The 72,089-nt window shown below is 39.6% G+C and overlaps 4 protein-coding genes and 4 pseudogenes across 5 annotated transcripts in view; 7 read left to right on the plus strand and 1 right to left on the minus strand.

Moving 5' to 3' along the window:
- Positions 1-12,675: 12,675 nt before the first annotated feature.
- LOC104446746 lies at positions 12,676-13,496 on the plus strand (annotated as a pseudogene).
- A 10,148-nt stretch (positions 13,497-23,644) lies between these two features.
- LOC104444831 (anthocyanidin 3-O-glucosyltransferase 7) lies at positions 23,645-50,397 on the plus strand. Of its 2 annotated transcripts, XM_010058587.3 has the most exons (3): positions 45,542-45,881; positions 48,479-48,701; positions 48,853-50,397. In XM_010058587.3, the coding sequence occupies exon 3, from the start codon at positions 48,876-48,878 to the stop codon at positions 50,268-50,270; it is 1,395 nt and encodes a 464-aa protein (XP_010056889.2). In that variant the 5' UTR covers positions 45,542-45,881; positions 48,479-48,701; positions 48,853-48,875; the 3' UTR covers positions 50,271-50,397. The 2 variants fall into 2 exon arrangements, with proteins under 2 accessions (XP_039168970.1, XP_010056889.2); XM_039313036.1 differs by lacking the exons at positions 45,542-45,881; positions 48,479-48,701 and adding an exon at positions 23,645-23,798.
- Positions 24,328-25,515, plus strand: LOC108960040 (cytosolic sulfotransferase 15). The gene has a single exon (XM_018874694.2). The coding sequence runs from the start codon at positions 24,345-24,347 to the stop codon at positions 24,798-24,800; it is 456 nt and encodes a 151-aa protein (XP_018730239.2). The 5' UTR covers positions 24,328-24,344; the 3' UTR covers positions 24,801-25,515.
- Positions 24,864-25,334, plus strand: LOC120293836 (cytosolic sulfotransferase 14-like). The gene has a single exon (XM_039313605.1). The coding sequence runs from the start codon at positions 24,864-24,866 to the stop codon at positions 25,332-25,334; it is 471 nt and encodes a 156-aa protein (XP_039169539.1).
- LOC108959552 lies at positions 27,642-33,442 on the plus strand (annotated as a pseudogene).
- LOC104445880 lies at positions 33,823-37,877 on the minus strand (annotated as a pseudogene).
- LOC120293837 lies at positions 38,262-39,593 on the plus strand (annotated as a pseudogene).
- Positions 50,398-71,139: 20,742 nt separating the features above from the next.
- Positions 71,140-72,089, plus strand: part of LOC104444830 (prefoldin subunit 6) — a 6,744-nt gene continuing 5,794 nt past the window's right edge. The window contains exons 1-4 of the mRNA XM_010058586.3: positions 71,140-71,288; positions 71,576-71,708; positions 71,803-71,873; positions 72,087-72,089. The exon at positions 72,087-72,089 is cut by the window's right edge and continues 122 nt beyond it. Coding sequence (XP_010056888.1) covers positions 71,630-71,708; positions 71,803-71,873; positions 72,087-72,089 — 153 coding nt within the window. The 5' untranslated portion in view covers positions 71,140-71,288; positions 71,576-71,629. The remainder of the gene's footprint in view (positions 71,289-71,575; positions 71,709-71,802; positions 71,874-72,086) is intronic.

A 72,089-nucleotide genomic window follows, 5' to 3' on the forward strand; every position in this document is an offset into this window, starting at 1 on the left:
GCCTCTGTCGTCGATAAATGCACTATCTTTTGTAGTTGAGATACCCAACTCACTGCTGTACCTACAGCTGAAAAGACATATCCAGTGGTACTCTTACCACTATCTTGATCACCCGAATGATCTGCATCTACATAATCCTGCAACTCTAGAGATGTACCACCATAACAAAGTGAGTAATTGGAAGTACCTGCTAGATATCTAAATATCCATTTAACTGCATTCCAATGCTCTCTGCTTGGGTTCTACATATATTGACTCACAACTCCCACTGCTTGTGCAATGTCTGGTCTCGTGCTCACCATGGCATACATCAAACTCCCCACTACTGATGCATATGGAACTACCGCCATCTCATCTTTCAAAAGTTGAGTGTTTGGACACATATCCTTGGAAAGTTTGAAGTGGCTCGCTAGAGGATTTGCAACCGGTTTTGCCTTGTCCATGTTAAATCTCTTTAACACCTTGTTCACATAGTCTTCCTACGACAACCATAATTTCTTATTTTCCCTGTCTCTGATGATTTTCATGCCTAAAATATTCTTGGCCTCTCCTAAGTCTTTCATAGCAAACTGTGATGATAACATCTTCTTCACTTCTACGATTTTCTTCATATTGGAACTAGCCAAAGCATGTCATCCACATATAAAGATAGATACACAATGTCACCATCATCATATTTGCGAAAATAAACACAGTGATCGGACTCACAAAGGTGTGCAAATCCTTTTTCTTGCATGAAACCATCAAATTTTAAGTACCATTGCTGCATGGAGCTTGTTTCAAGCCATACAAGCTTTTTTTCAAGCGACATACCATGTGCTCCTTACCTTTGACTTCAAAACCCTTAGGTTGTGCCATGTAAAATTCTTCATCTAAGTCACCATGTAAAAACGCTGTTTTTACGTCTAACTAACTCAAGATGAAGATCCTCCACTGCAACTATACTTAGCAGAACTCTAATTGATGTCATTTTCACTACAGGTGAAAATATCTCGGAGTAGTCGATCCATTCTTTTTTAGAAGAGCCCTTGACTACAAGTCTTGCCTTGTATCTAATACTACCATCTGCTTCATTCTTAATCCTGTACACCCATTTGTTTAATAAAGCTTTTTTACCTATGGGCAACTTGGTCAACTCCCAAGTTTTGTTTTGAAGTAACGAGCTCATCTCGTCTTTCATAGCACACTCCCACTGCAAGTGAGACGTGTCTGCCTTTGCCTCATCGTAAGTCTCCGGTTCCCCCGAATCTGTATATAAGACAAGGCTTAGAACAGTATTAGCTGATGGATCAAAAATTACCTTTGGCTTTCTCACACGTGTAGACCTTCTCAAGACAAGTACTTCAGGGTCATTCGTTTGCTCCGAATCACTGCGTTCTTCTTGAACTACCTCTTCACTGATAATAGGCTCATCTTGAACCTCTCTTTCAGGTGAACTTTGATCTATTGGAAACATCTTCACGGGCATTATGTCTAATTCAACATACTCTGGTTGTACTACCTTCTCATGCTCTGTCTCTGTCTGACGATTCTTGTACATATTTTCTTCATGGAATACCACATTGCGATTGTGGATGACTTTGTTATTCTCATAATCCCAAAATCTATAGCCATACTCGTCGCCACAGTATCCGATAAAGACGCACTTCTAGGACTTAGCATCAAGCTTTTTTCTATCCTCCCTGTCAATCAAAGCATATGCAATACAACCAAACACCTTTAGATGTGAATAATTAATCTTTTTACCTGACCACCGCTCTTGTGGTATTTCTCCATCCAACGCACTAGATGGACTTCTATTGATAAGATAAACAGCTGCATCAACTGTAGCGGCCCATAAGTGCAGCGGGAGACCCGCGTGTAGTCTCATGCATCTTGCACGTTCTAGAATAGTCCTGTTCATTCTTTCAGCTACACCGTTCTCTTGAGTTCTAGGAACAGTCTTTAGCCCGTGTATGCCTTCTCGGCTCAAATAATTTGCAAATTCTTTACTTGTGTATTCACCACCATCATCATATTTCAAAACTTTAATCTGATAACCTGTTTCTTTTTCTACCATGGTCTTCCACATTCTGAACATCTCGAATACTTCTGATTTTTCTTTAAGAGCATAGACCCAAGTCTTTCTTGTCGCATCATCAATGAATGTGATAAAATATCTCTTACCACCATAAGAGAGTTCTTGAGCAGGTCCCCATACATTAGTATGAACCAACTCTAGCTTATGGCCTTTATTTTGTCGCCCATTCAATTGAAAACTAATAGCCTTCTGTTTTCCATAAATGCAACTCTCACAAAAATCTAACTCAACTTTTTGTAAACCCGGAAGTAATTTTCTCGAGTGTAATTGCTTTACACCTTTTTCACCAAGATGTCCTAAACGATAATGCCAAAGAGTATATAAATTACCTGTAGCCATTGTAGTTGCAACCATATCACTGATATTGTCTCCTTGGAGAAGGTAAAGTGTACCCCGTACGCTTTCCATTTACTACTACTCTTACCCCTGAGGTTATCTTCCACTCTCCGCAGCCAAAGGTTATTACCAAACCTTCTTGGTCAAGTTTACTAGTTGAAATCAGATTTTTCTTTAATTCCGGAATATGCCTTGTTTCACGCAAAACTAGACGTCCTCCACCTGAGATGTTCACAGTCACGGTTCCTTTCCCAACAATTGGACACATGTGGCCGTTTCCCACAACCACTTGTCCAAAATCTCCACTAGCATAATCATCAAATATGTCTCTTTGCGAGGTGCAATGAAAAGAAGCGCTAGAATCAATAAACCATTTATCTGTTGTCAAGTCAAACCCTGCAGACAAACACAAGTTATCTAGCAAAGATTTATTGCTAACTACATTAGCACCTTGATTCTCATCTTGCTGCTTCTTTTTGTAGGCTTCACACTGAAACCTTCGGTGTTCGGTTTTGTGACAAAACCAACACTCATTTTTGTAGGCTTCTTCCACGGTTCTCCACTGCAAGTGCCGTTGAAGATGTAGATGCAAAAAAATTATCTCCACCTGAGACTTTCCTTCGCATCTCTTCATCCATGATACTACTCACAGCATCATCAAAAGTTAAATCATCCTTCATAGTGCTCGAAATTCCCTGCACTGCGGTATTGTAGCTTTCTGGAAGAGAACATAAAAATAATAAAGCTTGAAGCTTCATATCTAAATTTATGCCTGCGGATTCCAATGGACCCGACCTGCGTGAAACTATTAATATGCTCGCCACGAACCTCTATCGATAACTTCATATTAACCAGTTTCTTCAGCAAAAATACCTGATTTGATGTGGATGGCTTCTCAAAAATATTCGTTAGAATATCCATGGCTTCTTTTTGCAGTTTTTGCTTTCGCAATGTGATACCCTGTCTTTTCGTCAACCCTAGACGAATCGCACCTAACGCCTTTCGATCAAGAATTTTCCATCCGCTTCGCCGTCGGATCCACTTCCGCCATCTCAAGTTTCCAACCCTCAAGTGGTGCATAGAGATCTTTCTGATAAAGATAATCCTCTACTTGTAGTTTCCACCATCCGAAATCCTCTCCATTGAACTTATCGATTCTGATTTTATCTTCTGCCATCCTGTTTGCTTTCAATCGAACGTCACCGAAAAACCCTCAATGTTCTTGATTAGCCAACCTAGGCTCTGATACAAGTTGTTACGAAATCGCACGTCAATTCCAGAAAAATAACGCTTGCAAACAATTCACCAGACATAATATAGTAATAAAAGAGCAGAATCAGATGAACATGCCAGAAAATTTGTTATCGAAGTTCACCCAAACTTGGGCTACGTCTCCGCGTAGAGGCACTCTGCGAATCCACTAGACTTCGAAAAAAAATTAGAATACAACGATGATCTTCTCTCAAGATCAGGGCACAAAGAGATTGAAAACTCTCATCAAGAAAAAACTCACTTTTTTCTTCTCTCTTTTTCTTGCCTCTCTATTTCCTTTTTCAGCGTCTTGACCGCTAGGGTTTGCCATCGCTAATATATAGGTACAACTTTTAACCTAAAAGAGAATATAATAGAAAAGACAAAAAAAGCCCCTAAAAACAAATATTTGGCTTTATGTATAACTTTGTTTTCTAATTTCTTGAATTGAAAAGTGGATATAACATATGCAGCTTGTTGACATCTAAATTTTGGCGACTCGTCTAGTCATTTATCACATTAGAAAATTATGGATTAATTTTAACTCCTACAAAAAATTAATTAATTAATTAATTGTATTTCATATAGTGTTAGGTGTGTTTATTTTTAATTTGCATTTATAATGGGCCGGTAACAAATGGGTTCAAATTGATGGTTCAGAACTTTAATTTGATGAGTTGAGTTAAGTCTACAAAGAAAGCAAATTGGCCTAAGCACGTATCATCTCGGGAAGATTTTACGGATTTATCTTTGTGAGATTTCAATTCAAAAATAAATATTACGTTTGGAAAAATAAATATTGCGTTTCAAAAGAAATCTTCACGAATGTTAATTTAAAAAGGAAATTAAAAATTTAATTCTTAGCCTATAAAAAGATTGTTTACGTAAGATTTTGGGAGGCCACATTGAATACACGGCCACAATTGAGGTTTTTTCGTTTTCTCTTGAGTCAAAGAGAAATCGACACAAAGAAAGAGAAGAGGAGTTTTCCCTTGGGCTTTTCCGTTCGTCCCTTTGAAAAAAGAAACGGAAAAGCTTGGGGAAAAGCAAAAAAAAAAAAAGGAAAAGGAAAAGAGATGGGGAAACGTGAAGAAGGAAAAAAAAGAAGCAGAAGCGGCAGGGTGATTGATTGGACGTTTACTGTTCATCGTCTTGCTCTATACTTGCTGCCCGCGCCTGCATCCGGCCACCACGCGACACTCGCCGCCCGCTTCTGCTCTCCCTCTGCCGGCTCCGCTTCTGCTCGCGACCTAGCCGCGCCACCGCACCCCTGTGCCGGTCTCTGCCGCTCCTGCAGCTAGATCCGACCACCGCGACCTCCGACCAGCGACCCGACGCTGCAACCCAAGCTGCTCCGCCTCTGCTCCGACGACCCGGCGCTGCTCCGTTCGCTGCAGCAGGTTCCAAACCGGACGCCGGCCCCCTGCACGCCGCTCGAACCTTCTTCGACCCAGCGACCAGGTGACGCCAGCAAGTTCCAGACCGGACACCGAGCTTCCGCTTCTGTTTTGCTGTCCCTGCTGCCGAGCCACCGTACGCCCGAGCGACGCCAGGACCGGTCGCCGCACTCCCCTCCGCCCGCGACGCCCTGTCACCGTCCCGATGCCAGCAGGTTCCGAATCAGACGCCGGCCTCCCAGCAGATCCACTCCGAGCCCTTCCGTCCGAACACCACCGTGCTGTCTCTGTTCCGGCTCCCCTGTTTTGCTGCTGCCCCCTCGCTGCGCCATCAGCTACTGCCCGAGCCTGCTTTCGCCGGACCTCGCCGGAGCTCCGACCACCGGGACCTCCGACCGACAGTGACCAGCGACACCACAAGCCGCTGCCCTTGCACCGTCCTTAGCCGCGCCGAGCCTCCTTCGTAGTCCAATCTACCGGATATTGGGAAAAAATTCAAATCTAGGTAGAGATTTATTTTATTTTATTCGGTAGGTTTATTTTACTACGTAGGTTTATTTAGTAGATTTATTTTATTTTATTTTAGTTTTTGATATTTTATCTTTTTGTTTGAAATATTTGTCAATGCACAATTGAAATTCTTGATGTATAGCTTCGATTCGCAAATCAAGCACATTTAATTTTTATTCCATCTATAAGGTTTTAGATGTAATAATTAATCACACGAGAATAAAATTGATATTTCGATTTTTAAAACTTAAGATCGATTTATCGATTTTATTAGTGGAATAATCAAATTTGAATTTCAATTTGAATATGGATATGATGACCATGAATGATTTAGTCTTTATCTTTTAATTGTTTTGTTTATTCCGAAAATACAAAAAAAATGGCATTTGCATTTCATGTAGATTAGAATTGATTGCATAATAGGTTAGTTAGATTTTTTTAAATGCATGTCTAGAAGGTATTTAGAATAGATAACATTTCACTTTAGTTAGATTTTTATTTTTTAGTAAATTTAATTATGAAGTTTCATAAAAAATAAAATAAAAAATAAAAAATCATGCCCATGTTATCTAGAATTAGGTTCATGAAATACACGTCATTTAGAAATTATTGACAGGTTCATTTAATTAAAAATTGCATGTAATTATAATTAGATTATTTGGTTAATTTAGATTGCACATTTAGTTATTGGACAATTTCCATTTCGAATTTCATGGAAAAGAAAAAAACTTAGAGTTAAGGCATTATTTGCATATCATTACATACTAGAGTAGGATTGCATGTTTAATTTTATTTTCTATTTAGTTATAGTTTTAGGTAATTTTCTTTAGGATATACTACATGCTTATATTTCATGTCATATCATTTTATGTTAGATTAATAACATGCATTGCATATAAATTAGATTCTCATTTAATAAAAATTGAGTATTGCATATTAATTAGAAATCATATCTAGAACTGTTGATGTGAATTCTGATCTAATAACGTAGATGCTTTTGATTTTTTTTTTTTTTTTTTTTGTGAAAGGTAATAATATATATTGAGCTTTGGACAAATATACAAAAGATTGGCGCCAAAAACTTACACTCAAACTTCAAACAAGAGAGTGACTGAAAGGGAGCCGATGTAAAAGCCGCGAGGGCAACAACAAAACAACAAGCTAGACAGCAACAATAGATACAATAAAGTGAAACTACAAGGCACACCAACCTTTGGCCACTCGATGGTAAGCGAGACGAAGAATGGAGAGCCTATAGCTGACTAAGAAGCAAGGCAAAGCACATGAGAAGCTGCTAAGGAGAAACGGGCTAGCGAGAAAACACCGAAGGGTCAAAGCCCCACCCTCTCTAAAGTCTCTTGCTCCTTAGGGTAAGAGGAACATTTTTGAAAGTAATAGCTTTGTCCTTGACAACCTTGATAAGGTGATTTTTTTGAAGCTGAAACCACCAAGGATTCACCATGAAAAATGATGTTATTTCTCTTTTTCCAAATCAAATGGCACATAACGCAGACACTTTCGTTGCTATGAGGTAAGTTCTGGATTATTTTATTTGTTTTTCTTAAGTGTTAAATTGGTGGTTTGTGTACCTGTATAATCACCTCACATGTTAGGGAAAGTAAATTAAAATTGATTCAAGTTGCCTGCAAAACAATTTTTAAAAATAAAAGAGAAAGGTACTGAAAGGGCATTAGAAAAGTCTAGTATAACCAAGTCCATGTATCTCAAAATCTCTGGTTCATAATTATTTTACTTATGTCTAATTAACCTAGCGTAAACTGATTATTGGCGACTCCCTTTTGTATGCTAGATATTTGAACCTAAGTCGCGAATTAATATGGGCTTGAGAGAGCCCGAGTTAAGTCAGACTTAGTAGTCAATTAGCCTAATTTTAGGTGGCGCACTCGAAATTTAGGTCGCAACACAGTTTTCATTTGAATTATGGAAGAACAAAAATGGGTTCTTTTGCAAGATAGAATGAGTTATATTAAAATTAATTAAGATAATTTGATTTTCTCTCATTGTTAGGTGTAAATTTAGATGTTAGTCTTCAGCTTGATGCGGCACAAATGCAAGGCAAAACTCTTGCACATGGTCAAGTGAAATGCATGAAGAAAATAAGTCATTTGGCGAAAAAATCATGACTTAATTCTTTGTATCAAAATTGGTAATAAAAATATTGTTTGCTAGAGACACATGACCATGCAATACATAATATAAAGACAAGTGGAACTTAAAATTCAAATTTTAATAAATCTTTGCAAGTAAAATATAATAAGTTACCTAGCCCTCTTCTTACAACATTCAATAGCATAGATTAACCACTATTATCAATAATTAACTAAGTTTACACAATTTATAACACACATCAACTATTAAGACAACAATAATTTAATTAATATCATTTAATTCAATTCATACACCGAACTCGAGACAATCCACGATTATGGAAATTACCCGCCACGTCCCACGAAATTTATGATTCGCTTAAAGTTTCTGCATGTTTGTCATAATACTAAGGCAATTATATTTAGCTCAAAATTTAAGTATCATTACCATAACATGAATTTTCGAATATTACATAATTTTAAATACGGAAATTTCAGATGTCACACATGCGACTCTTCCTGGCCCGAGCGAGGGCACTTAGATTTAGGTACCCACCCAAATTTGGGTGACGCTGGCTATCACTTGAAGCTGGCAAGGGTTAGTGATGCTCGCTAGGCCTAGGCAAAAGTGTCGGCGTCACCTAAATTTGGGTGCTCGAGCGTGTGTTAGTTATATACCCTAAAGCAACCATGTAATAATTACATGTTAAGGATTTTGGTTGAATTGTCAAATTAATGATAAAGACGTATTCATTCATTTATCTAATTATTTATATGAATGATTTCATAAGATCGGTTGTGACTGGACTTACTCTTAAGATGTTAAAAATATGCGTGACGGGTTTACAGTTAGACTGAATCTTTAAACCGTTTCTGATCAATGGATCATTGAGTAGATTTTAATGATCTTGTTGAGACCGGTGTGTTCTTAGCTTCACCATTAAGTATTGGATGCTTAAGGTAATGACGAGTCACGGGTCAATTGGATTTTATGATGCTCGGGTTAAAATACAAGTGCTTGTGATAGACAAGTTCATTGAACGTGACATATATAGAACGATTGGTAACATGGAAGTTTTTAGCAAGGTTAATGACTAATCGTTCATGTTCTGGTCTTGTGTAAATAAGATATAGTGTTAACTTGTGTGTTGGACGACTATGATTTATGGGTACGCATATTAGCGGCTCATTGATCCGTCTCTATACCTGATGGTCATAACTCATTCGCGTATGAAGTTACACGTGTGCGCAACATGGAATTCGTCTCCTTATTACATGAAAGGTACAATAATGATGTCCTATACAATCTAATTGTGACACTGCATTGAAATCCTCAGCTAGGGTTGTAACCAATAATAAATTGTTTATATCTCGTATAAAATGTAGGTCAATTAAGTTTGTGCATATAATCAAATTGGTGACTTTATAGATATTCCATGGTCTTTATTCGATCGGGATATAATAAGACAAATGGATTGAATTACATTGTAGCTAGAGCTGACAGATTCATTATGTTCTTAAAGTACTCACACTGTCTGAGTAGTCATGACATATTGCTAGATGTCAATCATGGTTTGTAGGACCTAGAGATTGATCGGGACAATCAATTCTCTTGGGAGTACTAATGTGTTAGTGTAAGTCTTACTGTCGGCTTAGTGATAAACCTGGATTTGTCACACACCATAACCAATTCACTTGATCGGACATAGCCCACTTACGAGAGTTGTTCCCTTGCTCACCCAGCTTCTGGAAGAGGTGGTCAATAACTTATTTGAGAAGTTAAAAACTGGTTTTTTGGAAGAAGTAGCTTTTGAAAAAAATAGTCAATAACTTTTTTTGGAGGTTAAAGACTAACTTCTAGAGGAAGTTAAATGTTGACTTCACCAGGATATTATAAATAGAGTAGAGAGAAGGTGAATATGTTAAGTTAAGAAAAAGAGAGAAAGAAAAAGAAAACTATACGGTTAGCAAATGCTTGCTAACCACATGCAGAGGATTGTCTCCATAAGATTGCTAGCACAATTACAGCGGTGAAGCGGTGATTATTTGCGAGCTCTTTTTCGTTTGAGGTGCGTTGGTAGTGTGTCTAAACTATATGCCCGACGTTCGTGGGGCTCGAACTGAATAACATTTGAATCAAGTCGTTTAAAGTGCGCCTCGAGAGGTAATCTGTATAACTCCCTTCGATATTTTGATTTTTAATTAAAACGCACAAATAATGCCTTTGGACATACATGTATTATAAAATTTTATCTTTGCTTTCGCTGCATTTGTGTTGATTTAGCCAATACATGTTTTGTAAAATCCCAATAGCACGAGCTTGAGTGCAAGCCGAGCGAAGGTCGCTGGCCTTCGGCTGGAGCCAGCGAGGCCTTGCCTAAGACTGGCGAGGGCTAGCCACCCTTGTCTAGGGCCGGCGGAGGTCATCGGCACCTCCAGCGATAGGTGGCAATAACGGCGGTGCCTATTGGCATGGCCTTGCCTTGTCCTGCCATTCTTCTTCTTCTTCTTCTTCTTCTTCTTCTCTCTCTCTCTCTCTCTCTCTCTCTCTCTCTCTCTCTCAATTTTGTATTTCTAGTAAAATTTTAGCTTTTTTCAGCTTTTTAAATCTAATTTAATTAAGATATTAAAACAAAAACAATAAAAAATGCCAATTAGGAGAGAGAAATTAATTTAAAATTGCCATGTCGGCATTTTCCATAAGATAAATTGATGGTGTTAACTTTAGAATTTGATTGCACATATTTCATAAGTTTTAAAACTTGATTGCATATTTTGTAAGTTTTAACACTCAATTACATTTTCATGGTAAGTTTTAGGACTCCTAATGAACTTATCCAAAGAAAAAAGAAAAGAAAGATACAAAATATAAAAATCATCCACGTTAGCATTAGCTGTGTTGTGTAAGACGGCCGGTATTAATGTTGGCGATTTCCGACTAAAATTGGCTGGAAACAATTAATTAGCACATTGTTAAAAGATTTAGGACCCTGACAAAAAAAGAGTTTAGGACTAAACTAGCCAAATTAAAAGGTTTAAATTTAAATATGCACGAATGCAATATGCTTACAACCATATCAAGCAGGTTGTACCTAACTGCGCATGCTAACAAAGCAATTCCAGCTTGTGATGGGATTCTAGCTGCTAGATATAGAATCTAAGACCTTGATGTGATCTCCAAGATGAGTAAACAAAGGTAGGTATTGGTTTGGCAACTTCATCCATTATTCTGATGTAGGCCTAGATTACCCGTCATAGGTGTTTGTCGTTCTGAATCACAATACATACCCTGCCTCTGGAGTTGCAATTTTTGTTGATATTGATTTGAAGATGTATTCATATTAATTTGTTGTTGATGTATGAAGTCTGATCACAAAAGTAGTAGTGACACCGAAATCGCAGGTTATGGCACTGCGTCGCGACTCACAGCAGCAGGAAAGCAAGCAAGGCCAAATTGGGCAGATCCGACGTGTGATTATTCGAAGCTCGATAAAGAGTCTGACAGTCTTGGATGAATTCAGTGATGGATTTCCTTCGAATGGCTTGTCAACGGCCTCAAATTAAGTGGTGGGGAAGTGGCGGTCCAGGAGACTTTGATTACATAGATGAAATTGAAACTAAAAGAGAATGCAGACCAAAGTGCGAAGACATCGGAGATGATGGTTCCAATGCTGAAAGCGAGAAAGTGAACGGTGATTCCACTCTCCCGGGGACGGGTTTGCTGACAGCCGTGAGAAAAAAAGCCCTTGAACAAGGACGAGAGGCAGTAAAGCTTGGTGTTTTCAGAAGCCAACATGCTGGTAAGATTGGCAAGAAAGAGAAATCACTGATGCTTTAACATTTTTCAATCTTCACAACCAAAATGATGGATAGATGATTAACTTTAATATGAGGAATGCCCAAAAGCCATAATGTAAAATGTTGATCATGGGTCTCTATTGTCGACTCTCGAGTGCCGCGGTACTCCACTCACTATGGTGTTCATTTCATCTGTTTTTGTTGCGTCTGTTGGTATTTTCATCTGTTAAGCGGCAAGAAAAGGAGATTGATTTGCTGGAATGGGATTTCCAATTCTCAATTCTCAGAAGACATGCACAATTCAGCCAATAACATCTCCTCCTAAGGTTCACATGTTTGCACAATGCAAAGGTGTGTCCGAGCTAATAGTCCTGCCCCCCGAGGAACATATGTAGGCGTTCCTAGGTTTTGTCCTTCAAGTTCCACCAACTGTGCGTGTTGATTTTGTTGATCGATTTTTAGCTTAAGAGATGCAACCTGAGCCAAAACACTCGCATCAAAGACATTATCGACATTGATGGCCATGCATCTCATGAGAGGGAAGCACACCACCTACTAATCATTTTGATGCTCTAGATGATTACTTATGACATGAAAGCAAAATCACACAGCGCATTGAAACCAAAAACTTATTTTTGTTCAACAAGTGAAGTTGAACCATGATCTTCCTGTTGCCATCTTTGTCATGTTTCTTTCAATTGATTGACTTGCGAGATATAACACTTGGTAATTGTGGTAGTTTAATAGATAGTTGACATAAGATAAAAAGTAGAAGACTGGCTTGGCCTCTAATAGGAGATAGTTAAAACAGTAAACTGCTACAGGTTCTAGGAGTAATGTGAATAGGCATTAATTAGTTTAACTAAATTATTAAACCCAAAATATAACTGATGACAGATTCTCTTCCTAAAAACTGAGGCCCTGTGGATGACTTTTGTCGGATAAGGGGATAGCCTTCTAATATCCAAAATTTTCTTTCATTGGTGGATGAAGAGACTATCAAGCTTAGTGGTGGAGAAGAGAAGGCCAACTTGAATGTAAAGCAAAATCATGCAGATCAATATCACCAATGATAAATTAGATAGAGATATCTTAGAAGATAGATAACCAAATCCTCTCTTATATAAATACCACAACAACAATCTCCAAGCAAAACCCAAAAGCCAAAACTCATCTCCAACATTGTGACCCCCAAATGGCTGCCTCTGCAGTGGCTTTGTCCTCTCCTTCGTTCGTTGGCCAAGCCGTGAAGCTTGCATGCTCTGCTTTGGACCTCCTCGGCTAAGTTCGAATTAGCATGCGAAAAACCGTGGCCTAACCGAAGCCAGTTGCCTTTGGTAGCCCATGGTATGGGGCCAGACAGCGTCAAGTGTTGGGCCCATTCTCTAGGCAGGCGCATCCTACGTCACTTGCGAATCTCCCATTGACCATGGGCGGGATACTGCGGGCCAGTTGGCCAACACCGAGGCCTTCACCAAGAACCGCGAGCTTGAGGTCATCCACGCTAGGTGGGCCATGCTTGGCGCGCTCGGGTGCGTCTTCCCTGAGCTCTTATCCTTCAACGGGGTCAAGTTCGGCGAGGCAGTTTGGTTCAAGGCTGGTGCACAAATGTTCAGTGAGGGCGGGTTGGACTACTTGCGGAACTTGAGCCTGATCCACGCGCAAAGCATATTGGCCATATGGGCCATTCGGGTGATCCTTATGGGTGCGGTGGAAGGATACAAGGTCGCTGGGGGCCCACTTGGAGAGGTGACCGACCCACTCTACCCCAGCCGGAGCTTCGACCCGTTGGGCCTCGTGGACGATCCTAAGGCCTTCGCGGAGTTGAAGGTAAAGGAGATCAAGAATGGGAGGTTAGCCATGTTCTCCATGTTTGGGTTCTTTGTCCAGGTCACCGTGACTGGTAAAGGCCCATTGGAGAACCTGGCTGATCACATTGCCGACCCCGTCAACGACAATGCCTGGGTTTATGCCACAAACTTTGTGCCTAGAAAGTGGAAGTGTGCGATAGATTAATCCGGTGAAAAATGCCTGAGATTGGTGTGATCAAATTACATCGGTTTTTTAACTTTTTTCACAGTTGATTGAACTTGAGATATTTCTTGAAAATCTTAGTAAATAGGGGCCAAAATCTTTAATTCCCCTTGCAATTATTTCACTCTTGAACCTCGAGAGTGGAACCGGATTTATCGATAATTTTTTATATAATTTTTAAGAAAGTGATGATTCCCATATAAATGTTACCATTTAAGGGATTATGAGCACTAGACATGTTCATCAAATGAGTATGAAATAATGAAAGACGAGGAGATTAGAGAAACAGGCACCAATGACAGAAGAATGCATAAGCAACTCTGGGCAGAAAACTTTACTTCCAACAGAAACGGATCCAGATTTATCGATAGTTTTCATGGAAGTATCGATTCCTGCAAAAATGGTAAATCTCAAAGATTGCAAGTGCCAGACATCTTCATCAATATGAGCGTGATTAACTATTGCATGGAAGGACTGTACCATGTCCGCTTGTCACTCGACTTCATTCCTTCACTCTCCTTTGGAACGACATAAGTTCTGCTAACAAGTGTCGGATTATATCTTCCTTGTCAGTGTTGAGAAAGATATAAGTTTCTTATCTCTCCTCAGGGATGATCATTTGAGCGAATATATCTTCTCAGTTCCTTTCTATGGGACTAATTTCCCTCCTGAGCTAGGAAATAGGTCTCTTCTTTATTGTTGAAAAAGTAACTTCAGAACATCAATTGATTTCTGTGGATGATCTAATAGTTCACAGAGTCAGGTGTACATTTTAGGTGGGCTTTGCCTAACAACAGCCTGAGCTTGCTTAGATCAATCTACATGACGATAGTTTTTCATGAAATAAGGCCTTGTTTGGTAATACTTTCACGAATAACTGATTCTATTCTTTTGTTTCACAGAACAAAAAAAGAACATAAATCCATTTGTTAAAATTTTCATTCTTGGGAACAAAAATCCACTTTTTCATTCTCGGGAATAGATTTGGAAAAGAATTAAAAAATAGAAAAAGTTTCTTTTTTATTCTCAAGAATAATTTTTAGAATAAAGTCTAACTTTTCTTCTTTTTCTATTCTATTTCTTTTTCTTCTTTTCCTTCTTTCTTTTGGTTGGTCGGTGACCTCACTGGAGCGTCGTTGGCCCCCTTCACTAGGTGAGGCCGAGCTTGCTAGGCCATCGCTAAGTTGATGTCCCCTACCCAAGGCAAGGTCGGCCTAGCAATGGCTCTATGAGGCCGAGCCTCGCTAATGGTTGGGTAAGCTCGGCCTCATTAGATTTAGGCAAGGTCGACCTCGCCTAGCCACCAGCGAGGTTTAACCTCACCTATATTTGCAAGGTTGAGGCTCACGGTGGTCAAGTGAGGCTTCAGCGAGCTTGCTCGACCTCGCAAAGCAAGTCGTCGACCATTGCCATGGGCGACGATTGGCCACAAAGAAGGAGGAAGAAGAAGAGAAAAGGAAAAAGAAAAAAAAGAAAAAGAAAAAAGATAATAAAAATAATAAAAGTATTACAAAATTAAAAGAAACAAAAAGATTTAAGAGTCTTACTAAACACATTCTTACTCCGGGAATAAAAATTTTGGGCAGTTACCAAACGTTTCTTAAAAACTCATAAATTATTCTTAGGAGCAGAATAAACAAAAATTATTTATGAGCAAAAATTGTTCCCGGTAATAGAATGATTACCTAAGTGTGCTGGTTTTTCTCATTTAAGATTTGAGTTCGTGCTTATACACTTGTATAATCTTCAAGACTCATCTAAGAATACAAACGTGTATGTCTCATCTAATCATCTAGTGTACGTGAAATAGAAGTATTGTAGTTACAATGCTAATTAATTGATTGATCTAAGAGTTCCAAACATACATGGAGGGAGGGAGAGAGATCATGACAACAGGTTTTATATGTTCTTTTAGTCTTGATCCTTCAAATGGATAAATTTCCAAAAAGTTAGAAACCTAACAAGCGGCCACGCCCCACACTAGGGCAGGGAGTCATAAGGCGACAGAGAAAACAATTAATATCCTGGAGATGAAGAAGCACAATTCAATTATGAAATCCAAAACAATACTTTTGGCCATGCCAAATTGGTCATTGTCAATTCAGTTCAACCTATCCAAATTGAGTGACGAAACCCTTCACTGAAGGCCTATGTAGTATTGACATGAACACGCAACATGCGATATGACACAACATGACACGATACGCCGGCGTGTCATTTCTCAAAAAAGAAAGAATTCCAATACGTTCTAACATGTTATATATTAAATATATTTTTATATATACATGCGCAAATAAATAAAATAATAATAAAAAGAGCTTATAATTAATTTACACTAAAAACATTAATATACTATATGTTAATATCATTTATTGTTTTGATTTGACAAACTTAATTACATTCCATTACAATAATTCATAAAAATTGGAGAAAAAAGAAATAAGCAATCCATATTCCACTAGCCTCACTACTACCTATATTATCCATGCTGAAAATCACACTACAAATAAGGAATTTAGCCTTTATAGGCAAATGGACTCATGCCATAAAAGGTACAAATTCATCTTATGCTTAAGTGAAAACCGAAAGTTATTTTTCGTTAAAAGTTGTAGTCGTATCTAAATTCCATAAATTATGGGAAATTATATAAAATATATACATCTAACTTATATATTATGAAAATTTAAGATATTACCGAGCAACAAAAATTAAAATGCATCCATTTGAAATAAGAAAAAATAAAAAGTAAGAAACTATTCAGACAAACAAGATAAACTCTAAAAGCGAAAGAGGAATAAAACCCGAATTATTCCCCTGAAAACAAGAAGGAGAAGAAGAAGAAAATAACAGGGCGCAACATTTTTCCGAGGTTTATTCTCTCTCATCGATTCTTCCTACTACTTCATCTTCTTAACCCAGAAACTGCCCCCGCCCGCCCCAACCCACACTCACCCGCGGGGACAGTAATGCCGGTCTCTTTGTACACCCAGCCGGGACTCCACCGACCCTCTCAAGTCATTCGAGTGCTCGCTTTTCCCTGCCGAAGACTTGCCTTGGCTGAATTTCTCAATCTTGTTCTTTTAGTCGATTTTTTTAAGCTGCGGGAAATTGATGTGAACATCAGTTGCGATACTTGCAACTGCACCACGAAGCTCCATCGAGGCTAAAGTTTCAATCCTCAAGTTCAGTTGAACAGGTTTTGTCCTAGATTATCACATTTATTATTTGCGGATGATGTTATCTTTTTTATGGATGGTACTATCATAGAATGTCAAAACCTGGCATTGCTATTGAAATAGTACTGCTATGCTTCGGGACAAGCTATAAACTTAAACAAATCGGGGGTGTATTTTAGTGCTAATTGTCCCTCTACATTAAAAAGAAATATGGCCACAGAATTAAGGGTTCCGGTATTTGAAAAAACAGGGAAGTATTTAGGTATTCCCACAGATTGGGGACAATAAAAAAAAGAACTTTTTGCATGGATATTAGCTAGGGTCAATTCAAAGCTTGAAGGGTGGAAAGAGAAATTACTTACCAAGGCAGGCAAGGAGGTGCTGATTAAAAGCGTTGTTCAGTCCATACCTATGCATGCTATGTCCATCTTTAAGCTTCCAATATCTATCTGCAGATCCATTGAACAACGAATTGCATCATTCTGGTGGAAAAAAGATGATAAGAAGAGGGGAATTCATTGGAAAAAGTGGGAGGTAATGAAAACTCGTAAAGATGAAGGAGGAATGGGTTTCAAAGATTTGATTACCTTTAATTATGCCATGCTAGGCAAGCAAGTTTGGAGGCTATCAAATGCTCCCTCTGCATTGTGTAGTAGAGTGCTGAAAGGACTCTATTTTCCCACTGGGGACCTCTGGACAGCGAGTACTGGACAACGTCCCTCATGGGGATGGCGGAGTTTGATTGTTGGAAGAGATACAATTAAAGAAAACATCAAATGGTCAGTTGGGGATGGTAAATCTATTCGTATTCGACAAGATAAATGGTTGATGCAAGAGGTACGGGGTGGACAAAGCAATACAACAGAACCCCTGATGGTTTCTGAACTCATACAGGAAAATTCCAGAGAGTGGAATGTTCAAAAGATTCAACAGCTATACAACGAAGATATTGTCAATGAGATCCTGGCTATTCCACTGAACCCACTATCGCATCCAGATTATCTAGTTTGGACAGGCAACAATACTGGGAAATATACTGTTAAAAGCGGCTACAACAGAGCAATTGTAGTCAATTCATAGCAAAATATAAATAAGGCCTCCTGCTCATTTCGACCGCCATGTACCTTATGGACAAGAATATGGAGCCTTGAAGTGTTACCGAAAATCAAGACTTTCCTCTGGGCGTTATGTCAAAATGCCATCCCCACAAGGGAAAATCTACACAGAAGAAAAATCATCACAGATCCACTTTGTCCAATTTGTTGTACGAAGGTAGAATCAACCGAACATCTCTTCTTTTTGTGTAAATGGACCAAACGCATATGGGTAGATTCAACTTGCAGGGGTTTAAGTCCAACAAATGAGATTACCCGAGCAGATAAGTGGATAATGGAAGCTTTTCGCACAACTAAGGACATACCTGACTGGGAATATACAGGATTGATCCTTTGGTACATCTGGAAGGCAAGGAACGGCTGGATCTTCCGAGCAAAAGCACCGAATTCGGCTGATACTCTGAGATGTGCGCAAGAACAGCACTCGATTGGTACTCAAGGACAGAAGAGAAAGAATCGACCAAACCCTAATCGAGACTTACCTCTAAGATGGAAACCCCCGGATAGATCAGAACTGAAGTTGAATGTGGATGCATCTTGGATTCAATGCGAGTTTATTTGCTCGGTGGCTGGAGTTGTGAGGGATTCGTCGGGGCTGATGGTCGAGGGTTTCGCGAGCACTTCTAGGGCTTCTTCTTTGCAGGAGGCGGAACTCCACGCCCTCTTCCACGGTCTGTTTTATATCCAAGACTTCCAAAGGTGGCACGTGAGGGACTTTAGAAGTCAACAGCTTCGTTGGATTTGTGAATCTGATTGTAGTCCAGCAATTGACCAAGTATTGGGCCGGGCCGATTCTCAATGGAATTTAAAAGAAGCGGTCAGAAAATGCAAACAAGAGCTGGGCCAGTGTGTGAATGTCCAAGTGAAATGTTGTACACGCGAAGAAAACCGGGCTGCGGACTGGATTGCACGTTGTCACCGAGCGAACAAGCTCCCTTTCAACTGGTGGATTAACCCGCCATTGCCTCTTTGGAACATATTATGTTCGGACATTAGTCCGCTTTTATCTTGTAATTCTCCTTTTAAGTAAGAATACCACGTCACTTCTTTTTTACCAAAAAAAAAAAAGTTCATTTCTCACTCTTATGCCATTCGCTTGTTCATAAAAATAGGCGGCGGAGAGGGGTGGCCCTCGTCGGCCTAGATCTGAGTGACCTCACCAGCCCTTGCCTCATCGGTGATGGCCTTGCTCGGGTCAGCGAGGGCCATGCTCCTCCACCACCTAGGGCTGGCGACCTCGCCGGGCCCCTCCGATGGTGGCAACGGCATCCAACCACGATTCCTATTTTTTTTTATTCATATATTTACATTTTGACCCCTCAAAGTATTGAAATTTTTTAAAATTGATCATGTTGCATGTCGGACTTTCGGACTCACATGTCAATAAGAGTTGACCACATGTCAGACACGTGTCGGAATGTCGGACATGATAAAAAAACTTCAGAAAAGTGTCGGTGCTTTTTAGCTAGGGGCAAGGCAAACTGGGAAAATCAGGACGAGGACTAGAAGGTTCAGCTTTCGGTGGCTAGGCGAAGTTTATGTTTTAGTTGAGACATATCAGCCATGTGCACCAAAGGGAAAAAGAAAGAGCCATAGCACGAAAAAGCAAAAGTCAGCAAAACGAATGAGTTAAAATTTCGGGTTCAAAAATGACAACATGGGATAGACAAGGTTAATAAATACCATTGCAAAGGAACGGATAATTGTCTCAAAAATCCTAAATTTATTGTATGGCAACCAATTTTTTCCTAAGTCTTTCAATTATGTTGATTAGTTATAAATCTTTTGATGATTTGTCAATTTAATCTTGAACCTTTTTAATTATGTCAATTTAGTCCTAAACTTTTTTAAAATTTGCTAATTCAGCATTAAACTTATTATTTGGATCATTGGCCGGAAAGACTACATTGGCAAATCGTCAAATGGTTTATGACTAAATTGGCAAATCACTAAAATGTACAGGATTAAATTGTCATCATTGACCAGTTGAAGACTAAATTGGCAAATTGTCAAAAAGTTTAAAACTAAGTCTTGGTAGTTTGTTTATAAAACAAATGAAGAGGTGACTTGTCTCACATCGAAAAGATGTGAGTGCACACATGGACGAGATTTGACATTAACTAACGATCATTATTTTTATTTATTGAAAAAATTCGGATTTATTTCTATAAAAATTAACTATAAAGTCTTGTTGAAGTTCACGAAAATTTATAGTTATTTTTTATCTATTTAATTCCGAATTTTTTAATGTCTTTTCAACGTAACTTTTGAGACATATTTGTTTATTTTTACAATCTTTCCTGAAAGGTTGCCTTTGTTCTTTTTTGCAACCTTTTGAAGAGTTGCCTCTATTTGAAAGACAAAAATAAGTACGTTTGTTTTGAGATCAAACACACATCTTCTTTCATTTTTTCGTTTTCTTTCGAAAGAAACTACAACCATTTTTCCAATTATTTACTATGAGAGATCTTGGAGAAATACTAAAATTGCTATCTAGTATTCTCATTTGAGACTTTGTTGTATCCTAGAGGAAACTTGCCAGTGACCATTAGCAACTTTGTGGGGCAAATAAATCTTTAAAACTGTTGGGAAAATATGGCTTCGAATTGAGTAGAACAATGAAGTCGGATCGAGTAATCAAGTCGAACTTTGAGGTATGAGACTTTCATTTTAAAATGAAAGATTTGAGTGAAACATATACTATTTTAAGTATTATATATAATGGGGGTTATTCTTTGAGCTAAAGTGATTACATGGAGAAGATGTTGTATAGATTTAAACATCTTGTTTTCAAATATATATGAGTACTCCATTTGATTATTGGTGGAGAGTTTTTAATGTGAGTGCTATAAGGTCTTTAATGTATTATACTAGACCTGATATGACTTTTTGTATATGCAAGTTGAGTAAATTACTAGTAATCCATTATAGAACACTGGAGGGTTATCTTATTTTTCTATAATAATCCGGCTATATTAGAAGGATATGTCGATGCTACTTGGATTACAAGTGTGAGAGATAAACAGTCTGCTTTTGGACAAAGCTTCACATTAGGGGAATGTGTTGTTTCTTAGATGAACAAGAAACAAATGTGTAGAACTCATTCAACAATAGGATATGAATTCGATGCTTTAGTGGCAACTGGGAAAGAGACCAAATGGATTATGAATTTGTTGTTGGATATCAAATTATATCCTAATCCTACGCTTTCTATTTCTATCAATTGTGATAGTCAGGCTACTTTGGCAAGAGCTTATAGTAGCATTTATAATAATGAGTCTACACATACTAGTCTAAAAGATGAGTATATGTGAGACAATTGATTAAATATGATACCATAACAATTGTCTACGTGAGGTCAAGTAATAATCTTACTAATCTTTTGATGAAGGCTTTATCGAGACATATGGTAATAATGACCTCATAAGAAATGGGGTTAAAACCTTTTAATTGAAATCACCAATAATGGTAACCCGATATTTTTCTAGAATATCACTAGTTACAAGGTTTAATGGGTAAGAACGAGTTATTGAATGTGATTGTTTGATACTGACGTAACCCTGATATGAGAAGTCAGTATTGTTGTTACGTTTTGTAGGTTGGATTGAATTCTTAATGAAGTATAGTACAAACTTGTAATGTGTATAATAACAGAAACACATGATAGATACTTCACCTATATGAGCTTAGAAGTGGTGCCACTTCTTACGAAAGTTAGGGTTGCTTTTTAGAGAGCTCATGAAACAAGATCAAGCACAATGATATAATAGTGTTGAGTAATATAGAACTTCTCGCTGAAACGAGAGATTAATGTATGTGCTGTATGTTCGGTTTTATCATATAAAAGTACAAGTTTAAAGCCGAACTACTTGTCACCTTGATAGAGCTTTGAGATACTTGCACTAAGTAAAGGTTCAACTCGAAAGAGACCTTTATGTATGTATATTAATCTCACGGAAATTTTGGTTGTATATTTCTAACATTTTATTTCTTGTTTTTGTTTTATAAACAAACTACCAACACTAAGTTGGCATAATTGAAAATTTTAATATCGAATTGTCTATCTTATAATAAGTTTAGGACTTTTTAGATAATTTTCTTGGAAATGAACTAATGTCACGGACTCAATGTAAGCCCGAATTTGTATATGTGTGATTTGAGCCTCCATCCTCCACCCAAGGATCACCCTTGGGTTTCTGAGCTTTACCCAGCCAAACATTTTTATCCTTGGAGAAAATTCCATTCTAATTAGTGAAATTCGTTTGAATTGCAACTTTTTGAAATATGAACCGATTTTCCAAGAGGAGATGAACGTGGTCAACTGTTCCAAAGAACCCGAGGGACCGCACATTTGATCGCTCCCGTAGAACTTTCGTTGGAGTCGGTGTGACGTACATCTAATCACTTATTTAAGAAAGATTTTTTTATCAATGTGCGTTAATATCATGAGCTGTGACCAGTGTGCACTTTGGAGCACGTCTTAAAAATCATTTATCGGCTGCTTATTTGGGACATGATTGATCACCGACGCAAAAACATTTTTCGTTCAACTTGCACTTGAGCCGCATGTTTGCACGCCTATTTTAAAACCTTCGCCATAGTGAGCATGCACTTGAAAGGCGCGTCTGAACACTCATTTTAAAAACCGTTTAGTTGGGACACGTATTTGATGCCTGATTGTGACATCTTTCGCATGATTCATGTGTACTTAGAACGTGCGTTTCATCATCTTTTACCCTGCTCAAATTATATATTGCTTGTTTATTACCATCTCCGTTCTTCTGCAATAAGAATCAATATCTCGACATAAGCCAAGAGGCAGATCTTGTGCCACTAGATATCTACGCATGATCATCCACTTGCCAATGTCAATTTATATAGTAAGATAGCCGTATCTGTCATATTTCATAAGTGTACTTAGAATGTTAATGACATTTTAATAAATTTACCTGCATCAAATATAGTTTTTGTTGACGTGGTTGGACTTGTAATTTTACAGTGAAGGGTTGGTGTCTCTGGCCTTTTGCTGGAAGCATCGGGGTTGAAATTAAAAAAAAAAAAAAGAATCCCAGAAAAAGAAGAGACGGTCACACCCAAGCAAATTCCGAATTTCAAGCTTAAATTCGAAAAAATGGAAAACATGGCAAACGGAAGGAAATTTGGACAATTAGGCGTCATTAGAAAGCTAAGGATATCCTTTACAAGTTCCTGGAATATGGCAAGTCCAATTAAAGTCTTCTTCTAACTCAAGTGAAAGCATTCACATAAGTGGTCAAATCAGGTCAAGACAAGCAGAACATGACATGCAACTTTGGGCCATTATCCTACCTAGATGATGCGTGAATTTTATGACATTTTAGTATATCCTAGGTCAGGTCTAGATGTTAGGGGAAAATGTGATGGAGACATCTAGTCCTAGATCAGTGCACAAATAATCATAAAAATTCATGAACCTAAGTAGGACAGATAATCTATTCATGACGGTACATGGCAAAAATCACAGAATAAGCGCACTGACTTCGCAAGAGGTTATAGTTCAAAAATCGTTTAGTTGGGACAAGTTTTGATGCCCGATTATGACATATTTCGCATGATTAACGTGTATTTAGAGCGCGTGTTTCATCATCTTTAAAATATCTACGCATGACCATCCACTTGCCAATGTCAATTTATAAAGTAAGATAGCCGTATCTGTCATATTTCACCAGTGTCCTTAGATGTTAACGACATTTTAATAAATTTACCGGCATCAAATATAATTTTGTTGACGTGGTTGGACTTGTAATTTTACAGTAAAGGGTTGGTGTCTCTGGTCTTTTGCTGGAAGCATTGAAATAAAAAAGAGTCCCAGAAAAAGGAGACGGTCACGCCAAATATTCAGTGTCCGAAGAAGAAAGAAAACATTGACAGAAAGGGGGCAGAGGAGAAACCGGGATAGAGAGAGGGAAAAAAGAAGTTCGTGGAAGTGACCTTGTCCGCTAAATTTTTTGATGGTAAGTGAACTTGTTGATGTATGTATATGTCGGTGGCTAAATACACTTATATTCAGTGGTTTTTGTGGAAGTATTTTGATAAAATGGATTGTCCAAATTGAGCACCGGAGTAGGGGCAACCGTGATGTGATTTGTCGGCGATGGCAGGGGAATGGCCGCTTGATGCACAGCGGAGCAGCAACGAGCTCTCACGAAGAGAGAATTTGAGATTCAAAATTTGGAAAGGAAAGAAATGAAGAGGGACAGAGGAATGAACAGGCTTCTCTTTCCTTCGTTTGAGAAAGAAATTGAAAAGTTTAAGCCGCAATAAATGTGCTCCAGAGAAGAGAGAGCATGCAGGCTAGGAGGACAAAGGGCGTCAGCAAGATAGGAAGAGGAGAGAGAGGGAAGAAGGCAAAAGACACCAAGTGGGCCCACCCCCTCCACATGGCACCTCATGAGTGGCCGGGACCATGCTGATGTGGAGCCCCTAGACCACCCAATATTTTCTCAATATAAGTGCTTCACTTGATTCATACTCAACACCAAGCCCTGCGATACACCACCATGGCGCACCAACAACTTTCTTCGCAACCCGCCATCGTAGGTACCGATGAACATGACCAGGAGCCCATTGATGAACTAATTGCTTCGCTTCCCATAACCAAAGGCTTGGTTCATCCGGCCCATCGCCTTTACCAAAACTTTTGGTGCCCGATCACCGTGCTTCCCAACGTGATCGCCTTCCGACAGCACTTCAAAGCAAAAGACAAGGACATTGTCCTAGTCTCTCAGCCCAAATCGGGAACCACCTGGCTAAAGGCCTTAGCGTTCTCCATCATTAATCGCTCCCACTTCAACATCTCCAACACGCCTTTGCTCACTTCTAACCCCCATGAAGCCGTTCCTTTCATCGAGCTTAAGCTGTGGCCCGACCTTGATGGCCTAGCAGACCCGAGGCTCTTTGCGACACACATCCCTTACCCATCCTTGCCGGAGAGCGTCAAGCAGTCGGATTGCTAAATCATTTACATCTGTCGAAACCCATTGGACACCGTGGTTTCCTCTTGGCACTTCTTGCTTGAGATGGCGCGGTCAGAGGACCAGCCAGATTGGTCCTTGAAAGAGCACTTCGAGACCTTTTGCCAAGGGCAAGTCTTGTTCGGGCCCTTTTGGGATCACATCACGGGTTACTGGAAAGAGAGCTTGGAGAGGCCACGCAAGGTGTTCTTCCTCAAGTATGAGGACTTGAAGGAAGATGTCGAAGGACAGCTGAAGAAGGTGGCCGAGTTTGTGGGGCTTCCCTTCACCGAGGAGGAAGAAGAGGGAGGTGTGATAGAAGAGATAGCTAACTTGTGTAGCTTGAAGACCCTGAAGGACCTGGAGGTCAATAAATCCGGCAAATTACTGGGCGGAATCATTGAGAAGAGAAGCTTTTTTAGGAAAGGGGAGGTGGGTGATTGGGTCAACCATCTCACTCCTTCCATGGTGGATCGCCTCAATAGCATCATCCAAGAAAAGATGAGGCCCTTCGGGTTGGAATTCAAAATGTGTTGAGCGTTAAATCCATTCACTTTCTCCATGTGTGTCATTAGAAATAAGTGAAATTAATAATGGAAGGATCCACAGTCCTCCTTATTGGTGCAATGCAGAGAACTCAAGAATCCTCGACTTCTCTGATATTGTAAACTACTACTATCCTATGCTAGTCACATGTGTTGTCTACGTGTTTAGTCAATTAGAGATCATGTATTCATAAATTTACTGTTAATTCATCATTTTTTCAAAAAGTAATCCTACATTATTCGTATGATTTCTCATATGTGTACCTATGAATGCGTTTTTCTATTTCTGCTTAATCTTCGATTAATTCATTTTCTCATAATTCACAAGCAAAGGATCGGAGAACTCCCCCTCATTTCACTTGAGATCTAAAGTTTGAATTATATTGAGTCCCTTCTTTCAACAGAGGAGACGACACTTCAATGACAAAATTATTAATTGTGTGCTATTGCTTTGCAATTCATCATAATGTTTTACATTCACACGTCACATTTTACACGACTCCACAACATGTGCTTTCATGATCATTTTGTATGAGGATATCAATTTGTATTAACTACTTAAAAAGAAAAAAGGAATAAAAGAAAGAAAAAGAAAATTTAAAAAAAATCAGAAAATTAAAAAAAAATTCGTCAAAACTATCAATGTCAATGATTTCTAATCAAAGTTGATTGGAATGACAAAATTAACAAATTATTAAAAAATTTATGATTAAATTAATACAATTGAAAAGTACAAAACTGAATTGGTAAGTTGTCAAAAAGTCTATGACTAAATTGACACAACTGGAAAATTTAAAAATGAATTGGCCGTCGTATAATAGGTTTATAATTTTTTGGACAATTTTCCCTACATGAAATGATTACGATCTAAATTGAATGTCGTAAAATCATCTAAGGGAACCTATTTCATAATTATCGATTTCTTGTGAATTCCCTAACCTAATGTGGATGGCCTGCTTTGGTCATATGTGAGATGTGGACTAACTTCGACCCAAGAAAGGTAGCTCATGGTATGTACCGCCCCATCAATATACAAAATGATCGGAAATTCTGGGGTCCCAATCAAATCCCATTATATATCATAAATCTGTTAATCATGAGAAACCAAAACGCGAGTCTTGTAGGATATAAAGTGGGTGCAGATATTAGAAATATACCACGATAATGTATTATCTCTTAAAAGTAGGCCTAGAAAACTTATTTAGAATCCTTCCCACCTCTATTTCATGATAGAAACTCAAATCTTAGTAGCTCCACATATGTGGTCACCTCTTATTATATAAAACCAGAAATTGAGAACGACGGGAGTTTATGCTTGAAGAAGACAAAACTCAAAAAAAAAAAAAAAAAAAAAAATCTTGACGACCGACATAATTGAATTATGGATATGCCAATTTTGACTAAACATTTCTCATGAAGCACCGTGAGTCCCCTGAAGAAAGGCCTTCTAAATTAATACAATGCGCGAATCATGTGTTTGGTGCTATATGCGGTAAGAGTTTTACCTAGCACTATATTAATACTCTCAATTTTGTCCCGGTGTGGTTCATGCTGGACATATAAATGATTACGATCCAAACCGTCGTAAACTCACAAAAGGCAACCTATTGAGTAAAAATTCGATTTTTATGAATTTTCTTATATAAATTGAAGCAGACCACGAAAATGTATTATGTCTTAGAAATAGGCCTCGAAAGCTTATTGACAATCCTTGCCACCTATATATCTCGATGGAACCTCAGCTCTAATAGCTCTGTATATGTGGACCATGTGGTCACTTCTTGATATATGAAAACCAGAAATTGAGAGCAACGGTGTTGATGCCTGAAGAAGACACAATTCAGATTAATCCTAATCAACTACTGAATTAGATTCGTGTGGATTATGACTAAACCAGCTCACTGATGAAGCACTTGCAAGTCCCCAAACAAAGGCCTTGCAGATTATCACAATGCACGAATCATGTGTTTCATGCAGTCGACATCACCTGAGGGGCCGACAAGAGATTTGTGTGGATTATGGCTAAACCAGCTCACTAAAGCCTTGCAAATTGTCACAATGCACAAATCATGTGTTTCATGCAGTTGACATCACTTGAGTGGCCGACAAAAGATTTCTGTGGATTATGACTAAACCAACTCACTAATGAAGCACCTGCAAGTCCCCAAACAAAGGCCTTGCAGATTATCACATGCACGAATCATGTGTTTCATGCTGTTGACATCACCTGAGGGACCGACAAAAGAGTTCTACCTAGCATCTTATTTAAAATTGATGAAGGCGCACGTGTTTTTAGGGCATGCGCCGCCTTGATTTTTATGATTTGGAAGAGCATTCTGAGACCTTTTACCGAGGGATGATGGGTTATCGGTCCTCTTGTGATCCCGTGTGGGTATTGGAAGGAGAGCTCGGAGAGGCCACCCAAGGGGTTATTCCTCGGGTACGGGGACTAAAGGGAGATGTTGTAGGACACCTGAAGAAGGTGGGCCGAGCTTGTGGCATTTCCCTTCTTCAAGCAGGAAGAAGGTGGAGGTGCCAATGAAGAGATAGCCAAAATGTGTAGCTTGAAGAACTTGAAGGGCTTGCAGGCCAACGAGAATGGTGAATTACTACATATGATTTTCAAAAATGAGAAGAGAAGCTTGTTCAGGAAAAATGAGGTGCGTCACTAGGTTAGCCATCTCACTCCTTCCTCTTGGGAGAACAAGGACAATCTAAACAATATCGAATTAGCGCAAGTAGACCAAAATATTCTCTCCTATTGTGATAAAAATTATCTAAAAAGTCTTAAATAAATTGTTCTTCTATCAATTCAATCATACATCATCCTACACCTTTTTATAAGTTGTCAATTGAGTCTATTCGATCAATTTTGATCAAAATTCATTGACGTGAATGTCGACCATCCTATGTGACAAGGTCAATGCTAATATGGACAATTTTTAATAATATCTTAAATTTTTTTCAATTTTTTATTTTTTTCTGATTTTTATCTTATTTATTTTTCTTTCTTCTTCCTTTTACCAGTAGTCCGTTAGCCTTGTCTAAGCGAGAGTCGCCATTGCCCACCATAGGCGAGGCCCAACCAGGCAAGGGTGAGCTCAACAAAGGCAACACTTGGTGAGGCTGCCCTAGCCTTGGCGAGGGTCCCCTCGTCGAGGCTCACCATCGCTGAGGTGAGGCCAACCACCCAACCACCGACAAATAAAATAAGAAGGGGGAAAAAAGAAAGAAAGAAAGAAGGGAAAAGCTAGAAAAAATAATAATAAAATCGAAAAAAATCAACATATTATTAAAAATTATTCTCATCAGCGCCGACCATGTCACTTAGAACTACTACTATCCATGTTAGGAGTTTGCAACCGAAATTGGTTAGATAGAATCCATTAACAAAATTAAAAAGTTTAGGACTTTTTGGACAATTTTCCCTCCTCTTGTGCAAACCTCGTAGGAAACAATATAATAGAGTAACATAAATACAAAGCACCCATAAACACAAAACTATTTTTTTATGTGGAAAACCTCCCCAATGTGAGAAGATCAAAAATCATGGGACAGGAGTCCATCCAAAATCTTCATTATCAATAAAATCATATGAACAAAATCCTTCCCTAATTAATGCTAGAGGTACATAGCAGCAACAACATTAAGAACACCAGTTTTAGCAACACACATGAATTCACAAGAGATCATGGATAAATCTCACTAATAACGTAAGTTTGGTTCAACCCACAAAAAACTTGATGTCGGGAGCTTTGAGTAAAAATCAAACCGATCAATTAGGTTTAAGACTAAATTGATACAATTAAAAAGTTTAAGATTAAATAGGCAAAAATGTATTAGATTCAATTTTTTCGGACAATTTTTCCAACAAAAATATGTGCCACTTTTTTCAAGCAAACAATTGCTCGTATTCTGAAAGAGTATTTCTATTTTGATAAATTGATTGTTCTATTAGTATGTTAAATATAGATGTTGTTACTCATCAAATCTCATAACAATGTTAATAATCTACGAGGAAATTTATAGTAGTGAAATGTTAGAACTCTGCATTATTATGTGAAACATGTGTTTTTTTATCAAATAATTTAATCGAGGTTGCGGGCATGAAATCAATAGAAAATAATTTAATCGTTAATTAGGGGTCATATGATCATTCTTAACTGTGTATAAAGCAATAACAAGGAAATGAAAAACCAACACAGACCAGCAACAAAAAGATTGGTGCTTCACCTTGTGTGGGGTTCTAAAATTAGAATAGGTGGCAGTGTTCTCACAAATTCTTACACCTTCATCTACTTGTTTCCGTGCTCAATCACCAAGGTGAGCGGTATCACCATGGAACACCAGAAAGTTTCATTGCAGTCTACCATTGCAGAACATGACCAAGAGGCCATTGATGAACTAATTGCTTCGCTTTCCATAGGGAATGGCTTGATTTTTCCTATGCACTGCCTTTACCTAAACTTTTGGCGCCCGATCAGTGTGCTTCCTAATGTGATCGAGTTCCAGTGGCACTTCGAAGCCAAATGCAAGGACATTGTCTTAGCCTCTTAGCCCAAGTCAGGGACCACCTGGTTTAAGGCCCTAGTGTTCTCCATCATTAACCACTCCTGCTTTGACATCTCCAACCCATCATCGAGCTCAAGCTGCATGGGAGAAACCTGAGGCTGAACTTGACGGCCTGGCAAAGCCAAGCTCTTCGCGACTCACATCCCTTACTTAACCTCGCCAGAAAGTATCAAGCGGTTAGACTGCTAGATCATTTACATCTGCTGGAACCCATTGGACACCGTGTTTTCCTCGTGGCACTTCTACCTCGAGAAAATATTGGGTGGTCCCGGACCACCAGGTCAGCATGGTCTCCAACCACTCATCAAGTGCCATGTGGATGTGTGGGGCTGCTAGAGCAAAGGGAATTCTTCTCCCCAAAACAATTTTTTTCTTTCCCCTATCACTAGATCTACACTGCATACACTAGCCTGAACGCATTTATTTCACACTTTCTCTCTTATATCCTCTCTCCTTCCATCTCTGAAGAAGAAAAGGGACGTCCTTCTCTCTGTAGCAAAGGCGTTCTCTCTCCCTCTCCTTCATTTAAATTTTGGATCTCCCCTTCGCTCTTAGACTTTGCTCCTCTAGTCCTCTGCTCTGGCATTCGTTACTGCTCGGGGGACTCTTCACTACTTCTGCGCTCTTTCGATGGCAGACATTTGTTTCGACGAATCTAAGTTGTTTCAACATTGAAGAGGCTATCGAGAAGTCAAGGACGGTGGCATAACAAATGTCAGAGTGTGGCTGCTAGTGTTGCCGGCGAAGGAGGGTGAGGATTGCAAAGACGGAGGTCGTGGTGAAGGAGAGGACGAAGTTGGTATTGTTATTGAGCATGCGGAATGGAGCCTGTAGCAAGCGTTGCTCCTGTTTTTTTTTTTTTTTTTTTAAATATTTTTGTGAAAAGGGGTTGCTTTGTTGAGTTGTTGAGTTTTGTTGAAGTGGTTTTGCTTTTGTTTTATTTCTGGTGTGGAGCACTGGAACCACGTTCCTTATTTTTTCTTCCTCGATTTTTACTTTGTACAATTTGAATAAGATTTCAATTTTGCAAGTATATTTCTGACATGGAATTGTTCTTCGTTTCATGTTTTGTTGTATACTTGAGTTTTTATGGGGGAGATCCGTTTGAAAGGTAATAAGGGAAAGTAAAATGTGCTATGGCTTTCTCCAACATCAGGGAGAGCTTATATTAATGCATTATAATTTATCATTGTTATGTCGTCAAAACTCAATGAGCATTCACAACATCACCCAACTTAGTATGCATATCTACTAGGGTGTGAGAACCAAAACATTGTCACCCATCTCCAAGCAAGTACAAACCCACGAACTAATTTGCTTGATCTAAATTCCCAACTCCCTCACAGGCTTGATCATGGGAGTAGGCCTAAGGCCATATTTACACATCTCGAAGAATAAAATAAAAACTTCACATACCCGCCAACTCACAACATCTCTCTGGGGACACCATAAAAACCATTCTTGCTTCTTTAACCTTCCCAAACTTCATCAGAAAGAAAACACGAAAAATGCAGGGGCCTCATCCGAGTGAGACGAAGTATTTGGACGGACTTGATTCCAGTAATGTCCTTTGAGAACTTTCGCAGAAGAGACAAAAAAATGACTTGTGAGAGATCTGGGAATGAAATAGAATGGGATAAGAACGTAGAAACTGGAGGGTTCTTTCAAGTGAGACGAAGGATTTGGAACGCCCGAGCAGCAACGAACGCCAGAGTAGCGGGCCGGAGGAGCAAAATCTAAGAGCGACGGGAGATTAAAATTTGAATGACGGAGCGGGAGAGAGAATGCCTTTGCTGGAGGCATAAGGATGTCCCTTTTCTTCTTCAGAGATGGAAGGAGAGAGGATATGTGAGAGAGAGAGAGAGAGAGTGAGTGAGTGAAATAAATGTCTGCAGGTCTAGCAATAGGGGAAAGAAAAAAAAATTGTTTTGGGTGAGAAGAATTCCCTCTACTTTGCTCTAGCGGCCCCCACACATCCACATGGTGCTTGATAAGTGGTTGGAGACCATGCTGACTTGGTGGTCCAAGATCACCCAATATTTTCTGGGAATCCACCGAGAAAATATTGGGTGGGTCTTACCCTCCATGTAGGCTTAGGGTAAGACCACTCAACGATCCACACGTGGCTCCACGTGGTTCCACGTAGGCGACGGCGTCAGACGTTTAAAATTTGCGCGCGCCGCTCCTGGGGCCCATCATTTTGATGCTCTCTCTCCTCTGCGACCTCTGCTCTCCTGTCCACTCGTCCTCTCTCTCCTCTCTCTCTCTCTCTCTCTCTTTCCCCGTTCTCCCCGTTCTCCGTTCCGTTTTGCGAGAGAACAAAAGTCGCAGGGCTTCTCTTCCAATGCTCTTCCCCTCCTCTACTCTCTCTCCTCCGCCGGTTGCCCGCGACGCCTCCTCCGCTGGTTGCCTGCGACGCCGACACCCTTTCCACCTCCACCGAAGCCTCGACCGATCGTTCGGCTAGGGACTCTGCTCATATCTCACAACGTCCTCGTCAGGTATGGCAGTAGCTTCTCGGTCTTTGATTATCTCTGCTCGTTGTTATTCGGGCGAATCTGTTCCGGCGACTCGAGCGCGAGCTCATGCGCTTCTTCGACCTTGGGGACTTCTTCGCAGTGTCATCTTCTGCGTTGCTGGGGTTCTGGCTTTGCTTTTGCTGCCGATTCTCGCCAAGAACACCTACATTTTAGAAAACGACCTCATGCCAGGTCGATACTCGTTCTTTCTCTGTGAATTTAATTGACTGATACCGTGGATTAGCGTTTTCGTTACTGTCGTGTTCTTCCTTTTGACCTCCTCCGATGTAAGATGCAGCACTACATTTCTCTCCATCGTGCAATTAGCGAATATCATACTCTAACTGAGAAGAACGCTCTCTCTCCTCCGCTGGACTGAGAAGACAACCGAGAAAGAGATCAGTGATGATGAGGACGATGAGCCCGAGGAAGGGAAGAATGTTGAACGTCAAGTCCAAGAAGAAGAAGATTAAGGACGTTTCTCATGAGTGGCAGCTCATCAACAAACTGAAACCCATCTAGCTGTGAAAGCCAGAGGAGATCACCAAGGAGGAGTATGCTTTCCTCTACAAGAGCTTGACCAATGATTGGGAAGACCATCTTGCCGTGAAGCACTTCTCTGTTGAGGGGCAGCTTGAATTCAAGGCTATTTTGTTCGTCCCAAAAAGTGCTCCGTTCGATCTCTTCGATACTCACAGGAAGATGAACAACATCAAGCTCTATGTTAGGAGGGTTTTCATTATGGACAACTGCAAGGAGCTCATTCCAGAGTATCTTGGATTCGTGAAAGGAGTTGTCGATTCTGATTACTTGTCCCTCAACATTTCTCGTGAGATGCTGCAACAGAACAAGATTCTGAAGGTCATCAGGAAAAATCTTGTCAAGAAGTGCATTGAGATGTTCAATGAGATTGCAGAGAACAAGGACTTAAAAATCTATTTGATGGTTGAAAGTGTTTACTTATTTAGTCAATTGATGATAATATTTTGTATTTTAATAAATTAATTTTATAAAATGTATCGTGAATATTTATTTGTCAATGATTATGGAGTTTCATATAACGTCCACCAATACTTATTTTTCATTAGAAAGTTTTCATACCGATGTTTACTTAAACAATGCTGATGAGTAGCACCAAGATGTGAATTAGTAGTGAAGCTGCAGGGCATGAAAAGATGAGCGGACATTTTTTCCACATTCATATCATATTTGGATCTAATTCTTATATTTAGTAGTGAACTCAAGTGTCAAAGGAGTAGGACATCACGGATTTATCGATCATTCTCCGCAATTTAGTCGTTGATTACTTGATAGTATGATGTCGTAATGATGGACAAATGTCGCATTGAATCATAATCGAGCTTAGAATTTAAGCTTTGACGTACACTCCTAAGTCAAAATGAAAAATGTTAGATTTGAATGTTCAAAAAAATATATTAGTACACAATTATAACGCACACATAAATGCTTGATGGCAAGAGTATAGGCACTATAGGACAAGACAACATTCATAACCCATAATGGATCATCAATCAGAGTAGCTGCAAAACCTCCATAGACATCGTTCATATCCATGACATTTCTTATTTTATCAGTCCCAAGTGCAGGTAGTACTTTCTTGTAGTGCTTTGCCCGCACCTTCCACTTACTATCATCGTGCTTGAAAGCACTCGCGCTTCCTCCTTGTATTTCTGACATGCGCTCAGGTGCGACGTGCAGTCGCTCAGGCCATTTGGGGATGGATTTGAGACTGATATTCTTGAGCTTTGGATCCGGAACAACCACGCAAGGATGGAGCGGAGTATACCAAGCAGAGTCTAGCTCAAGGCTGTCATCGCATTTCGGTGGGTAGGCATCAGGTTTCGCAAGGCGATTGTAGCAACTGCTGTTTGAGGTTTTCTGCCACATGGCGATGTCATCCTTCTTGTTATACAGCTTGAAGCACATTGAGGTGAGAAGCTTCTGCAGTCTGTCATAATCTGACTTCTGTTCCTGCACGGTGGTGTTCCATCCACGCCAGCGGTTTTGGTAGTTTGACTGGTGGTCCTGAGAGGACCCAGAAACCTCCAGGCCGCAGTATCCGGTTGATTTCTAGGAGGTATAATCCACCTGTGACCAATGCACTTTCATAAGTAAGAAAAGAGAGATTTCATACCCGACATCCAATTCTTCCTGGTATTTAGATTCAACGCATCAGGAAAAGGAGTTACCAAATTCAGTCCATGGAATAAGGCATCTTGAGCAGTGGGCCATATCGAATGAGTTTGACGAGAAAGGTAGCCATTGCGTAGAGATGATGCCTAGTATTGCCAGAATCCCCCGTTCCAAGGCAAATTGGACTTGAGCTTCATGATTATCTCGAGGGGCAAGAGAAACGGTTAATATCCCATGATCCAACAAATTGCCTCCCCAGCTTGCAACCTGAAACAATTTAAAGATATTGTAGGCATCAGCTAAAACTACCACTAGAACTGTAAGTGCCAAATCTATTAAACCACAGAAGCATCTGCACATCTCAGAAATGCTAATTAAAAAAAGTACCACAATTCTTTTCCCCTTCATGAGTAAGTACAAACTCACCCCACAACCCGTGTCAATGGGTGTTCGAACTGTGCCATCTTTCATACCCGGGATCAGATCTTGCATCAAATCAACATATGCACTCATACCCTTGGGAAACATTGTACCGCCACCAGGAAGAAGAAACTTCTCTCCTTGCTTTCTCAGCCAGTTCTGGTTTGATATCTCTTTTGATCCAATCATATAGCATGTTCCTATGACCCAATTCACATATCCATTTTCACTATCGTGTCATGAATTCAGAAATTTCTGTTTTCTAGTATGATTGAGGAAACACAATTACCTGTACCAACATTCGTCCCTGCTCTTTGGCCATCTGATCGGCGGCTTGTACCCTTCTCGTGGCAGGACCAAGCATTCCTTTCTCTCAAAAACCGCCGGGCAATGGCACTCCATGAAAGTCAGACGATGTATGCCATACTTCCTCCACCTCTGTGCCCAAAAGAAGAAAACCACATATCTTAGATTCGTTCTGGTAGATCATATCACAACAAACTATTTGGTCTGCTCGTACCTTAGGATCCGTGCAGGGAGTGTAGTCTTGGTAGTCTAAGCTACACTTAGGGAACGAGACAAACTTCATCTGAAGTGGAGCAAAAAGAAACCACAGATAATCAAGGAAAGCAAACTAATTGGACACGCTTCATGTGATTTCATAATTCCTTGAGATGAGAGGCATTCCCCAATTCAGCTGTCGATAATACTTTTATTCATTGATGTTCTCTCTTCAGAATAACTGTTGACTTTCAAAAAGAAAAACTCACAATTAAAAGAGAACAGGCAACAAAAGGAAAAGTTAGAACTCGAAAGATCTTCATTGAAATGGACGCCCACCAAAGTATATAGCGTCACATCCACCTGAGTTTTGACTAAAGCAGAACCTAATTAGCAAACCAAGATCCGCACAAGAAACATAAAGAATGCAGAGTGCAATCGAAGTGATAGTACTCTGTTGCCGAGAGGCAACTAAATCTGAGGATACCACCCAAGAATCAGTAAATTTGTGACGACCCATCTAGTCCTTGCTCAAACAAAATCTAACTGTGATAAGCAATGACTGGTCAACTGAATTTGCGGAGCTAGGAGCAAGAAGAGAACAAGAAATGAAGTTTACACCCAAGAACAACCAGATCCTCTGCGAATTACTTTGGAAGAGAACGGAGAAGAGCGAAATGGATGAAGGTGGGGTCAAATGTCAACAGGATCTGCGTTACATGCGACAGAGAAGGAAGAAGAAAAGCAAAGTACCAAAGAAGGAAATGAACAGTTGCGAAACAGAGCAAGAACAAGAACAGGAGAGAGAGAGAGAGAGAGAGAGAGAGAGAGAGAGAGAGAGAGACGAGATGAGGAATTGAGATGAGCTCCTAGGATTCACAGGGATATAGGCATCAACATTAACATCTCTCCCTCTCTATACATGGCTTTATAAACCACTGGCGGCAAGAAAGGCATCCCATCATTTAAAGTTAAAAACCCATGTAAACAAGAAGTTTTGGGGGTATTGCAGACTCAATACAGATGCTTACGGATATCAGTCAATTTCACATCCTTGTTCTTTCAAAGGCTTAATTTAAGCCATAGGAAGCCGGTCATCATACACATACACACACAGTGAGCGAGCTATAACTTATATGCTATAATGCTGGCACTTTTCCAGGTATTAGTTTGTCCATAGATTACTACATTGCACTCTATCCAAGTTCTCTGAGTACAAAAGCTCTGCACATTCAATTTAATGATCTTAACAAATGACTATCCAGATTGCCATTTGAAAATACCATATTTTAATTTAATCCATGCAGACAAATCATCACTATCAGAGAGCCTACCGTATCCACATATTACGCCAGACGCTAATGCTGATTATTTCTCTGAAGCACTTCAATTGCAAAGCCAGATCACTTGAGAATGCAAATTAGCTAGTTAATTCAGGATATGGGACATTGGAGTTTGACAACTTTAATCCGTAAGCTCGAGTTCATGACTACATCCGCTGCTAACCTTTCATGACGGTGAGATACCAAAGCTGAATCAAGAGTAGTTTGCTTCAAATTAGCAGATCCTCTTCCCCTGCCCCTTCCTCTTGTAGAAGTTTTCCCTCTTCCTAGATCTGAAGTAGCACAGGAGGATCTAGAAACTCCCAATGATCCTTTCCGGCCTCTGGTGGCAGAGTTTGAGCCGAGTATCTCTGCTGTGTCCTCATCATCGCTAAAAGAAACTGTGCTTCATTTTCCTACAGCACTCCTATTTCTAGTAGCCTGGGCAGAATTTAACATGAAAAATTTAGCAGTTAATGGCTTCACAGAGAAACTCATAAGAATCCAAGAAGGATAATTAGCAGCTAGATTTACCTCCACAGAAGGTGCACTGGATGTTCCATGTGGGGGTGTCACTGGGATGTACAGAACGTTAAGGAACGCGTTCCTGAGCAGAGTCCCCAGCCGAACGATCGGTCGAGGCTTTGCCGGAGGTGGAAAGGGCGTCGGCGGAGGCAAAGGCGGAGGTGGGCATCGGCGTCGGAGTCGGGGGCGACAGAGTCGCGAGAGGGTGTCGGGGGTGAAGGTGGAGGCGGAGGCGGCGTTGTCGGCGTTGGGGTGGAGGTGGAGGCGGAGGCGAAGGCGGCGTTGAAGGCGTCGGAGGCAACCGGCTTGAGGAGCGTCGGAGTCGCGAGAGGGCGTCGGGGGCGGAGGCAAAGGCGGAGGCGGCGGCGTCGAAGTCGGGGGCGATGGAGGCAACCGGCTTGAGGGGCGTCGAAGTCGAGAATGGAGAGAGAGAGCTCGTCGGCGAGAATGGAGAGAGAGAGAGAGCAGAGGAGGGGGAAGAGAAGTAGCTGTGCGACTTTTGTTCTCCCCCGCAACGGAACGGAACGGAGAATGGAGAGAGAAAGAGGGGAGAGAGGACGATTCGACAGGGCATAGGCGTCGCAGAGGAGAGCAAAGCAGAGGGAGCGTCAAAGTGGTGGGCCCCACACGCGGCCCTCGCGAATTTTGAACGCCTGACGCCCTTGAGTGGTCTTACCTAAACCTACGTGGAGGGTTAGACCCACCCAATATTTTCCTGAATCCACCGGGACCCCATTCCTATGGTCTATCAAGGAGCACATGATGGTCCACTTGCCTGAAGGGTTCTCCAAGAGGACAGGGCCGCGGGGGAAGATAGTGTCATGGGCCCCGCAGAGCTAGGTGTTGAGCCACCCGGCGTGCGAGGCGTACGTGACACACTGTGGGTTCAACTCGGTGTTTGAGAGAATGGCGAGGGGCGTGCCGATGATATGCAGGCCGTTCTGGACGGACAACATGATGAATGGAAGGTTGGTGAAGGAATGGTGGGGGATTGGAGTGGGAGTGGAGGGGAAGACCATTACAAAGAGTGGGATGGTGACGGCACTGGAGGTGGTGTTAAGGAGTGAGGACGGGAAGGAGATGAGGATGAAGGTTTGCAAGCTTAGAGAGAGATTGGTGGAGGCTGCCGAGCCTGGAGGGAGTGTTGAAACTGATTTCAAGACCCTTGTGGAGGTTATTTCTACTTCATGATATGTTTTCAGTCCTGCTTTGTATGCTTTGTGGGGATCAGATCCTTTCCACAAATGGAGGCAAAGTTAGAGCCAAAGATCTCATATGAAAGAAAATGTGCTTTTAACTTTTTAATGCTTCAGATCATATGTAATTTTTCGAAGATTGCGCACATGAGATTGAGCCTTTCAAGTTTCAATGCCGTCAATGGAAAATTTATACACTAATATCATCATAGTCATTAATTGTATGGCCCACATGATTACTTTGATGTTGTCAGTCTACATAAGGTCACATTATATAATAACTTCTTGTCGTGCAATTCGTTACCTTAAAAAAACGAGAAAGAGAGAGTCGGTAAGATGTGGAGTGGCCAAAGGATCTAACAACTCTCTAAAACATATATTTTGTAGTGATTACTTGTGTGATGGCGACACATTGTCATATTGTCGCGACCAAATTTTCGGGTGCACCACCTAAAACTAGGTTAATGGACTACTAAATTTTTAAACTTAGCTCGGGCTCTCCTAAGCCCATACTAATTCGCGACTTAAGTCTAAATTTTTAAACATGAAAGAGGTTATTAACTAAGAATCGCCACTAATCTATTTTTAGTGGATCGATTAGAAATCCAAGTAAAATAACGGGAGATTCACTTTACTCCTACGAACAGAGATTTTGGTACGGAGATTTGATTACGCTAGATTTCTCTAACACATTTTCGGTACCATATAAGCCATTCGGGTGATCCTTATGAGTGCGGTAGAAGGATACAAGGTAGCTGGGGGCCCACTTGGAGAGGTGACCGACCCACTCTACCCCAGCCGGAGCTTCGACCCGCTGGGCCTTGTGGACGATCCTGAGGTCTTCACGGAGTTGAAGGTAAAGGAGATCAAGAATGGGAGGTTAGCCATGTTCTCCATGTTTGGGTTCTTTGTCCAGGCCACCGTGACTGGTAAAGGCCCATTGGAGAACTTGGCTAATCACATTGCCGACCCCGTCAACGACAATGCCTGGGCTTATGCCACAAACTTTGTGCCTGGAAAGTGGAAGTTTGCGATCGATTAATCCGGTGAAAAATGCCTGGGATTGGTGTGATCGAATTACATCTGTTTTTAACTTTTTTAACGTTGATTGAACTTGAGATACTTCTTGAAAATCTTAGTAAATAGGGGCCAAAATCTTTAATTCCCCTTGCAATCATTTCACTCTTGAACCTCGAGAGTGGAACTGAATTTATCGATAATTTTTAAGATAATTTTTAAGAAAATGATGATTCCCATATAAATGTTACCATTTAAGGGATTATGAGAACTAGACATGTTCATCAAATGAGTATGAAATAATGAAAGACGAGGAGATTAGAGAAACAGGCACCAATGACAGAAGAATGCATAAGCAACTCTGGGCAGAAAACTTTACTTCCAACAGAAACGGATCCAGATTTATCGATAGTTTTCATGGAAGTATCGATTCCTGCAAAAATGGTAAATCTCAAAGATTGCAAGTGCCAGACATCTTCATCAATATGAGCGTGATTAACTATTGCATGGAAGGACTGTACCATGTCCGCTTGTCACTCGACTTCATTCCTTCACTCTCCTTTGGAACGACATAAGTTCTGCTAACAAGTGTCGGATTATATCTTCCTTGTCAGTGTTGAGAAAGATATAAGTTTCTTATCTCTCCTCAGGGATGATCATTTGAGCGAATATATCTTCTCAGTTCCTTTCTATGGGACTAATTTCCCTCCTGAGCTAGGAAATAGGTCTCTTCTTTATTGTTGAAAAAGTAACTTCAGAACATCAATTGATTTTTAGATTTTTACATGCGTCGAAGGTAAGGAACTTATTTTAGTAAACCTGATGAATGCGTGTAAAATGTGAGTCTTGTTAAAATTGTCTCCTCATATTTAAAGCACAGAGTCAGGTGGACATTCTAGGTGGGCTTAGCCTAACAATAGCCTGAGCTTGCTTATATCAATCTACATGACGAGAGTTTTTCATGAAATAAGAACTTGTTTTGTAATACTTTCACGATTCTATTCTTTTGTTTTACAGAACAAAAAAAGAACAGAAATCCACTTGATAAATTTTTCATTCTTAGGAACAAAAATCCACTTTTTTTCGTTCTTGGAAATAGATTTGAAAAGAATTAAAAAAAGAAAAAGTTGTTTCTTATTCTCAAGGATAATTTTTAGAATAAAGTCTAACTTTTCTTCTTTTCTATTCTATTTCATCTTCTTCTCTTTCCTTTTCTTCTTTTCCTTCTTTCTTTTGGTTGGTCGGTGACCTCATTGGAGCGTCGTTGGCCCCCTTCACTAGGTGAGGTCGAGCTCGTTGGGCCACCGCTAATTCGATGTTCCCTACCTAAGGCAAGGTTGACTTGGCAATGGCTCTGCAAAGCCGAGCCTCGCTAGTGGCTAGGTAAGCTCGGCCTCAGATTTAGGCAAGGTCGATCTTGCCTAGCCACCAGTGAGGTTTAACCTCACCTAGATTTGCAAGGTTGAGGCTCATGGTGGTCGGGTGAGGCTTCGGAAAGCTTGCTTGACCTCGCAAAGTAGGTCTTCAGCCATTGCCATGGGCGACGATTGTCCACAAAGAAGGAGGAAGAAGAAGAGAAAATGAAAAAGATAATAATAATAATAATAATAATAATAATAATAATAATAATAATAATAATAATAAAATAATACTAATAATAATAATAATAATAATAATACTAATAAAAGTATTAAAAAATTAAAAGAAACAAAAAGATTTAAGAGTCCCGCTTACTCCAAGAATAAAATTTTTGGGCGATTACTAAGTGCGTTTGGTAACGTTTACGTTTAAAAATTATTTCTTGGAATATAAATAAAAAAAATGTTTTTGTTCCAGGGAACAATTTTTGAACAAAAAACGCGTTTGGTAAATCTGTTCCGAAAATATAAAAAGAATAGAAACACGTTTGGTAAATTTGTATAATTTTTTATTTCTTTTAATTTTTAAATATTTTTATTTTATTTTTCTATTTTCTTTCTTATTTTTCTTATTTATTTTTCCTTTTTTATTTTTTTATTTTTATTTTTCTTCTTTTAGCCGGTGGCCTTGCCTAGCCACGGCGAGGCTCGCCGACCCGGCGAGGCCAAGCTTGCCCGGCCCGGCGCGAGGCTCGGCATCGCGACCGCCGGGGTGATCTCGGCCTCGCCGGATCAGGGTGAGATTGAGCTCGCCCGGCTAGGCGTGAGGTCGGCCTCGCCGCGCCGAGGCTGGCGAGCTCGATCTCGCCCAGATCCGGCGAGGCTCGGCCTCACCAGGCCACCACCAAGTCGGCGTCGCCTAGCACTCGTTGGCCGGTCACCGGCCATGGCCAAGGTCGGCGACCAGTCAAAGAAAAAAGAAGAAGAAGTGTTTCTAGATTTTGTTCCAGAAATAAGAAACAACTTTTTTTTTTTTGTTTCTTGTTTCTATTCTAAATGTGTTTCTGGGAACAAAAAAATAGTTTTGGAACAAAAACGCAAACAAACGCGTTTATGTTCCTTTTTTGTTCCCAGGAACAAAAAAACAGAAATTTTTGTTCCTGGGAACAGAAACAAGGTGCAAATAAATGCGCCCTAAATGTTTTTAAAAACTCATAAATTATTCTTAGGAGCAAAATTAAAAAAAAAAAGTATTTATGGGAAATTATATACAAATATACATCTAACTTATATATTATGAAAATTTCAGATATTACCGAGCAACAAAAGTTAAAATGCATCTATTTGAAATAAGAAAAAAAAAGTAAGAAACTATTCGGACAAACAAGATAAACTCTAAAAGCGAAAGAGGAATAAAAACCGAATTATTCCCTGAAAACAAGAAGGAGAAGAAGAAGAAAATAACGAGGCGCAACATTTTTCCGAGGTTTATTCCCTCTCATCGATTCTTCCTACTTCATCTTCTTAACCTAGAAACAGGACAGTGCCAGCCACCCCCCTCGGAACAGTAATGGCGGTCTCTTTGCACACCCAGCCGGGACTCCACCGACCCTCTCTCAAGTCATTCGAGCGCTCGCTTTTCCCTGCCGGAGACTTGCCTTGGCTGAATTTCTGAGTCTTGTTCTTTTAGTCGATTTTTTTAAGCTGCGGGAAATTGATGTGAACATCCGGTTGCGATATTTGTAACTGCACCACGAAGCTCCATCGAGGCTAAAGTTTCAATCCTTGAGTTCGTTTCTCACTCTTATGCCATCCGCTTGTTCATAAAAATAGGCGGCGGAGAGGGGCGGCCCTCGTTGGCCCATATCTTAGTGACCTCACCAGTCCTTGCCTCGTCAGTGATGGCCTTGCTCGGGTCAGCAAGGGCCATCCTCCTCCACCACCTAGGGCTGGTGACCTTGCCAGGCCCCTCCGACGGTGGTAACGGCGTCCAATCACGATTCCTACTTTTTTTCTTTTCTTTTATTCATATAATTATATTTTGACCCCTCAAAATATTGAATTTTTTAAAAATTGATTATGTGCATGTCAGAATTTTGGACTCACATGTCAAGGAGAGTTGATCACGTGTTAGACACACGTCGGAGTGTTGGACATGATAAAAAACAGAAGAGTGTCGCCGCTTTTTAGTTGGGGGCAAGGCAAAATGAGAAAATCAAGGACGAGGACTAGAAGGTTCAGTTTTCGGTGGCTAGGCGAGGTCTATGTTTTAGTTGAGACATATCAGCCATGTGCACCAAAGGGAAAAAGAAAGAGCCATAGCACGAAAAAGCAAAAGTCAGCGGACGAATGAGTTAAAATGTCGGGTTCAAAAATGACAACATGGGATAGACAAGTTTAATAAATACCATTGCAAAGGAACGGATAATTGTCTCAAAAATCTTAAATTTATCGTATGGCAACTAATTTTGTCCTAACTCTTTCAATTATTTTGATTAGTTATAAATATTTTGATGATTTGTCAATTTAATTTTAAACATTTTCAATTGTGTCAATTTAGTTCTAAACTTTTTTAAAATTTGCTAATTCAAGATTAAACTTATTATTTGGATAGTTGGCTGGAAAGACTACATTGGCAAATTGTCAAATGGTTTATGACTAAATTGGCAAATTGTCAAATGGTTTATGACTAAATTGGCAAATCACTTAAATGTACATGACTAAATTGTTATCATTGACTAGTTGAAAACTAAATTGGCAAATTGTCAAAAAGTTTAAGACTAAGTTGGCATAATTAAAAAAATTAATATTGAATTGTCTGTCTTACAATATGTTTAGGACTTTTTAGACAATTTTCTTGCAAATGAACTAATGTCACGGACTTAATGTAAGCCCCAATTTGTATATGTGTGATTTGAGCCTCAATCCTCCACCCAAGGATCACCCTTGGTTTCTGAGCTTTACCCAGCCAAACATTTTTATCCTTGGAGAAAATTCCACTCTAATTAGTGATATTCGTTTGAATTGCAACTTTTCGAAATATGAACCGATTTTCCAAGAGGAGATGAACGCGGTCGACTGTTCCAAAGAACCCGAGGGACCGCACATTTGATCGCTCCCGTAAAACTTTCGTTGGAGTCGGTGTGACGTACATCTAATCACTTATTTAAGAAAGATCTTTGATCAATGTGCGTTAATATCATTGATCAGCTGCTTATTTGGGACATGATTGATCACCGACGCAAAAACATTCTTCGTTCAACTTGCATTTGAGCCGTATGTTTGCTCGCCCATTTTAAAACCTTCACCATAGTCAGCATGCACTTGAAAGGCGCGTCCGAACACTCATTTTAAAAACCGTTTAGTTGGGACACTATTTTGATGCCCGATTATGACATCTTCGCATGATTAATGTGTATTTAGAACGTGCGTTTCATCATTTTTACCGTGCTCGATTAATGTGTATTTAGAATGTGCATTTCATCATTTTTACCGTGCTCAAATTATATCTTGATTGTTTATTACCATCTCCGTTCTTCTGTAATGAGAATCAATATCTCGACATAAGTCAAGAGGCAGATCTTGTGCCACTAAATATCTACACATGATCATCCACTTTTCAATGTCAATTATATAGTAAGATAGCCGTATCTGTCATATTTCATAAGTGTACTTAGAATGTTAATGACATTGTAATAAATTTACCAGCATCAAATATAGTTTTTGTTGACGTGGTTGGACTTGTAATTTTACAGTGAAGGGTTGGTGTCTCTGGCCTTTTGCCGGAAGCATCGGGGTTGAAATAAAAAAAAAAAAAAATCCCAGAAAAAGAAGAGACGGTCACACCCAAGCAAATTCCGAATTTCAAGCTTAAATTCGAAACAATGGAAAACATGGCAAACGGAAGGAAAATTGGACAATTAGGTGTCATTAGAAAGCTAAGGATATCCTTTACAATTTCCTAGAAGATGGCAAGTCCAATTAAAGTCTTCTTCTAACTCAAGTGAAAGCACCCACATAAGTGGTCAAATCAGGTCAAGCCAAGCAGAACATGACATGCAACTTTTGGGCCATTATCCGTGACACCCCAAAATTTCTTTTATCTTCTCCCTCTTTTGTTCTCTCAAAAACGGCTGAGCGGCAGCAACTAATTTCCTTCAGCTGCATTCTTTTCTTTCTTTCTCAACCGAGACACACCACCTTCATTTCCTCCAACTTCCGTTCATCTCAGCCTCTCACAGCAGCGAAATCGTCGCTGTCCGGTCCCGTTCGGAGCTACCGCCGCAGTTATACTCGTCCTATCTATCTTCTATTACAGGTTATCCAATCCAGAGTCACCACGTAACAAGGGAATCACCAACACATTATCTTATCAGGTTTCGTTTAAATAAAAAAACAGAGAGAGAGAAAGAAGGAAACAAGGAAAAGGATAAAAGAAGACACATCAAATCGTAGGATAGCGGGCTTAGACACCAGATCAATGTGTGGGGTTACCCAGTGCTTGGAGTCGGTCCCAGTTCTGTATAAACTGCATCCCTTGTTACGTGGTGACTCTGGATCAGGTTTCGTTTAAATAAATAAAAAAACAGAGAGAGAGAAAGAAGGAAACAAGGAAAAGGATAAAAGAAGACACATCAAATCGTAGGATAGCGGGCTTAGACACCAGATCAATGCGTGGGGTTACCCAGTGCTTGGAGTCGGTCCCAGTTCTGTATAAACTGCGGTTGATCTGCAATGAGCTACTCTGTCTCTTCCTTGTTATCGTCTGAACATAGTCGCCTTGAAACGCTCTCTCTCTCTCTCCTCCAATCTCCGCTGCCCAAGCGAGAACACAGAGAAGAAGCGGCAAGCAAGCGGAGACCCTGAAGATGGCGGCGCCGGCGAGGACAATGAAGGACGTGTCGCCCCACGAGTTCGTCAAGGCGTACGCCGCTCACCTCAAGCGGTCCGGCAAGGTCTCTCTTTTTCTTCTTCTTTTTTGTCTTTAATTGTCTTGGGTCGATCGAAATTCGAGTGCGTAAGCAATATCGTTCGTGGGTTGTCGGATCCATGAGACGTAAGTTTTTCCCACCATTTTGGAGCCTCTCTTGTTTGTTGTCGTCTAATGCCTAACACAAGTGTATGAAAATCAGGAAGACGACCGTTGTGGTTACTCTGTGGAATGATCTTGCGACCACTGTAGGTCAGGAGAATCGAAGTTTTATCCTTCTGCACTAACTGAAATACGTTTTGCGTGTCGATTCGTGACTCTGTTAAGTGGTTAGTAGCGTTAGAAATTCTCTTCTTTAGTTGTGTCGAGATGGTTGGTATTGTGGCTGTTTTGGTGGTGTTGTTGATGAAGTCGCGGCGAAGGGGGTGGGTCACGACTTTGCTGTGAGCGAGTTGAGGATGATTTTTGATTTTATGATTCTGTTTTGGGCTCATTCAGGCTGGTCGCAGGGTTGGATGGGTGTTCGGTGACTTGCATGCGAGGCTTGTGGATGGTATGGTGTAAGTCGGGCCGAGAGGAGGCTGTGGTCCATCGTTGTTGGCTAGGAAATGCGGATGAGCTACGAAACGGGCTTGCATATTGACTTAGGAAGGTCAAGAGTTCAATTGTGGCTTTGGATGGATTTTCGAGTTGTTTGCAATGAATCTCCAGTGGTCAATGCTCGTTTAGGTGTTATACATGTGTGGTCAAGGCTCAAATGGGGGTTCATGAGATGACTAAATAGCTAGGAGTAGCTGAGTTGCTAGAGTCCATGGTTGGTCTGTCTGGGAAGAAAAACTCATCGAGTTGCTGGTTTGCTGATTTTCCGCCATCAAATGTATTAAGAATTGGATGAACTTATTTTCTGGAAAGTTGTGCAATACATTCTGATCTACGACATATATTTAATTGAGATTTTTCTGAGTTAAACTGATCCACATAAAGACTTGATTTTATACTATTAGTGAGCTGTTTAGTACCGTGAAATCACGACCTTCATGTACTTTGGAATTTCCATAAAATTATTGAGTTAGAATATGGATTTGCTTCCTTCATAAGAGTAGTAGAAGACATGTAGGTGTAGAACATATAAAAATTTCAAAGAATTTTACTGAGTTTTGAACTTCAAAATGGATTAAGCCTCATGGTTGCTGATTATGCTTGGCGGAAGGAATTTTGAGCCGCATGGACCACATTGTTGCTCTCTTTACAGAAGGAACCAGACTTGGTTTCCTTAATGAAAAGTGTTCATTTAGGTCTTGCTATCACATATTAATATTTGAGAATTTTCTGTGATGGTTTACTATGGTTTTGGCTCTAAAGACTGAGATTACTCGATTTTTGCTTTGTTCTGTCCATGTTGTTAAATTTTGAGTTTTCTGCAGGAAAATGTTGGACTCTTACTTTGTTGCCTCTAATGAGGGTTCCTATATACCTTGCAATATCTAATAACGTATGTTAGACCATGGTATGATTGTTAGTATATTGGAATTGTTGGTGTTGCAACAAGGTGGAACTACAAATGTGCGTAGTTGGCTACGGAGTCAATGAGGAACCCCAGGTGTCGGGATGCCTAGAGAGAGATGAAAATAAGTAATGGTATTCTCTCAAGAGGACTGAGAAGGGCTGAATAACTTCTCAGGGGACCTCATGATGCCAGGTCGGGTGTGAGGGGTATGGGGTGAAGTGTCGTCTTCCCCTGGGCGATTGTTGCAGCTAGACTTCCATAGATTCTGCAAGTTGATAATTTCATTACTTATTTATTTTACTAGCAGTCAGCGGTCAACCCACTTGCTGAGTTTTTATTTTAATAACTCACACTTGTTTATTGTGTCTTTTCTTCATAATAGAAGGTGACCGAGGAGCACTTGATGGGTGAGAGAGTTTTGTTATTTATTTTTTTTTTTTTTGTTATTCTAACAGTATGTACATACTCAACAGGAGACAGGATATTTAGTGTTTGTGGCTTTCTTTTTTTGTGTGTGTATAAATCCGCCTCCTTAGCCTCATCTCCCCATGTGTACGAAAACAAAGTTTTTTGGTAAATATAGTCGAGTGTAGTTCAATTTCTTATAACTCAGCTTAGAATGAAATTTATTTTATAATCTGAAATTAATATCTCCCCTAAATTATAAAGCAAGTCATGTAACTTGATTTGAGATCCAGGGTGCCACATTATTCTACTTAGATGATGTGTGAATTTTATGACATTTTAGTATGTCCTAGGTCTAGATGTTAGGGGCAAATGTGATGAAGACATCTAGTCCTAGATTAGTGCACAAATAATCACAGAATAAGCGCACTGACTTTGCAATAGGTTATAGTTCAAAAATCGTTTAGTTGGGACAAGTGTTTGATGCCCGATTATGACATCTTTCACATGATTAACGTGTATTTAGAATGCGTGTTTCATCATCTTTAAAATATCTACGCATGACCATCCTTTTGCCAATGTCAATTTATATAGTAAGATAGCCGCATCTGTCATATTTCACAAATGTCTTTAGATGTTAACGACATTTTAATAAATTTACCGGCATCAAATATAGTTTTGTTGACGTGGTTGGACTTGTAATTTTACAGTAAAGGGTTGGTGTCTCTGGTCTTTTGCTGGAAGCATCGGGGTTGGAATAAAAAAAGAGTCCCAGAAAAAGAAGAGACGGTCACGGCCAAATATAAAAGAATAGAGAAGCGAGACCGAAAAAGAAAGAAAACATTGATAGAAAGGGGGCAGAGGAGAAACCGGGATAGAGAGACGAAAAAAAAAAGTTCGTGGAAGTGACCTTGTCCGCTAAATTTTTTGATAGTAAGTGAACTTGTTCATGTATTTATATGTCGGTGGCTAAATACACTTATATTCAGTGGTTTTTGTAGAAGTATTTGATAAAATGGATCCTCCAAATTGAGCTCAACCTGTTTTTGATGATTCTTTTCCATATATATTCGGGATCTTGAAGGTTTTGATTGGATCGTGTTCAAAATGTCCTCGGGAAAGCACGTCGCCGTCCTTGCGTTTCCATTCGCTTGCCACCCCCTGCCTCTCGCCAACCTCCTCCGTGAGTTGGCGGAAACTGCCACGAACGTCCACTTCTCTTTCTTAAGCACGGCCAAGTCCAACGACGACCTCTTCCCCCATTTTTCGAGAGCTGAGTTGCCGCCCAACATCGTGATCTATGACATCGATGATGGATTGCCAGCCAGTCATCATGGAGCGACAATGGAGGAACTGATAGGGCAAACGGATGGGTTCCTCAAACAAGCTCCGAAGAGTTTTCGAGCTGCCATCAATGCTGCGGAGCGGGATGCAAGGAAGAAGGTGAGTTGTCTATTTAGCGATGCTTTATTGTATCCCGCATGCGAAATAGCCGAGCAAATGCACATTCCATGGGTGACGTTCTGGGTTGCTTCTCCGTGCTTTCTGTCCATTCACTTCCACATCGAGGTCCTTCGTCAGCTCCGCCATAGAAACTCCTGCACTGGCACGGCAGAAGTAGAGGCTGACGACAAGGCCCTGGAAATGATTCCGGCGTTGTCATTGTTTCGCATGTCAGATATCCCGGACGAAATGCTAGAAGACCCGAATACGTCAATGGTGTCAAGCTTAGTCCACCAGTTGCAGCGCGTACTGCCACGCGCTGCGGCAGTCATCATGAACTCCTACGTGGAAGCGAACCCGGCGCCTCAAATAGCGGACCTCAAGTCCAAGTTCAAGATTCTCCTCCATGTAGGGTGCCGCACGGTGTCTTTCTCACCGCCACCAGTGCTAACAAGCAGAAACTTAGACCCTACCGGTTGCTTAATGTGGCTAGACACCAAAGACCCTCGTTCCGTGGCATACATATGCTTTGGGACAGTGGCTATACCGTCGCCTACCGAGCTATCCGCTCTCGCCGAGGCCCTGGAATCCACCGGGACCTCATTCCTATGGTCTATCAAGGAGCACATGATGGTCCAGTTGCCTGAAGGGTTCTTGGAGAGGACGGGGCCGCGGGGGAAGATAGTGTCGTGGGCCCCACAGAGCCAGGTGTTGAGCCACCCGGCGTGCGGGGCGTACGTGACACACTGTGGTTACAACTCGGTGTTTGAGAGCATAGCGGGAGGCGTGCCGATGATATGCAAGCCGTTCTGGACGGACAACATGATGAATGGAAGGTTGGTGAAGGAATGGTGGGGGATTGGAGTGGGAGTGGAGGGGAAGACCATTACAAAGAGTGGGATGGTGACGGCACTGGAGGTGGTGTTGAGGAGTGAGGACGGGAAGGAGATGAGGAACAAGGTTTGCGAGCTTAGAGAGAGATTGGTGGAGGCTGCCGGGCCTGGAGGGAGTGTTGAAACTGATTTCAAGACCCTTGTGGAGGTTATTTCTACTTCATGATATGTTTTCAGTCCTGCTTTGTATTGCTTTGTGTGGATCAGATCCTTTGATGGAGACATCGATCTGGATAAAGGATGTTTGTTTTACTTTGCGGAAGGTTTATATTGATCTTTTGTTATGATGGATACCCACGTTGATTTTTTTTTTGGAAGTCCTTTTTACCGGTCGGGCAACTTAGAAAGATGGGTTTTGTGCCTTCAACAAATACTTCTTTTGGATAATTTGTACAAGGAAATATAGTCCATGTTACTGAGAAATAGTCTTCACCCTTATATTTTAGACTATGATTGTAGAGATAAATGTCATTGGCTTAAGGTACAACTTGTGATAGACGTTAGAAATTGAAACATATCATGAAAAAGATAACCAATCAAAAGAAAATTTCATTGGCTAAACTCAGTCTGATCACCATCTACGTCCCTCATATTCTCTTGGGTTGATTCTAGTTGATGATTGTCAAAAGGCCCGTCTTCTGTAGATCTATGCAGATTCTATTTTAACTTGGCAGCGTATACCGATAAAATCGAAGTTATTGATCATGTGGTCTCTTACTATCCGATTTATACGTAGACTAAGCCTACAAATTTTTGTAGTCTACACATGAGCAACTAATAACTTCGGGGATGCTAATAACAGGAGAATTTCCTTCCACGAATGGAGGCAAAGTTAGAGCCAAAGATCCCATATAAAAGAAAATATGCTTTTAATTTTTTAATGCTTCAGATCATATGTAATTTTCCGAAGCTTGCGCACATGAGATTGAAACTTCCAAGTTTCAATGCCGTCAATGGAAAATTTATACACTAATATCATCATAGTCATTGATTGTATGAGCCTCACAATATGGCCCACATGATTACTTTGATGTTATCAGTCTACATAAGGTCACATTATGTAATAACTTCTTGTCGTGCAATTCGTTACCTTAAAAAACGAGAAAGAGAGAGTCGGTAAGATGTGGAGTGGCCAAAGGATCTAACAACTCTCTACAACATATCTTTTGTAATGATTACTCGTGTGATGGCGACACATCGTCATATAATAGGCTAATCAAAGTGAGATGCATCTCACAAACTGCGCCAAGTAGAATGAGACACATCATGCAAGTTACGTGATTGGTTGGTTATTTACCACTTAATGTTACCGTCACCTAAAATATCTTTTGTGATTCTAGTCCACATTACTAGAAGGGTCACAAATCTTCTATTTATGAATTGTCCAGAATGAGTCATAATTATTCAATCTACTGAAAACTAGAAGTCAAGATTGTTAATCTCATTATTGCCGCCCAATAGACACACAAGAAGCCAAGAGGTCTCTCCATACAAAGAACTGAGATGGAAAAAAGAGGAATTATAAATGTAAGATGTCTTATAAAAATCGCAACTAGAATTGAGATCAGAGCATACATAGCTCAGAGACGCAGAACAAAAATTCTATACTTTTAAATGCCCAAGAAATATACGTATCATATAATTTTCTTATATTCTAGATAACATTGTCTTTATATTAAACCAGTGACAGAGTGTGAACCAAGTATTGATTTGTTGTAAACCCGTGCAAACAAATCTTGAATTTTTTTTTTTACCAAAAAAATAATCTTGAATTAATTTTTGAGAAAATAATTAATCATTAGATACATTGCGAGTGGGCATTAATAGCATTCACTAAAATAATAACACCTGATTCTCGTGTGGTGACGTGGACTTCCAACTACTAGTCTATTGCCATAGAGCTACAAACTTCGAGGCTTAAAATCCAAGTTTAATTAACTTCGTCAGTAAGTCAAACTTCGTCAGTAAGTCAACGATCCGATCAATTAAAGTGTCTGGTTTTTCATGAGATTCCAAGACCCCGTGACCCAATCAGCCATTTTATTGAACTAATTAAAATATCATACTCCATTATTTTATTTTGGGCAATAAACGTGAAATTCCGATCCTTTGATGTGACTAATTCTAATGAATCTACAAAAATAGCCCTTCCGTCTTCACGAGTAAAAACCACCTACAAGAGAGCAAGTAGGCCCCCAATAATTTTTTTTTTTTTTTTTTGTGAAGGGTAAGAATATATTGAGTTTTAACCAATAATTACAAAAGATCCGGCACCACAAAACTTGCACTCATTAAGACAAAAAGTCAAAGTGAGTGAAAGGAAGCCAAATGCAAAAGAGGATCGCAGGAGAGGGCCTAAGGAAGCGAAACAGCCAAATAAGGCAAAAAGCAGCGGGAGGCCATGAAAGGCCAGATGAACCACAATCTATGCACACATCTCTAGCAATGACAAAAGTGAAGAACCATCAAGGAAGTAGCCGTGCAGATGAAGAGTATCCAGACAGCTAACACCAAGCTAGGGCCCTGTAGAAGTAGAAGAGTCCCGGCTGAAAAAAATGATCGGATCAATACCCCAGCTACGATACAGCCTCCGGTTTCTATAAGTATCATCCACACTCCGTAAGTGGTAGCCTTGTCTCTAACAACCTTGATGAGTTGGTTCTTCACCGCTGGGATGGATAAGCTTTGCTCTCGAAATAGGATGCTGCTTCCATATGAAATAACAAAGAGCACCAAAAGAGAAGCAAGTAATGCACTTATAAAAGTCTTTGCCCATAAGGAAAGTGGCGGCCCAATTGAGATTCTCAACCCACGAATTGTTTCGCCACGGAAGATTGCACCTGGAGGCCCAAAAGAAGGCGATGCCAGCGGAGATGCGGCAACCAAAAAATAGGTGGTCTATTTTGGTAGCCAAAAAATTGAGATTCTCAACCCACGAATTGTTTCACCACAGAAGATTGCACTTGCAGGCCCCCAATATTATCGTGCGCTAGAGGCACTGATCTTAACACTGGTTTTTCCGTGTTCGAAATAAGTACTTAACCTACTCTTTTGGGGTTTTTATTATTATCCGTAACAAGACAAAAATAGGACTACCTATGTGAAATCAAGGGTAATGAAAGCTGATATCAAGATCCTTTTGGGAGCCCATGTCTAGTTCATGAAAGCAAGTATATTCTACTGATTGGATGAAACTGCATGCTTTTTCTGCTGAATCAGTATGTAATGGCGGGAAGTATTTCCTATGGACTATCGACAATATTAATACCGGATAGGGTTCATGGTATTAGCTTCGTAATTTTAAAGACCATAATTGTAGAGACAAAGTACCAATCCCATGTCATGTAATAAGCTCATTATTTGAAAACCATCAATATGCGCCATTTTCCTTGTGTTTGATTGTCTAAAGTGGAATTGGATGATTGCTAAAGGTGCGAATGATAAAAATTCTATTTATGTTCCAGACTTATTTCCTGAGCAAAAATTCGTTTGGTAATGCAATTTCAATTTTTTTAATAAATTTTTGGTCCAAAAATAGGTTTGGAATAAAAATGAAAAGTAAATTTTTTTACTTATCTATTTCTATAATAGAAATGAAAAATAAAAACTATTATCATCGCTTGTTCTCTCTACTAGCCACCCACCGCTATTGCTTGCCATTTGCCACCATTCGCTATCGCCTACCGCTGCCATTTGTAGGTTGTTGCTGCCCATTACCGTCTAGAAGGGAGAAATTTTATTTCGGGAACAAAAATTTTGCATTATTATCAAACACATATTTTTGCTCGAGAAGTTCATTCAAAAATAGAAATAGAAAAATCTATTTCTCTTATAAAAATTAATTTTTTTTATTAAAATGGTTATCATTTGCATCCTTAGAAACTCTATCACAATAGGCGTGACGGCTTGTCCAAGGGATTTAAAATTTAATACGCACACACAAGAGGTTGATCAGTCTTGCAAGGAGCACTTTTTTTGCATTCTCCACAATTTTTATTTCCAAGTAGGATACTAGCTTGCCTCATTCAAAGCACATCCAATACCATGAATTTTGTTTATTAAACCTAATTAAAGAGTTCTGATGTTGTAAATTGATAATTATGAAAATTTCTTGCATCCATCGTAACTCCTCATTCTAAGTATTTTTTCAAAGATATCATTATCTTCTCTCGATATTATTATAATAATGTTTACCATATAGAAAATTTTCATGGAATAATACATGACAAATAACTAACATAGGAGTATTTTCTTCTTATGATGAATAAGTTCTATGAAAGTTAAAGAGATGCACATGGATGATCAACATAGCGGAATATGGATATGATTTAGCATGATTTTGAAAATTAGGTTGTGATTCATGATTATTAAAAATCTAACTTTATATTCTGATTTCAAGTAAGTAGATAATTATTTAATGAGGTTCAAGCATACCACATGTGATTTTTCAAATTTTGATATTAGTTACACGAGTTCCCATCTGTGAATTTTTTTGGTGTTATTTTCTATTAGTTGCTTGAAGATATTTACAATTTTATTTGATCGACAGAATCCTAATGATAATTGTGCATACATCAATTTTCGAAAAAGTAATGGGGTGATTTTTTTACCTCATCTGTAATTATTATAAAATAATATTCTCACTTAATTGCGGTCTTATAATTATCATTTTGTAAAAATCATCTCATCACGATGTGAGTACTTTTTTTTTTTTGGTTGAAATAGAGCGATATATTCAAGTGATAGAAACAATACAGCCCGAGGTTATTGCATCAGCATATACAAGGTCTAGCAAATAAAATGGAGGGGAAACAGCCCAGTTTTAGGTCAAGGCTACACAACTGTGGGCCTTGGCGGCCTAATCAGCAACAACTTTTGCTTCTCGCTTGCAGTGTTGAAGACGAAGATTAGGGAAACGAGAAAGCAAAGTGGCGGCTTCTGCAAAGAGGACACGATCTTCCCATGGCGTCGATCTGCAAGCATTCATAGTTTCAACGAGGGTGAGGCAGTCTAATTCAATCAAAAGGTGTGCGTGGTTGAAACCATGCTGTAGCAAATGTTGGAGAGTGAGAGTAAGTGCCTGGATCTCCACTTGTAGGGCCGAACAAGTTGGGAAACATCTGGAGAAACCATCAGTAAGTTTTCCATGATGATCACAGCATATACAGACCATAGTTCCTTCTGTGCTGGCGGGCTGTTAAGCGCCATCTACATTGATCTTCAGTACGCCCAGATCTAGTGGCCTCCAGAGATGTTCAGGATTCAAAACAAGTCTCCCTGTTCTCGTTTGGGTTCGAGTAGAAAGTTGAGCAACATGAGTCTGGGCTAAAGCAGCCTCTACCACATATGTTGGGTCAAGACATTGATGGTGGAAAATAAAGCTGTTATGCGCCCGCCAGATCTGCCATAAAACGTTGGCAATGGTCTCCAAACCAGGTAAGAGTTGCTATGTTGTAACCCTCTCAGTGATCCATGCATCTATTCTTTGCGTTGCTTGAGGCGATAGCCGAATATTGATTTGAGGGTGAGACTAGATGCCCCGAGTCCATGGACATAATAGAAATAGATGTTCTAGGGTTTCTAGCGTTTGTTGATGACAAAGATTGCAAACTGGATCTATGGTTATGGACATGTGGATCCCTAGAGTGCCATAACTTTGCACAAATGGATACTTAAGTACCATAACTTACGAAACGTACACTTAAGTGTCAAAATCGGAGTAAAAGGAATTAAGTGCCAAAATCGAAGTAAAATGAATCACTTGAGTGCCAATTCGGCCAAAGTCCAGCCAAAATGCCGACGTAGCATTTTTCTAGCGAACGAGCCAAAACGACGCCATTTTGCACGCTGACGTGGCCAAATAATGCAAAAACGGCGTCGTTTTAGGCTATATGGTAAAAAAAAATTAAATTAATTAAATTAAATTTAGTTAAAATATTTAAAAATAATAATCTTAAAATTAAAAAAATTAAAAGAAAATGAAAATGGGGGAGGTGGTGAGGGATCGGTCTAAGCACGCCACCGCCGGGAAGGGCCGCAACGATGGAGGGAGGGTCGACTAGGGTCGCAGGGCCTTGGCCGGGGCCGGCGACCCCGACCAACCGACGACGAGGGCTCACGAGGGCTCATGAGCCCTCACCACTAGCCACAGATTTGGGGAGGGTCGCGACCCTTACCTAGATTTGGCGAGGTCAACGCCCTTGCTCGGCCGAGCCAAGGGCCGTTGCCGCGCAGATCCGGGCAGGGCTGCGACCTCGCCCAGATCGGGCGAGGGCTCACGAGCCCTGCCGACCCTCCTCCCGCCATTGCCGGCCCTTCCCGGTGGCGGCGGGCGGTGGCAACGGCGGCGGCGAGGGCGATCCCTTAGCCACCTCCCCCTTTCCTTTTTTTTTTTTAATTTTTTTTAAATTTTTAATTTTAAAATTATTATTTTAAAATATTTTAACTAAATTTAATTTAATTATTTAATTATTATTTTTTTACTGCGTCAGCCTAAAATGACGTCGTTTTTGCATTATTTGGCCACGTCAGTGTGCAAAACGGCGTCGTTTTGAGCGCGCTTCGCCGGAAAAATTCCACGTCAGTGTTTTGGCCAGACTTTGGTCGGAGTGGCACTCAAGTGATCCGTTTTTCTTCGAATGTGGCACTTAAGTATACCTTTCGTAAGTTATGGCATTTAAGTGTCCCTTTGTGCAAAGTTATGGCACTTGAAGCGTTTTTTTACCTATGGTTATGTGTCTTTGAAATAGGTTAGCTTTTGTTGATAAGGCATTGTGGCATAAAGATCAAAGGAAGGTACGAATTTTTAGGGTAGTTTTCATAGTCTAGATTTTTCACCATAATAGTCGGGGTTTTTGATATGATGTTGAGGCCCTGTTGTAGCTTAGGTTGGTAGCTGTATTTGTAAGAGCGTGGTAACCACTTTTAACAGTGTATTGGCCATGTTTTATGGCAATCCAAATTAGTTTATCAGTGGCATAGTGGGGTCTTACCTGAATGGTAAGGATTTCTGCTATGACTTGATCGTTAAAAAGCTGGTGGAGAAGGGGAACAGTCTAGTGTTGTCGACTGGATCGATGAGATCAGCCACCATCTCAAGTTCTTCTCTAGCAGCAAGTTCACCTAGTATCCCTATAGGTAACCACCTATCTTCACGGATGCTGATAATTTGCCCATCACCAACTGACCATCTAATATTAGGTAAAATTGAATCCTTTCCAAGCAGAAGGCTTTGCCAACCCCAGGATGATCAAGTTCCCCTATCCGCAAACCAGAAGTCCTTTGAGTGAAAATAAAATCTTTTGAAAAGTTTACTCCATAAAGATAGTGGCTATTAGAGTAAACACTAGGCCTGTTTTCCAAGCATGGCTTTATTAAAATTTATAAGGTCACGAAAACCTAGGCCACCATTTTCCTTTATGCTTTTAAGTACTTCCCAATTTTGCCAATGAATTCCTGATTTGTGACTGTCATTCTGCCACAAGAACCTAGCAATTCTCTATTCAATAGATTTGCAAAGAGACACGGGAGGTTTAAAGATAGACATGGCATGCTATGGTATCGCTTGTACGACAGTCTTAAGTAGGATCTCCTTATCATCTTTAGAAATTAAATTTTCTTTCCATCCTTCCAACTTAGCATTCACTCTCCCCAAAATCCAGGAAACCATCTCCTTTTTGGAATGCCCCCAATCAGATGATATTCCCAGAACTTACCAGTCCGTTGAAGCACTAGTATTTTAAGTTCCCTCACCAAATTTTCTTGTAGTCTAGAAGGACAAGTTTTACTAAGAAAAATTCCAGATTTGTTGCGATTAATAGCCTGTCTCGTAGCTAAACAGTATTGATTCAAGATATTGGCGAGATTCTGACATTCTTGAATGGTACCATCTATGAAGAAAATTGCATCGTCAACAAAAAATAGATGGGAGAGGATAGGACACCACCTATTCAGCTTAATACCCTTGATGTGTCCCATGTTAACAACTTGGTTAATCATATCCGATAAGACATTCGCCAGCAAGATGAAAATATACGGGGAGAGAGGATCACCCTGCCGAAGGCCCCGTGTTGGATGGAAATAATGTAATTGTTCGCCATTGAATTTAACACTAAAATATGTTGTCGTTATGCATTGCATCACCCATCATATCCAAGTAGAATGGAATCCTAACTTCAGTAGATAATGTTGAAGGAAATCTCATTCCACCCTATCATATGCTTTTTGCAAGTCCATCTTTAGAACTGCTTGGAAATTTTGCTTCCGTTTCCTAATCTTAAGTTGATGAAGAACCTCTTGGACTATTAAAATATTATCTTGAATTCAGCGACCACTCACAAAAGCACATTGTTCCTTAGAAATCAGATCAGGTAGCAAAGGTTTCAAACGATTGGCAATCACCTTAGAAATGATTTTATATGCATAATTACATAGGCTGATTGGGCAATACTGATTCAGTCGTTCTGGGTGTGGTATTTTGGGGATTAGAGAAATAATGGTCCTATTAAGAGTGGGAGGCATCACCCCTGATATAAAGAAATTCTGCACCGATAAAAGGAGATCATCCTGTATGATATCCTAATGATTTTGAAAAAAGAGTCCATTCAAACCATCTGGGCCTAGAGCTTTTGTAGTCTCTAATTGGAAGGTTGCCTAGTGCACCTCCTCACGAGTGACTATAGCTGTTAATACGTCATTCATCTCTGTTGTGACAACACGTGGGCATTGATCTAGTATAGGTCCAGAGTCTATATTACCCATTGTTGTATATAATCTTGAAAAGAAGGTGAATGTCATCTCCTTTAAAGACTAAGGGTCACGCACCCACCTTTGATTGTCATCCTACAGCATACTGATTCTATTCCTTTGCCGCTTTTGAATGGTAGTCGCATGGAAAAATTTTGTATTCTTATCCCCCCATCTCAACCAATTGATCCTTGAACACATCGCCCAATATAGTTCTTCTTGTTGTCATAACTTATGGATTTCCTCTTTCAGTTTAATTGTTGTCATTTTATCATAGTTGCTATGTGGTTGGTTGATGTGATTCTGAAGTTGTTGTTGTAAAGCTGTTACTTTAAGTTGGCCCTTCGAAAACTTTAAGTGACTCCACTTAGCTAAAGCAATAGAAAGAGCCTGTAATTTATGTGAAAGATCATAATCTTGTACCTATTATGAAGTCCAAGACTTGGCAATGATCTCATGGCACTTGTGGTCTTGGGTCCAAAAGGCTTCAAAGTCTATGTCGTTTACTCAATGCTACTGTAGTGTTTAATAATAAAGGACTATGGTCAGAGCCCAAAGTAGGTAATGCAAAAAACTTCAGCTTCAAGAAACATGAGGCGTCATTCCAAAGTACACAACACCTGATCCAATCGTTCCTTCACAAAGTCATCCTCATCACGATTGTTCATCCATGTGAAAACACAACCCTTACTATCTATTTCCATGAGGGAGTAGTCATTCAAGACGACTCGAAAAGAAAGTAGCCGATGAGGGTTTGCTAATCTCTTTCCCACCTTTTCCCATTAGTAGATAATTTCATTAAAATCGCCAGCACAAACCCATGGTAAATTATTGAAATAGCTGATTTGTCTTAGCTCGTCCCATAAGAGTTGGCGTTGTTGATAAACTGCAAGTGCAAGAATGTAGGTGATACGCAGAGTTCTACCGTTCATCTCATCCATGCATATCATATCAAAAAATTCTGAAGTAGATCGAGCTATTGTTAAGGAGATCTTGTCATTCCAAAGAACTGTCATTCCTCCAACCAAGCCAACAGGGTTACTCACATGATAACTTGGAAAATGTAAATGACTCTGGAGTCGTTGAAGCACTATCTCTTTATTCTTAGTTTCCATCAAGAAAACAAGGTCGAGCTTTTCCTTGGCCACTAGGGCCTTAAGAGCTTGAACTGTCAGGGGATTGCCTAAACCCTGACAGTTCTAGCTTAGTAGCTTCATTTGTGAGTGAGTGGCTGTTGAGAGCTAGCCACCATAGTCCACTGTCCTGCCTCCTCTGCTGCGAAGATAGGTGTGTCCAAAAGATGTGCTTCATCTAGGTTCTCTTGTGATGAATTTCTCATCTTGTAGGGATTATACCATTTAAGTTTTTTGGCAGCACCTACTTTAGTAGTGAGTCTTGTACTTTTCAGCTTCTTGGGCTGCGGTAAGTCCGTTGATTGGGTCTAAATCCCTTTCATTTTTGTTGTTGCAGGTATCAACGCAATGGTGATTGGGGTCCCCTTCAGTATTCCATCTTGATGACATTGCAAATTTGGAGCTGCAGAGATAGTACTAATTGTTGTTGCTAGTTGCTTCAGGGGTGCTACTTCGACAATGGCACTAGAAGGCAATAAAGGAATGGGATGGGTCGAAGAGGGATGAGTTTCAGGTACAACCTCATTGATTTGCTCTGTTTTTTCCTTCAATTCATAAAATGTTCGCCAATAAGAGCTATGTTCCTTGACCTCCGCATGTAGCCATTGGTCATAAGCCATCTTGTCTTTGCCTTCTAGTTTTGCCTATTCAAAAGGAAAGTTCTTACGATACATGGCATAATGTCCTAGCTTACCACAAAAATAGCAGAAGTCGGATAGCCGTTCATAACGAAAGTCTAGCCATAGTGTTTTCCTATCAATACGGATTAGTTGACCTGTTTTCAAGGTTTCCTGTAAATTAATTTCTACCCTCGCTCTCCCAGCTCTAAGAGTTGAGCTCTCTTATGTATCTACTTTCACTTCTAGTACTCTGCCAACATGTTTAATTGCTTTGCTGATCATGTGCTTGGTACACCATTCCAACGGAAGGCCGAAGACTTGCACCCAAAAAGCACAATTGGAAAAGTTATAACAGTGTAGTGGTGTATTAGGTATCCATGGCTTGAAGATGACCAAATGACTAGAAAAAAGCCAAGGCCCACCATCTAGGACTTGCTACTTTTCTCCATCAAACTGAAATTTCGCAACATACAAGCCCGCCTCTCTTTGGGATATCTCAACTAGGTCAATTCGCTAGGCTCACTTCAAGGTACTTTGAAATGCTTGAAAATTAATAGAGGGATTAGATAGAATTGTACCAACTAGTATTAATCTGCATTCCTCTAGTTTTTTAGGCGGCGGCTCATCATCCTAAACCTCAATTTGTTGCTCAAAGCAAAGACGGCCCAACCTGTTACAGAGGGCAACGAGTCGTGAAGAGTCCTCTTGGTCATCAGGGTCCATGTGGTTAAACAATAGAGCAAATTAAAAAGCATGGCAGTATATGTGAAGCTAGTGCTAGATTGTGAAACCAAGAGCATCCAAAACATAAAGAGGTGATTAGCAAGATGAAGCTCAGAACTAGGCAATTGAAGCCATGCAGAAGCCAAAAAATTTGTAAATAAAGAAATACGGAACCACCAAATCAGTTGGAATTAGAAGCGAGGATGTGCGAAATAAGGTCAGGATACCGATTGGGAAAAGGATGGAACTAAGGAAGCAAAAATAGTGACGAAGCCCCTTATAAATTCAGGGGAAGCCAAGGGAATTGAGCACCAGTAAAAACCCATTGAGAGAGGGATAGGTTGGGAAAACAAGGGAAGCGAAAATACCATGAACAAGAAGAAGATGGGATGTCAACATGAATGTTAGGGTTTTGAAAATTGAACTACCATTGAGGTAGAGGAAACTCTACATAACGAAGAAGATAGAGGAGTATCCTAAATCGCATTAGTTTGGACGTAAACATCAAATGATATGTATTGTCAATTTTTTTAACCCAACTTTTTTTAATTGTGTATATGAATATTTTATTTATAGTAACGAAATAGATATTTTAAGATAAAGACCCTAAACTATGTCCATTGTGACATATTTATTTTAAATTTTTTTGTGACACTAAAAATCTCAAATATGTATATGTATGACATATTTATCTTCCGTCAAGATTCAAATGAATACTGTTAAAAATCTATCTACATGGATGCAGGAAAGCAAATTGTCTTGATATGATGTTCATGTAACTCAAGTAAAATAAAAATGACATTGTTTTAACTGAAAAATCATTTAACATGACATTAATAAATGGTAAATGTATTACATGGTTATAAATTTGAGATTCTTGTTAAACATACTCCTTGACAAATTAAGGAATATATCTAGTCCTTAAAATTTGATTAATATCATGTCCTTGCCACTTACAAGAACATTTTGTAACCATTCAAATTTCTTCTAATTTTCCATGACAATGGATACGACAAAGTTATAAGCACCTTTACGTTGGTGCCATTAGACTTGTTTTTTCTTTTCACTAAATGAAAGGAGTACTCGTGATTGCTCATATAGCTCTTTTAAGGCGCGCATGACAAAATTTCTATTTCTTGATTTCTTTGTTTTCTCTGTTCCCCGAACAGGTTTGTAAGAAATCCGTTTGGTAACGTAATTTGATTTTTCTATTTCTGAAATAGATTTCTATTCCAGAAATAGAGAAATTGAAGAAATCAGAAGTTGAAATTTTTAACTTCTCAGTTTCTGAAATAGAAATCAGAAATCAGAAACTGAAATCAAACCATATAAAAGAACCTTGCACTTTCTTGCTAACTTAATTCACTCATAACCACAACTTCACAAATTATTGCTAATTTTCTTTTTCTTATTTTGCTTGTGTTTTTTTTTTTCAATTTTTTTTTATAACTTCCTCTTTAGGATGAAAGGCAATCGAGGTCCCCAATTTTCAAAAACAACCAAAGTTCTTAAATGCTTACTTAAAAACAATGGGGCTCTTTCCTCCTAAAAAGGGCACGCTCATGGCCAGTTGAAGAAAAAGTTCTTACGCAATAGATGAATAAAAAACGTGCCTAGAAATTTAACCTTGTTTCTTTAAGGATTCAAAATTCTTGCAAAATCAAAATAATTAGATTGTTACACAATCTTGAATTTTAATTTGAAGGCAAGAGATTCAAGAGAATCTCTCTCTTTGCTATGCAAGGGTCATTAAAGGTTCATTGAGCAACAATAAAGAAATTAGGGATGAGCAACTAGACTGATTCAATTCAAGAATCAAAATAAACCGACCTTCCCCCGATTGGTTCCTAACCATAAACGTTACTTCAAGGTAGAATTCTCATATATCCCTTACACCATTAATTTTATTTTGTTGATAATCTTGTATAATACTAGTTTTTGATAAAATGTCAAGGTTATATAGGCGCCATTGATGGCACCCATATTCATGCTTCCGCAATATTTGTCTAAACCTACGCCGGATGAGCTTGCAAACGATACATTGACTGAGGAGGGAAACCAAATAAATATACTTAGGAAAACCATTGACAATAAAATGGCAAGGGATAATAATATGGAGGAAATTTCATGAAATTGTATTTTCAACTTTTGTAATGTATTAGTAGTATTTCGACTATTATTTTGTAATTGAGGATTTCTTATGTTGTTTTAGTATTATTTCGACTATTATTTTGTATTTGAGGATTTTCTATGTTGTTATCTAATCAATTTTTATTCTAGCAATAGAAATTTTACTCTGTTATCAAATGGATTTCTGTTTCAAAAATAAAAATTTTGAATCGTTATCAAACAGGTTTCTTTACTCAGAAATTTGTCCGAGGAATAAAAATTGAGAAATCAATTTCTGGCTAGAAATCAATTTGTAGAATAGAAATTTTGTTATGCGCACCCTTAGATACCCATTTTTGGATTACTAAAATGCTTGCATTGGCTCATCTAGAGTACTCTTAATGCAAGAATAATGTTTGTTAAGCTGTTTCCAAACTTCAACATAGCTCTTTTAGATCCATGGCTTTTCTTGGCCCTTAAAGTTCAATTACAAATTACTAGAGCTCCTCAAACTCCGAATTCTATTACTGCTACTTTGCATTATCATATGGTTTATCAAGTTCAGAATCATGCTATTCCTCTATTCTAATGATGCCTTGGTCATTTCGATGGATAATTATTAGACTTCTTGTATCCATATACATATAAGATTCCTCAAAATTATCTAGTTAAGATACTTCTAGATGCTTGGGTAACTAAAGGTGTGCATGACAAAATTTCTAGCCAGAAATTGATTTCTCAATTTCTATTTCAGAAATTGAGAAGTTAAAAATTTTAGCTTTTGATTTTTTTTTTCAAATCTATTTTTGGAATAAAAATTTGTTCTAGAAATAGAAAAATCAAATTGCATTACCAAACGGATTTATGTTCCAAACCTATTCCGAGAAATAGAAAAACAGAGAAATAGAGAGATAAATTTTATCATACGCGCCCCCCAGAACAGGTTTGGAATAGAAATCCGTTTGGTAACGCAATTTTATCTTTCTATTTCTAGAATAGATTTATATTCCAGAAATAGATTTGGAGCAGAAATCAAAAGTTAAAATTTTTAACTTTTCTATTTTCGAAACATAAATGAGAAATCAAAATTTTTCTCATCGTTCACTCTCGTCACCACCCGTCACCTACTTGCTACTCGTGGGATGCTAGACGCCCATGGCCGATTGCTAGCCGCTCACCACCCGGCCCAACCACCAGTCGCCAACAATTGCCAGCCATCGAACATTGGTCGCCGGCCACCACACTCTGACCGCTCGTTGCCAACTGTTGGTCGTCGAATGCCAGACGCCCACCAGTCATTGGCTGCTCATCGCCAATCATTGGATGCCGGAGGCTCATCACCAACCACCGAATGTTCGCCGGCGACCGTCCGCCGCTCACCATCGACTACCGATGTCAACGCCCGCCACCCACCGCCAAACTCCGGCCACTAGCCACCGGCCTCCTGTCTCCGGACTCCGGATGTCGAACATCAGACGTCAAACTCCGGATGTTGGATGTCGGTTGCCGATCGCTGGACTCCAATGTCAGACTCCAGACTTTGGCCGCCCACCGCCAGTCACTGGACTTGGTGTCGGACGCCGAATGTCGACTTCGGACTTTGGCCGCCCGCTACCGATCACCGAACGCCGAACGTCAAACTCCGGCCATCAAACGCCAATCATTGCCACTCCTAGAAAAAGAAATTTTATTCTATTATCAAACGAATTTTTATTTCAGAAATATAAATTTTGAATTGTTATTAAACGCGTTTCTTTACTTAGAAACTCGTTCATAGAATATAAATTAATTTTTGTTCCAGATATTTTATCATGCGCGCCCTAACTATAAAAAGAGTCATCAAAACCCGGAAAAAAGTTTATGGTAATTGGGTCAGAGTGGGTACGCTTTAGGGTTTTTAATGTCATAAAGAAAAAAGTTTAAGATGAATGTGCCACGGTAAACAAATTTAAGATTTTTTTTTTAATCTTTTCCCTCACTCTTTTTTTTTTTTTTTTTCGGTTGGTGCTTTTTCCCTGACTTAAAATACTAAAAAATACACATGAATCTATTCTTGCAAAAAGTGCCGTTGAAGGACTAGACGGTTCATAAAATGATGAAATGAACTACTAACGAATGTGGGATATTATTGGCTGACACACTTAAATATCATATTTGGTAAGGTGGACTTGGTTAGATTTTCACTCAATTTAAGATTGTATTGGCTCAATTAAAATGTTTATAATGGAATTTAAACCTGAACAAGAGAGGTGTTTATGACTAAATTTATAATTTCCCCGTAATAGGAGATATCATTGGCTGACGGTGGAGGTTGACTACACCAAGCATGCTCGTCATTGCCACCTATATCACATTTACCATGCCAACGAAATCAATGCTCCACTAAGAGGACGAATTATAGTAATTTGTTCTAATCCGAGACATAAACAAAGACAAGGATAATCTTTTGAAAAGATTAACTCCTTGAGCCATCTCAATGTGGGGAACGCATGTGCTTGTTCCAGTAACATCAAAGGTGTCTAATGGTGATCTATTCATCCCAACGACAATCAACTTCTTTACCAAGGGGGTAGAAAATGTATCATATGTCAGTGGTTAGCAATCACCATGTCATCGTCCTACGTGGCACGCGCAAGTTTGAGTGGCTCCACTAATGAGTCGACACGTGTCGTTGGACTTTGACTAGCTAGAAAATAGAGAAATAAAAAGTTTGAGGGTTTCTTTTTCTCTCTCCCCCTGATAGTCGGCTAAAAAGAGAGTCTGGAGAAGCAATAATTAATGCTTTTGCTGCTCAAAACCTCTCTCCCCATTTCAATTTTCAAGCAAGTCTTCTCCTTCGTTGGGTTGAGAGGAAAGAAATGAAGATATCTTCTCTCTCTTTCTCCGGCACGCCCGACCGCTCCATCTCCCCATCCTCCTCCCCCTGCCCTTTCCCCTTCCCCAAAGCCTCCGTTAGTCACAAATGCTATTATGTCTACCCTCTGGCACATCGCTTTCCCCAAGACCCCTACTTGGTCGTAGCTACTGAGTCTTGTGCCCATTCGCCTCCACCATCACCTTTGGAGCCTCATCAGCGACTACGATTCATCAACCGACTCCTCTCCCCCCCCACGCTCTCACGTGGTCTCTTAGGAACCCTGGTGGCATCCACTGTGGCAGAAAGAGAGAAAACACTATCGAGCATGTCGCTTCTCTATCCCCCTCCCCCTCTCTTTGCGTAGCATCTCGCCATTTCCAGTTGAAACATCAACATTGTCTTCTTCTTCAATGCACATGTAAATTGACCTGCATGTTCATGGCCTTCACTTCCTCAATCTCTCTCGTCTATCGTATTCATTGTTCGACGGCATCTATAGTTGATGCTGTAGGCGAGTGGTTAGAGCCATGGACCAGAGCTTGGGTTCAACTTTGGCATCGTTGCCTTTCCGGCGTTGGCTCTAGAAACCGTGACGGACTCAGTTGTAATTTTGGGTTGAAGCGGAAGCGGAAGAAGCTTGCGATTGCTGCGTCTTGAGCCCCTCCGCCTTCACATGTTGCTCGCTTCATTTGTCACCTTCCTCGCTTTTCCAACGTCGACGAAAGAAATTGCGCAAGGCTCAGTTTTGATTTTGGGCTCAGGCGCGTCGCCACCGAAGCAGAAGAAGTTTGCAACTGCTGGGTCCCAAGCCCTCTCAACCTTCACACGCAGCTCGCTTCGTTCGTTGCTGTCATCGCCTTTCTAGCGTTGGTTCTGCACATTTTCTGAATGCTTGGTTAACTAATTAGTAGTTCTTGTCTTTGGAAAATTCTAGTGTTGTGTAGTTGTTGGCTTTGGAAAGAAGAGAGGCCCCCACTCACATGAGAAATAAGCTTCGTGTGAGCCAAAAGAGAGGAGCTGTGTAGGGGTCTGCAAAGATGGGGGTTTTTTGTTTTTTGTTTCTTCATTGGGATATTGTGCTTTTAAATTTGGGGTTTGTTGGTTTTTTGTTTCTTCATTAGGATATTGTGCTTTTAGCATTTGTGACCTACGGAGGCTTTGGGGAAGGGGAAGGGGAAGGGGAAGGGGAAGGGGAAGGCGACGGGGAGATGGAGCAGTCGGGCGTGCCGGAGAAAGAGAGAGAAGATATCTTCGTTTCTTTCCTCTCAACTCAACGAAGGAGAAGACTTGCTTGAAAATTGAAATGGGGAGAGAGGTTTTGAGTGGCAAAAGCATTAATTATTGCTTCTACAAACTCTCTTTTCAGTCAGCTGTCAGGAGAGAGAAAAAGAAACCCTCCAACTTTTTATTTCTCTATTTTCCAGCTAGTCAAAGTCCAACGACACGTGTCGACTCGTTAGTGGAGCCACTCAGGCTTGCGCGTGCCACGTAGGACGATGACGTGGTGATTGCTCACCACTGAATATTTTCTCCTGCCTAAGTCCTTAATAACAAGTAACGCAAAAGAACTGAAAAAATTGTCTCATGGAGAGTTATGTGAACAATTTATGATTCATCTTTATGATTTGACTCCTTATCAGCTACAGATGAATGGAGAGATAGAGGTCGCAAATAAGCATATCAACAAGATCATCAAAGAGATGATTGTAACATAAGTGGTTGGCATGAGAAGTTGCCAAATGTTCTTATGGCATATAGAACAACTTTGAGAACTTCAATGAGAGCAACTCCTTACTCTAGTTTCTGAATGGAAGCGGTATCACCTATAGTGGTGGAGATACCGATGGTCAGGATGCTAACCAAGACCAAACTCCAAGAGACAGACTAAATGAGAGAGAGGCTTGAGCAATTGAATTCAATTAATGAAAAGAGGTTAGTGGCCTTATGCCATGCACACTATTACTAGAAAAGAATGACTAGAGCATTTAACAATATGGCAGTGATATTACCAAAAAAGTTCTAAATCTAGTGTACTTGTACTAATTCATTACAAGCCTTTTAATTTGGCCAATACCTTTTGACAATTTGACCATTGCATTTTTCCGGCCAATTTTGGCAAAAAATCGCTGTTTGTCATCTTACGTAAGACAACATAACATGTAAGATAACTAACGCTAATGTTGACAATTTTTACATTTTTTGAACTTTTTTTTGAATTTTTTTACCTTTTTTTCCATTGTGGCTAGTGCTCTTTTGCCACTAGGCCTTTGGCAAGGCCCTTACCAGCCACAAGAGCCTCACCAACGGTTGACGAGGCCATGAAGACCCTAGGTGAGGCCATTGTGGCCTTATTGGCCACGAGCGAAGGTGTGAAAGCCCTCACCATGTCTGGACGCAGGCTAGTAACCCTAGCCCGATTTTGGGGTAGGCCACAACCCTCCCACAAGATTTGTGGACCCTTGCCTGCGGTTTGCTAAGATCGTCGACCATTAGCTGAGGCCCAACCCTTGCCCCACCACTGAGCTTCTTCTTCCTCTTTTTTTTTCCTTAATCTCATTTATTTTTAATCTAATTAATATGACATTTAGATTAAAAAATCAAATTTAGGCCAAAACGACATCATTTTAATTTCGTCCTCATTGTTTTAGCCATGTCATGTAGGAAATAGAAAATAATAAGAAATCCGCGTTAGCAGTTTTCATTAGTTAAGTAGGACGGTGATAATGAATAAACTTGATTGCCCAATTTGACAAAATTTTAGAACGTGATTGTATTTTTTAAAAGTTTTAGCATTTAATTATATCTTTGTGACAAATCTTAAGATTTGTAATATACTTATCCCTTTTTTTCAATAGTGATTGGTTAGGTGAAACGTAGAAATAGTATTTAGAATGAAGTACATATGACTGTAGAGTCAGAATATGAAAGATATGGAAAATTATCCAAATAGGCCATGTCGCCTCTTCACTATTCCTGCACCATTCATTTTATTAAATATGGAATATGTTACATAATAGACTTATATATACAATTTAAATTAAGGTTTCAAATCGTTTTTTTTTTTTTTTTTGGGTTAAACTTGTCTAGGAAGAATTTTTATTGAAGAACATCCCGACGAAGTCGGTATTAGTATAATATTACTGAATATTAGATATCAGTCTAGATTAAATTATATTAAATCAGATTCTCTTTTGTAATTAAGTTGATCTAAAACCTACATTTGAACCTGATGATATATTGCATTAGCTAATATTATCAAATTTGAAGTATTTTTTTTAACACCCTAAAAAACCCGCTACTTTACTTTTGGTCCCAATTTTACCTTTAGTCTCGTAAAAAAAACTCATAATTTTAAGTCTAGTCTCAATTTTACAATAATTTTTTTGATCCCCTGAAAAACCCTTAACTTTAAGTCTTGTCCAAATTTTACTGTCCAGTCACAATTTTACCCTAAGATTTTTAGGGTCTCATAAGAAATTACAAACTTTTACTTAATTCATAAATTTGGCTGCATTAATGATCCGTAAAAAATTTCTCGATAACCAAAAGATGGAAAACTCTAAAGTACAAGCCATTCAAACAACCCGAGCACGAGCTCTCCCACCACGAGAGATGGGAACATTCCCAAGCACGAGAAATCGAAAACTAAGCACAAAATTATTAAGGGCGATTTTGACTAAGGGTTAATGGAGAGCATGTTTGGGACTTAAATAAAAGTTGGTAATCTTTTATGAGACAAAAAAATTAGAGTGAAATTGAAATTGGCCAAAAGTTGGGAATTTTTTAAGAGGTAAACAAAAGTTTATAATAGAATTGGTATTGAATTTAAACTTGAGGATATTTTGTGAGACAAAAAAAGAATAAGGATAAAACTGGGACTGAACTTGAAGTTGTGAGTCTTTATGGAACAAAATTAATTTTAAGGTTGAATTGGGATTGGACCTAAAATTAGGGATTTTGTGGGACAAGACTTGAAGTTGGAGGTTTTTTATTAGATAAAAGGTAGAATTGGGAGAAGAATTAAAGTTGGAGAATTTTTAGGATATTAAGCCAAAATTATTTAGGAGAATTTTTAGGATATTAAGCCAAAATTATTTAAATAATCTTTGCAAAACAGTATACAAGTATTGATAGTCATCTCCCTCTTCAAGCAACTTAAGTGTGAGATAGCATCTTTCACACGTTAAATGTAAGTACATTAAGGCTTTGTTTGTTTTACGAAAAATAAATGATTTAGAAAACATTTTTCAAAATATACAAACATGAATGAACAAAAAATATTTTTGTCATTCACAAATGTTTAGACATAAATTTGTCGATAATTGAAGTATTTTCAATTGACTAATTATTTTAAATAATATAAATGATCATTTTTATGATTTTTTTTAAATTGTTCAATTTTTACGAAACAAATCAAACCTAATATAGACTAAATTTGCAAAAGTCATTAGTCAACTTGACTACCAATAGCAGTTGCTATTCTCTTTTGTAATTTGATACTTGTAAAACCTACATTTGTTCCTTATGATATATCGCATTAGTTACCACTGTCAAATAATTAGATTTTTGTTTTTTTTTTAAGTTCCAACTACATATACCTATCAATATATATATATATATATATATATATATATATATATATATATATATATTAATTTGGAAGGATGAATGAATCAATCTTACAAAATGTTATTTGAATTTGGCAAAACAATGTAAATTTACTTGATAATCATCTCGTCTTCCTAAGCAACTTAAGTATGATAAAACCTTTGGTAAATTTATAATATATATAGATTAAAAGACTTAGGATCTAAATATACATAAAACGAAAAAAAGTAGTTTGAATAACCCCTAATTAGCCCCCTTCTCACGTTTCAACCCAAAGGCTCACCCGAACGCCTCTGCTCGGTCGCTCACCGCCGACTCGTGACACGCAGCGACGCCACAGTCGCGCAACCCTCGCCGACGCCGCCGCCGCCGCCGCCGCCGTTCCTCAGGTGCCCCAACACTCCGATCGTCTCTCTCTTTCTCGTGCCCTAGCTCGCCCGTTCTCTCTCTATGTCTTATGTGTGTTTCTCTCTCGTTGCCCCTGGCGAACTTGTTTTCCAGCAAATTTGATTCCTTCTACTGCAATGGCGCTTTTCTAGAGATACATGAATTCAACTTTTACCTAACTGTGCAATCCTTCCTAGAGATCTATGGCGGTTCACCTTAGCTTGTATATTGGCAATTACTCGTGGCTGAATTTCACGTTGCCTCTATGTTGACTGGATTGATTTTGCAGGAGAATTGGTAGGAATCGGTTTCCATAGAGAGGTGACAGAAGCCCAAGAAGAAGATGAGTACTTCATCAGCACTTCGAGACCTACAGCGGGATCTTGAGAACAAGGCTAACGACTTGAGCAAACTCCAGAAAGGCAAATGCTCCAATAGTTTATTTATATTCATATATGTGTATCGGTAATTTCTCAATAGAATATGATGCCTCAACTGTGAATGAAATTTCAACAGACATTGCCAAGAATCACCAAGTGAGGAAGAAGTACACTATCCAGCTTGGGGAGAATGAGCTCGTCCTTAAGGTCCTTCTATCTTCTTTCCAAGTATTGTAATTTTCTGAAGAATTGAGGATTAGAGAATAGGATATTATGAACATTGATGAGACTGGTATGTTGTATATAATTATTTCTAGTAGCAAGCGACAATATGAGATGGATGCATCTTCCAATTGTTCCACTGCTTTTTTCGGTTGTTAATTCATGGAAATCTCTAATTGGGTTTGCTGGTGCTGGTAGGAG

Source organism: Eucalyptus grandis, chromosome 5, assembly GCF_016545825.1.
Source record: "Eucalyptus grandis isolate ANBG69807.140 chromosome 5, ASM1654582v1, whole genome shotgun sequence".
Lineage (NCBI taxonomy): Eukaryota > Viridiplantae > Streptophyta > Magnoliopsida > Myrtales > Myrtaceae > Eucalyptus > Eucalyptus grandis.

Excerpts from the sequence above, each read along its gene's own strand:
- LOC104444831 (XM_039313036.1), top strand. The coding sequence starts at position 48,876 with ATGTCCTCGGGAAAGCACGTCGCCGTCCTTGCGTTTCCATTCGCTTGC.
- LOC108960040 (XM_018874694.2), top strand. The coding sequence starts at position 24,345 with ATGGCGCACCAACAACTTTCTTCGCAACCCGCCATCGTAGGTACCGAT.
- LOC120293836 (XM_039313605.1), top strand. The coding sequence starts at position 24,864 with ATGGCGCGGTCAGAGGACCAGCCAGATTGGTCCTTGAAAGAGCACTTC.